This window comes from Ovis canadensis, chromosome 24 (genome assembly GCF_042477335.2).
Source record: "Ovis canadensis isolate MfBH-ARS-UI-01 breed Bighorn chromosome 24, ARS-UI_OviCan_v2, whole genome shotgun sequence".
NCBI lineage: Eukaryota > Metazoa > Chordata > Mammalia > Artiodactyla > Bovidae > Ovis > Ovis canadensis.
The window spans coordinates 8,792,175-8,862,040 of NC_091268.1; positions in this window are offsets into that span (position 1 = coordinate 8,792,175).

The window sequence follows — 69,866 nt, forward strand, 5'->3', positions numbered from 1 at the left end:
GTCCCACGTGCACACGTGGTGGGAGTCGATCCTCGGCTTGAACGTCAAGGCAGTGCAGGGAAAACAGGTTCCTCTGGAATGGACTGGCACATCAGGGGGACTCTTGGAATGGTGGCACGACCCTGGAGTTCCTCTCGCCTTTCCTGTGGAGAGCGCCTCCTCTTGAGATGCGACGGGAACGCCGGGAATTCTTTCCCTACGAAACAGGGAAAGGATCCCTCATCTCGAGCTAGGAGGCGGAAACGGGGCTCCCCTGGATGTGTGCGGGACCCACGTGCTTCCTCTCGAGTGGAGACGGGTATGTCGGGGAACTTCTTGAGTTGCAGCAAGGGTGTGAAGGACCCTTTGGAAGTTCCAGTGGTTAGACGTGATTGGCCTCGAGAAGCCTCAGCGGAAATGGGCCTCATCTCGCCTGGAGGGCAAAACCTCCTGGATATTCTCGAGTTGCGGCAGGTGCTCTCGACTTACGACGGGGACCTCAGGGACCCGCTCTGATGGCCTCAGGAAAGGCCAGTCCCCATGCGAGTTCCTCGGGGGCCTCTCGGGATTCCTCTCCCTTCGATGCCGGGGCCTAAGACCTTGTGTGTAGTCGGGGCCGGAACCTGGGATTCCTCTCCAGTGCTGACATTGATCTTGGGGTACTTCTGGAGTCTCCCCAGGGGAGTCAGTCCTCGTCTCGAATGCGGGCATGCACTTGCGCTTTCCTCCAGAGCGGTAGCAGCAGTGTCACGCAGTCCGCCGCGTGGATCAAAGGATGTTTGGTTTTCCCTCGAGTCTTTCCCACGAGGCTTTCCCACGAGGCTGTCCCACGTGCACACGTGGTGGGAGTCGATCCTCAGCTTGAACGTCAAGGCAGTGCAGAGAAAACTGGTTCCTCTGGAATGGACTGACACATCTGGGGGACTCTTGGAATGGTGGCACGACCCTGGAGTTCCTCTCGCCTTTCCTGTGGAGAGCGCCTCCTCTTGAGATGCGACGGGAACGCCGGGAATTCTTTCCCTGCGAAACAGGGAAAGGATCCCTCATCTCGAGCTAGGAGGCGGAAACGGGGCTCCCCTTGATGTGTGCGGGACCCCACGTGCTTCCTCTCGAGTGGAGACGGGTATGTCGGGGAACTTCTTGAGTTGCAGCAATGATGTGAAGGACCCTTTGGAAGTTCCAGTGGATAGATGTGATTGGCCTCGAGAAGCCTCAGCGGAAATGGGCCTCATCTCGCCTGGAGGGCAAAACCTCCTGGATTTTCTCGAGTTGCGGCAGGTGCTCTCGACTTACGACGGGAACCTCAGGGACCCGCTCTGGTGGCCTCAGGAAAGGCCAGTCCCCATGCGAGTTCCTCGGGGGCCTCTCGGGATTCCTCTCCCGTCGATGCCGGGGACTAAGACCTTGTGTGGAGTCGGGGCCGGAACCTGAGGATTCCTCTCCAGTGCTGACATGGATCTTGGGGTACGTCTGGAGTCTCCCCAGGGGAGTCAGTCCTCGTCTCGAATGCGGGCATGCATTGCGCTTTCCTCCAGAGCTGTAGCAGCAGTGTCACGCAGTCCGCCGCGTGGATCAAAGGATCTATGGTTTTCCCTCGAGTCTTTCCCACGAGGCTTTCGCCCAGGGCTTTCCCACGTGCACACGTAGTGGGAGTCGATCCTCGGCTTGAACGTCAAGGCAGTGCAGGGAAAACAGGTTCCTCTGGAATGGACTGACACATCTGGGGGACTCTTGGAATGGTGGCACGACCCTGGAGTTCCTCTCGCCTTTCCTGTGGAGAGCGCCTCCTCTTGAGATGCGACGGGAACACCGGGAATTCTTTCCCTACGAAACAGGGAAAGGATCCCTCATCTCGAGCTAGGAGGCGGAAACGGGGCTCCCCTGGATGTGTGCGGGACACCACGTGGTTCCTCTTGAGTGCAGACTGGTATGTCGGGGAACTTCTTGAGTTGCAGCAATGGTGTGAAGTCCCTTTGGCAGTTCCAGTGGTTAGATGTGATTGGCCTCGAGAAGCCTCAACGGAAATGGGCCTCATCTCGCCTGGAGGGCAAAACCTCCTGGATTTTCTCGAGTTGCGGCAGGTGCTCTCGACTTACGACGGGGACCTCAGGGAACCGCTCTGGTGGCCTCAGGAAAGGCCAGTCCCCAAGCGAGTTCCTCGGGGGCCTCTCGGGATTCCTCTCCCGTCGATGCCGGGGCCTAAGACCTTGTGTGGAGTCGGGGCCGGAACCTGAGGATTCCTCTCCAGTGCTGACATGGATCTTGGGGTACTTCTGGAGTCTCCCGAGGGGAGTCAGTCCTCGTTTCGAATGCGGGCATGCACTTGCGCTTTCCTCCAGAGCGGTAGCAGCAGTGTCACGCAGTCCGCCGCGTGGATCAAAGGATCTATGGTTTTCCCTCGAGGCTTTCCCACGAGGCTTTCCACGAGGCTTTCCCACAGGGCTGACCCACGTGCACACGTGGTGGGAGTCGATCCTCGGCTTGAACGTCAAGGCAGTGCAGGAAAAACAGGTTCCTCTGGAATGGACTGACACATCTGGGGGACTCTTGGAATGGTGGCACGACCATGGAGTTCCTCTCCCCTTTCCTGTGGAGAGCGCCTCCTCTTGAGATGCGACGGGAACGCCGGGAATTCTTTCCCTACGAAACAGGGAAAGGATCCCTCATCTCGAGCTAGGAGGCGGAAAGGGGGCTCCCCTGGATGTGTGCGTGACCCACGTGCTTCCTCTCGAGTGGAGACGGGTATGTCGGGGAACTTCTTGAGTTGCAGCAAGGGTGTGAAGGACCCTTTGGAAGTTCCAGTGGTTAGACGTGATTAGCCTCGAGAAGCCTCAGCGGAAATGGGCCTCATCTCGCCTGGATGGCAAAACCTCCTGGATTTTCTCGAGTTGCGGCAGGTGCTCTCGACTTACGACGGGGACCTCAGGGACCCGCTCTGGTGGCCTCAGGAAAGGCCAGTCCCCATGTGAGTTCCTCGGGGGCCTCTCGGGATTCCTCTCCCGTCGATGCCGGGGCCTAAAACCTTGTGTGGAGTCGGGGCCGGAAACTGAGGATTCCTCTCCAGTGCTGACATGGATCTTGGGGTACTTCTGGAGTCTCCCCGGGGGAGTCAGTCCTCGTCTCGAATGCGGGCATGCACTTGCGCTTTCCTCCAGAGCGGTAGCAGCAGTGGCACGCAGTCCGCCGCGTGGATTAAAAGATCTATGGTTTTCCCTCGAGTCTTTCCCACGAGGCTTTCCCACGAGGCTTTCCCACAGGGCTGTCCCACGTGCACACGTGGTGGGAGTCGATCCTCGGCTTGAACGTCAAGGCAGTGCAGGGAAAACAGGTTCCTCTGGAATGGACTGACACATCTGGGGGACTCTTGGAATGGTGTCACGACCCTGGAGTTCGTCTCGCCTTTCCTGTGGAGAGCGCCTCCTCTTGAGATGCGACGGGAACGCCGGGAATTCTTTCCCTACGAAACAGGGAAAGGATCCCTCATCTCGAGCTAGGAGGCGGAAACGGGGCTCCCCTGGATGTGTGCGGGACACCACGTGCTTCCTCTCGACTGGAGACGGGTATGTCGGGGAACTTCTTGAGTTGCAGCAAGGTTGTGAAGGACCTTTTGGAAGTTCCAGTGGTTAGATGTGATTGGCCTCGAGAAGCCTCAGCGGAAATGGGCCTCATCTCGCCTGGAGGGCAAAACCTCCTGGATTTTCTCGAGTTGTGGCAGGTGCTCTCGACTTACGACGGGGCCCTCAGGGACCCGCTCTGGTGGCCTCAGGAAAGGCCAGTCCCCATGCGAGTTCCTCGGGGGCCTATCGGGATTCCTCTCCCGTCGATGCCGGGGCCTAAGACCTAGTGTGGAGTCGGGGCCGGAACCTGAGGATTCCTCTCCAGTGCTGACATGGATCTTGGGGTACTTCTGGAGTCTCCGCAGGGGAGTCAGTCCTCGTCTCGAATGCGGGCATGCACTTGCGCTTTCCTCCAGAGCGGTAGCAGCAGTGTCACGCAGTCCGCCGCGTGGATCAAAGGATCTATGGTTTTCCCTCGAGTCTTTCCCACGAGGCTTTCCCACGAGGCTTTCCCACAGGGCTGTCCCACGTGCACACGTGGTGGGAGTCGATCCTCGGCTTGAACGTCAAGGCAGTGCAGGGAAAACAGGTTCCTCTGGAATGGACTGACACATCTGGGGGACTCTTGGAATGGTGGCATGACCCTGCAGTTCCTCTCGCCTTTCCTGTGGAGAGCGCCTCCTCTTGAGATGCGACGGGAACGCCGGGAATTCTTTCCCTACGAAACAGGGAAAGGATCCCTCATCTCGAGCTAGGAGGCGGAAACGGGGCTCCCCTGGATGTGTGCGGGACACCACGTGCTTCCTCTCGAGTGCAGACGGGTATGTCGGGGAACTTCTTGAGTTGCAGCAAGGGTGTGAAGGACCCTTTGAAAGTTCCAGTGGTTAGATGTGATTGGCCTCGAGAAGCCTCAGCGGAAATGGGCCCTATCTCGCCTGGAGGGCAATACCTCCTGGATTTTCTCGAGTTGCGGCAGGTGATATCGACTTACGACGGGGACCTCAGGGACCCGCTCTGGTGGCCTCAGGAAAGGCCAGTCCCCATGCGAGTTCCTCGGGGGCATCTCGGGATTCCTCTCCCGTCGATGCCGGAGCCTAAGACCTTGTGTGGAGTCGGGGCCGGAACCTGAGGATTCCTCTCCTGTGTTGACATGGATCTTGGGGTACTTCTGGAGTCTCCCCAGGGGAGTCAGTCCTCGTCTCGAATGCGGGCATGCACTTGCGCTTTCCTCCAGAGCGGTAGCAGCAGTGTCACGCAGTCTGCCACGTGGATCAAAGGATCTATGGTTTTCCCTCGATTCTTTCCCACGAGGCTTTCCACGAGGCTTTCCCACAGGGCTGTCCCACGTGCACACGTGGTGGGAGTCGATCCTCGGCTTCAACGTCAAGGCAGTGCAGGGAAAACAGGTTCCTCTGGAATGGATTGACACATCTGGGGGACTCTTGGAATGGTGGCACGACTATGGAGTTCCTCTCGCCATTCCTGTGGAGAGCGCCTCCTCTTGAGATGCGACGGGAACGCCGGGAATTCTTTCCCTACGAAACAGGGAAAGGATCCCTCATCTCGAGCTAGGAGGCGGAAACGGGGCTCCCCTGGATGTGTGCGGGACCCACGTGCTTCCTCTAGAGTGGAGACAGGTATGTCGGGGAACTTCTTGAGTTGCAGCAAGGGTGTGAATGACCCTTTGGAAGTTCCAGTGGTTAGACGTGATTAGCCTCGAGAAGCCTCAGCGGAAATGGGCCTCATCTCGCCTGGAGGGCAAAACCTCCTGGATTTTCGCGAGTTGCGGCAGGTGCTCTCGACTTACGACGGGGACCTCAGGGACCCGCTCTGGTGGCCTCAGGAAAGGCCAGTCCCCATGCGAGTTCCTCGGGGGCCTCTCGGGATTCCTCTCCCGTCGATGCCGGGGCCTAAGACCTTGTGTGGAGTCGGGGCCGGAACCTGAGGATTCCTCTCCAGTGCTGACATGGATCTTGGGGTACTTCTGGAGTCTCCCCAGGGGAGTCAGTCCTCGTCTCGAATGCGGGCATGAACTTGCGCTTTCCTCCAGAGCGGTAGCAGCAGTGTCACGCAGTCCTCCGCCTGGATCAAAGGATCTATGGTTTTCCCTCGAGTCTTTCCCACGAGGCTTTCCCACAGGGCTGTCCCACGTGCACACGTGGTGGGAGTCGATCCTCGGCTTGAACGTCAAGGCAGTGCAGGGAAAACAGGTTCCTCTGGAATGGACTGACACATCTGGGGGACTCTTGGAATGGTGTCACGACCCTGGAGTACCTCTCGCCTTTCCTGTGGAGAGCGCCTCCTCTTGAGATGCGACGGGAACGCCGGGAATTCTTTCCCTACGAAACAGGGAAAGGATCCCTCATCTCGAGCTAGGAGGCGGAAACGGGGCTACCCTGGATGTGTGCGGGACCCACGTGCTTCCTCTCGAGTGGAGACGGGTATGTCGGGGAACTTCTTGAGTTGCAGCAATGGTGTGAAGGACCCTTTGGAAGTTCCAGTGGTTAGACGAGATTAGCCTCGAGAAGCCTCAGCGGAAATGGGCCTCATCTCGCCTGGAGGGCAAAACCTCCTGGATTTTCTCGAGTTGCGGCAGGTGCTCTCGACTTACGACGGGGACCTCAGGGAACCGCTCTGGTGGCCTCAGGAAAGGCCAGTCCCCATGCGAGTTCCTCGGGGGCCTCTCGGGATTCCTCTCCCGTCGATGCCGGGGCCTAAGACCTTGTGTGGAGTCGGGGCCGGAACCTGAGGATTCCTCTCCAGTGCTGACATGGATCTTGGGGTACTTCTGGAGTCTCCCCAGGGGAGTCAGACCTCGTCTCGAATGCGGGCATGCACTTGCGCTTTCCTCCAGAGCGGTAGCAGCAGTGTCACGCAGTCCGCCGCGTGGATCAAAGGATCTATGGTTTTCCCTCGAGTCTTTCCCACGAGGCTTTCCCACGAGGCTTTCCCACAGGGCTGTCCCACGTGCACACGTGGTGGGAGTCGATCCTCGGCTTGAACGTCAAGGCAGTGCAGGGAAAACAGGTTCCTCTGGAATGGACTGACACATCTGGGGGACTCTTGGAATGGTGTCACGACCCTGGAGTACCTCTCGCCTTTCCTGTGGAGAGCGCCTCCTCTTGAGATGCGACGGGAACGCCGGGAATTCTTTCCCTACGAAACAGGGAAAGGATCCCTCATCTCGAGCTAGGAGGCGGAAACGGGGCTCCCCTGGATGTGTGCGGGACCCACGTGCTTCCTCTCGAGTGGAGACGGGTATGTCGGGGAACTTCTTGAGTTGCAGCAATGGTGTGAAGGACCCTTTGGAAGTTCCAGTGTTTAGACGAGATTAGCCTCGAGAAGCCTCAGCGGAAATGGGCCTCATCTCGCCTGGAGGGCAAAACCTCCTGGATTTTCTCGAGTTGCGGCAGGTGCTCTCGACTTACGACGGGGACCTCAGGGACCCGCTCTGGTGGCCTCAGGAAAGGCCAGTCCCCATGCGAGTTCCTCGGGGGCCTCTCGAGATTCCTCTCCCGTCGATGTAGGGGCCTAAGACCTTGTGTGGAGTCGGGGCCGGAACCTGAGGATTCCTCTCCAGTGCTGACATGGATCTTGGGGTACTTCTGGAGTCTCCCCAGGGGAGTCAGTCCTCGTCTCGAATGCGGGCATGCACTTGCGCTTTCCTCCAGAGCGGTAGCAGCAGTGTCACGCAGTCCTCCGCGTGGATCAAAGGATCTATGGTTTTCCCTCGAGTCTTTCCCACGAGGCTTTCCCACGAGGCTTTCCCACAGGGCTGTCCCACGTGCACACGTGGTGGGAGTCGATCCTCGGCTTGAACGTCAAGGCAGTGCAGGGAAAACAGGTTCCTCTGGAATGGACTGACACATCTGGGGGACTCTTGGAATGGTGGCACGACCCTGGAGTTCCTCTCGCCTTTCCTGTGGAGAGCGCCTCCTCTTGAGATGCGACGGGAACGCCGGGAATTCTTTCCCTACGAAACAGGGAAAGGATCCCTCATCTCGAGCTAGGAGGCTGAAACAGGGCTCCCCTGGATGTGTGCGGGACCCCACGTGCTTCCTCTCGAGTGGAGACGGGTATGTCGGGGAACTTTTGAGTTGCAGCAAGGGTGTGAAGGACCCTTTGGAAGTTCCAGTGGTTAGACGTGATTAGCCTCGAGAAGCCTAAGCGGAAATGGGCCTCATCTCGCCTGGAGGGCAAAACCTCCTGAATTTTCTCGAGTTGCGGCAGGTGCTCTCGACTTATGACGGGGACCTCAGGGACCCGCTCTGGTGGCCTCAGGAAAGGCCAGTCCCCATGCGAGTTCCTCGGGGGCCTCTGGGGATTCCTCTCCCGTCGATGCCGGGGCCTAAGACCTTGTGTGGAGTCGGGGCCGGAACCTGAGGATTCCTCTCCAGTGCTGACATGGATCTTGGGGTACTTCTGGAGTCTCCCCAGGGGAGTCAGTCCTCGTCTCGAATGCGGGCATGCACTTGCGCTTTCCTCCAGAGCGGTAGCAGCAGTGTCACGCAGTCCGCCGCGTGGATCAAAGGATCTATGGTTTTCCCTCGAGTCTTTCCCACGAGGCTTTCCCACGAGGCTTTCCCACAGGGCTGTCTCACGTGCACACGTGGTGGGAGTCGATCCTCGGCTTGAACGTCAAGGCAATGCAGGGAAAACAGGTTCCTCTGGAATGGACTGACACATCTGGGGGTCTCTTGGAATGGTGCCACGACCCTGGAGTTCCTCTCGCCTTTCCTGTGGAGAGCGCCACCTCTTGAGATGCGACGGGAACGCCGGGAATTCTTTCCCTACGAAACAGGGAAAGGATCCCTCATCTCGAGCTAGGAGGCGGAAACGGGGCTCCCCTGGATGTGTGCGGGACCCCACGTGCTTCCTCTCGAGTGGAGACGGGTATGTCGCGGAACTGCTTCAGTTGTAGCAAGGGTGTGAAGGACCCTTTGGAAGTTCCAGTGGTTAGATGTGATTAGCCTCGAGAAGCCTCAGCGGAAATGGGCCTCATCTCGCCTGGAGGGCAAAACCTCCTGGATCTTCTCGAGTTGCGGCAGGTGCTCTCGACTTACGACGGGGACCTCAGGGACCCGCTCTGGTGGCCTCAGGAAAGGCCAGTCCCCATGCGAGTTCCTCGGGGGCCTCTCGGTATTCCTCTCCCGTCGATGCCGGGGCCTAAGACCTTGCGTGGAGTCGGGGCCGGAACCTGAGGATTCCTCTCCAGTGCTGACATGGATCTTGGGGTACTTCTGGAGTCTCCCCAGGGGAGTCAGTCCTCGTCTCGAATGCGGGCATGCACTTGCGCTTTTCTCCAGAGCGGTAGCAGCAGTGTCACGCAGTCCGCCGCGTGGATCAAAGGATCTATGGTTTTCCCTCGAGTCTTTCCCAGGAGGCTTTCCCACGAGGCTTTCCCACAGGGCTGTCCCACGTGCACACGTGGTGGGAGTCGATCCTCGGCTTGAACGTCAAGGCAGTGCAGGGAAAACAGGTTCCTCTGGAATGGACTGACACCTCTGGGGGACTCTTGGAATGGTGGCACGACCCTGGAGTTCCTCTCGCCTTTCCTGTGGAGAGCGCCTCCTCTTGAGATGCGACGGGAACGCCGGGAATTCTTTCCCTACGAAACAGGGAAAGGATCCCTCATCTCGAGCTAGGGGGCGGAAACGGGGCTCCCCTGGATGTGTGCGGGACCCCACGTGCTTCCTCTCGAGTGGAGACGGGTATGTCGCGGAATTGCTTCAGTTGCAGCAAAGGTGTGAAGGACCCTTTGGAAGTTCCAGTGGTTAGACGTGATTAGCCTCGAGAAGCCTCAGCGGAAATGGGCCTCATCTCGCCTGGAGGGCAAAACCTCCTGGATTTTCTCGAGTTGCGGCAGGTGCTCACGACTTATGACGGGGACCTCAGGGACCCGCTCTGGTGGCCTCAGGAAAGGCCAGTCCCCATGCGAGTTCCTCGGGGGCCTCTCGGGATTCCTCTCCCGTCGATGCCGGGTCCTAAGACCTTGTGTGGAGTCGGGGCCGGAACCTGAGGATTCCTCTCCAGTGCTGACATGGATCTTGGGGTACTTCTGGAGTCTCCCCAGGGGAGTCAGTCCTCGTCTCGAATGCGGGCATGCACTTGCGCTTTCCTCCAGAGCGGTAGCAGCAGTGTCACGCAGTCCGCCGCGTGGATCAAAGGATCTATGGTTTTCCCTCGAGTCTTTCCCACGAGGCTTTCCCACGAGGCTTTCCCACAGGGCTGTCCCACGTGCACACGTGGTGGGAGTCGATCCTCGGCTTGAACGTCAAGGCAGTGCAGGGAAAACAGGTTCCTCTGGAATGGACTGACACATCTGGGGGACTCTTGGAATGGTGGCACGACCCTGGAGTTCCTCTCGCCTTTCCTGTGGAGAGCGCCTCCTCTGGAGATGCGACGGGAACGCCGGGAATTCTTTCCCTACGAAACAGGGAAAGGATCCCTCATCTCGAGCTAGGAGGCGGAAACGGGGCTCCCCTGGATGTGTGCGGGACCCCACGTGCTTCCTCTCGAGTGGAGACGGGTATGTCGGGGAACTTCTTGAGTTGCAGCAAGGGTGTGAAGGACCCTTTGGAAGTTCCAGTGGTTAGACGTGATTAGCCTCGAGAAGCCTCAGCGGAAATGGGCCTCATCTCGCCTGGAGGGCAAAACCTCCTGGATTTTCTCGAGTTGCGGCAGGTGCTCTCGACTTACGACGGGGACCTCAGGGGCCCGCTCTGGTGGCTTCAGGAAAGGCCAGTCCCCATGCCAGTTCCTCGGGGGCCTCTTGGCATTCCTCTCCCGTCGATGCCGGGGCCTAAGACCTTGTGTTGAGTCGGGGCCGGAACCTGAGGATTCCTCTCCAGTGCTGACATGGATCTTGGGGTACTTCTGGAGTCTCCCCAGGGGAGTCAGTCCTCGTCTCGAATGCGGGCATGCACTTGCGCTTTCCTCCAGAGCGGTAGCAGCAGTGTCACGCAGTCCGCCGCGTGGAACAAAGGATCTATGGTTTTCCCTCGAGTCTTTCCCACGAGGCTTTCCCACGAGGCTTTCCCACAGGGCTGTCCCACGTGCACACGTGGTGGGAGTCGATCCTCGGCTTGAACGTCAAGGCAGTGCAGGGAAAACATGTTCCTCTGGAATGGACTGACACATCTGGGGGACTCTTGGAATGGTGGCACGACCCTGGAGTCCTCTCGCCTTTCCTGTGGAGAGCGCCTCCTCTGGAGATGCGACGGGAACGCCAGGATTTCTTTCCCTACGAAACAGGGAAAGGATCCCTCATCTCGAGCTAGGAGGCGGAAACGGGGCTCCCCTGGATGTGTGCGGGACCCCACGTGCTTCCTCTCGAGTGGAGACGGGTATGTCGCGGAACTGCTTCCGTTGCAGCAAGGGTGTGAAGGACCCTTTGGAAGTTCCAGTGGTTAGACGTGATTAGCCTCGAGAAGCCTTAGCGGAAATGGGCCTCATCTCGCCTGGAGGGCAAAACCTCCTGGATTTTCTCGAGTTGCGGCAGGTGCTCTCGACTTACGACGGGGACCTCAGGGACCCGCTCTGGTGGCCTCAGGAAAGGCCAGTCCCCATGCGAGTTCCTCGGGGGCCTCTCGGGATTCCTCTCCCGTCGATGCCGGGGCCTAAGACCTTGTGTGGAGTCGGGGCCGGAACCTGAGGATTCCTCTCCAGTGCTGACATGGATCTTGGGGTACTTCTGGAGTCTCCCCAGGGGAGTCAGTCCTCGTCTCGAATGCGGGCATGCACTTGCGCTTTCCTCCAGAGCGGTAGCAGCAGTGTCACGCAGTCCGCCGCGTGGATCAAAGGATCTATGGTTTTCCCTCGAGTCTTTCCCACGAGGCTTTCCCACGAGGCTTTCCCACAGGGCTGTCCCACGTGCACACGTGGTGGGAGTCGAACCTCGGCTTGAACGTCAAGGCAGTGCAGGGAAAACAGGTTCCTCTGGAATGGACTGACACCTCTGGGGGACTCTTGGAATGGTGGCACGACCCTGGAGTTCCTCTCGCCTTTCCTGTGGAGAGCGCCTCCTCTTGAGATGCGACGGGAACGCCGGGAATTCTTTCCCTACGAAACAGGGAAAGGATCCCTCATCTCGAGCTAGGGGGCGGAAACGGGGCTCCCCTGGATGTGTGCGGGACCCCACGTGCTTCCTCTCGAGTGGAGACGGGTATGTCGCGGAATTGCTTCAGTTGCAGCAAAGGTGTGAAGGACCCTTTGGAAGTTCCAGTGGTTAGACGTGATTAGCCTCGAGAAGCCTCAGCGGAAATGGGCCTCATCTCGCCTGGAGGGCAAAACCTCCTGGATTTTCTCGAGTTGCGGCAGGTGCTCACGACTTATGACGGGGACCTCAGGGACCCGCTCTGGTGGTCTCAGGAAAGGCCAGTCCCCATGCGAGTTCCTCGGGGGCCTCTCGGGATTCCTCTCCCGTCGATGCCGGGTCCTAAGACCTTGTGTGGAGTCGGGGCCGGAACCTGAGGATTCCTCTCCAGTGCTGACATGGATCTTGGGGTACTTCTGGAGTCTCCCCAGGGGAGTCAGTCCTCGTCTCGAATGCGGGCATGCACTTGCGCTTTCCTCCAGAGCGGTAGCAGCAGTGTCACGCAGTCCGCCGCGTGGATCAAAGGATCTATGGTTTTCCCTCGAGTCTTTCCCACGAGGCTTTCCCACGAGGCTTTCCCACAGGGCTGTCCCACGTGCACACGTGGTGGGAGTCGATCCTCGGCTTGAACGTCAAGGCAGTGCAGGGAAAACAGGTTCCTCTGGAATGGACTGACACATCTGGGGGACTCTTGGAATGGTGGCACGACCCTGGAGTTCCTCTCGCCTTTCCTGTGGAGAGCGCCTCCTCTGGAGATGCGACGGGAACGCCGGGAATTCTTTCCCTACGAAACAGGGAAAGGATCCCTCATCTCGAGCTAGGAGGCGGAAACGGGGCTCCCCTGGATGTGTGCGGGACCCCACGTGCTTCCTCTCGAGTGGAGACGGGTATGTCGGGGAACTTCTTGAGTTGCAGCAAGGGTGTGAAGGACCCTTTGGAAGTTCCAGTGGTTAGACGTGATTAGCCTCGAGAAGCCTCAGCGGAAATGGGCCTCATCTCGCCTGGAGGGCAAAACCTCCTGGATTTTCTCGAGTTGCGGCAGGTGCTCTCGACTTACGACGGGGACCTCAGGGGCCCGCTCTGGTGGCTTCAGGAAAGGCCAGTCCCCATGCCAGTTCCTCGGGGGCCTCTTGGCATTCCTCTCCCGTCGATGCCGGGGCCTAAGACCTTGTGTTGAGTCGGGGCCGGAACCTGAGGATTCCTCTCCAGTGCTGACATGGATCTTGGGGTACTTCTGGAGTCTCCCCAGGGGAGTCAGTCCTCGTCTCGAATGCGGGCATGCACTTGCGCTTTCCTCCAGAGCGGTAGCAGCAGTGTCACGCAGTCCGCCGCGTGGAACAAAGGATCTATGGTTTTCCCTCGAGTCTTTCCCACGAGGCTTTCCCACGAGGCTTTCCCACAGGGCTGTCCCACGTGCACACGTGGTGGGAGTCGATCCTCGGCTTGAACGTCAAGGCAGTGCAGGGAAAACATGTTCCTCTGGAATGGACTGACACATCTGGGGGACTCTTGGAATGGTGGCACGACCCTGGAGTCCTCTCGCCTTTCCTGTGGAGAGCGCCTCCTCTGGAGATGCGACGGGAACGCCAGGATTTCTTTCCCTACGAAACAGGGAAAGGATCCCTCATCTCGAGCTAGGAGGCGGAAACGGGGCTCCCCTGGATGTGTGCGGGACCCCACGTGCTTCCTCTCGAGTGGAGACGGGTATGTCGCGGAACTGCTTCCGTTGCAGCAAGGGTGTGAAGGACCCTTTGGAAGTTCCAGTGGTTAGACGTGATTAGCCTCGAGAAGCCTTAGCGGAAATGGGCCTCATCTCGCCTGGAGGGCAAAACCTCCTGGATTTTCTCGAGTTGCGGCAGGTGCTCTCGACTTACGACGGGGACCTCAGGGACCCGCTCTGGTGGCCTCAGGAAAGGCCAGTCCCCATGCGAGTTCCTCGGGGGCCTCTCGGGATTCCTCTCCCGTCGATGCCGGGGCCTAAGACCTTGTGTGGAGTCGGGGCCGGAACCTGAGGATTCCTCTCCAGTGCTGACATGGATCTTGGGGTACTTCTGGAGTCTCCCCAGGGGAGTCAGTCCTCGTCTCGAATGCGGGCATGCACTTGCGCTTTCCTCCAGAGCGGTAGCAGCAGTGTCACGCAGTCCGCCGCGTGGATCAAAGGATCTATGGTTTTCCCTCGAGTCTTTCCCACGAGGCTTTCCCACGAGGCTTTCCCACAGGGCTGTCCCACGTGCACACGTGGTGGGAGTCGATCCTCGGCTTGAACGTCAAGGCAGTGCAGGGAAAACAGGTTCCTCTGGAATGGACTGACACATCTGGGGGACTCTTGGAATGGTGGCACGACCCTGGAGTTCCTCTCGCCTTTCCTGTGGAGAGCGCCTCCTCTGGAGATGCGACGGGAACGCCGGGAATTCTTTCCCTACGAAACAGGGAAAGGATTCCTCATCTCGAGCTAGGAGGCGGAAACGGGGCTCCCCTGGATGTGTGCGGGACCCCACGTGCTTCCTCTCGAGTGGAAACGGGTATGTCGGGGAACTTCTTGAGTTGCAGCAAGGGTGTGAAGGACCCTTTGGAAGTTCCAGTGGTTAGACGTGATTAGCCTCGAGAAGCCTCAGCGGAAATGGGCCTCATCTCCCCTGGAGGGCAAAACCTCCTGGATTTTCTCGAGTTGCGGCAGGTGCTCTCGACTTACGACGGGGAACTCAGGAACCCGCTCTGGTGGCCTCAGGAAAGGCCAGTCCCCATGCGAGTTCATCGGGGGCCTCTCGGCATTCCTCTCCCGTCGATGCCGGGGCCTAAGACCTTGTGTGGAGTCGGGGCCGGAACCTGAGGATTCCTCTCCAGTGCTGACATGGATCTTGGGGTACTTCTGGAGTCTCCCCAGGGGAGTCAGTCCTCGTCTCGAATGCGGGCATGCACTTGCGCTTTCCTCCAGAGCGGTAGCAGCAGTGTCACGCAGTCCGCCGCGTGGATCAAAGGATCTATGGTTTTCCCTCGAGTCTTTCCCACGAGGCTTTCCCACGAGGCTTTCCCACAGGGCTGTACCACGTGCACACGTGGTGGGAGTCGATCCTCGGCTTGAACGTCAAGGCAGTGCAGGGAAAACAGGTTCCTCTGGAATGGACTGACACATCTGGGGGTCTCTTGGAATGGTGGCACGTCCCTGGAGTTCCTCTCGCCTTTCCTGTGGAGAGCGCCACCTCTTGAGATGCGACGGGAACCCCGGGAATTCTTTCCCTAAGAAACAGGGAAAGGATCCCTCATCTCGAGCTAGGAGGCGGAAACGGGGCTGCCCTGGATGTGTGCGGGACCTCACGTGCTTCCTCTCGAGTGGAGACGGGTATGTCGCGGAACTGCTTCAGTTGCAGCAAGGGTGTGAAGGACCCTTTGGAAGTTCCAGTGGTTAGACGTGATTAGCCTCGAGAAGCCTCATCGGAAATGGGCCTCATCTCGCCTGGAGGGCAAAACCTCCAGGATTTTCTCGAGTTGCGGCAGGTGCTCTCGACTTACGACGGGGACCTCAGGGACCCGCTATGGTGGCCTCAGGAAAGGCCAGTCCCCATGCGAGTTCCTCGGGGGCCTCTGGGCATTCCTCTCCCGTCGATGCCGGGGCCTAAGACCTTGTGTGGAGTCGGGGCCGGAACCTGAGGATTCCTCTCCAGAGCTGACATGGATCTTGGGGTACTTCTGGAGTCTCCCCAGGGGAGTCAGTCCTCGTCTCGAATGCGGGCATGCACTTGCGCTTTCCTCCAGAGCGGTAGCAGCAGTGTCACGCAGTCCGCCGCGTGGATCAAAGGATCTATGGTTTTCCCTCGAGTCTTTCCCACGAGGCTTTCCCACGAGGCTTTCCCACAGGGCTGTCCCACGTGCACACGTGGTGGGAGTCGATCCTCGGCTTGAACGTCAAGGCAGTGCAGGGAAAACAGGTTCCTCTGGAATGGACTGACACATCTGGTGGACTCTTGGAATGGTGGCACGACCCTGGAGTTCCTCTCGCCTTTCCTGTGGAGAGCGCCACCTCTTGAGATGCGACGGGAACGCCGGGAATTCTTTCCCTACGAAACAGGGAAAGGATCCCTCATCTCGAGCTAGGAGGCGGAAACGGGGCTCCCCTGGATGTGTGCGGGACCCCACGTGCTTCCTCTCGAGTGGAGACGGGTATGTCGCGGAACTGCTTCCGTTGCAGCAAGGGTGTGAAGGACCCTTTGGAAGTTCCAGTGGTTAGATGTGATTAGCCTCGAGAAGCCTCAGCGGAAATGGGCCTCATCTCGCCTGGAGGGCAAAACCTCCTGGATTTTCTCGAGTTGCGGCAGGTGCTCTCGACTTACGACGGGGACCTCAGGGACCCGCTCTGGTGGCCTCAGGAAAGGCCAGTCCCCATGCGAGTTCCTCGGGGGCCTCTCGGCATTCCTCTCCCGTCGATGCCGGGGACTAAGACCTTGTGTGGAGTGGGGGCCGGAACCTGAGGATTCCTCTCCAGAGCTGACATGGATCTTGGGGTACTTCTGGAGTCTTCCCAGGGGAGTCAGTCCTCGTCTCGAATGCGGGCATGCACTTGCGCTTTCCTCCAGAGCGGTAGAAGCAGTGTCACGCAGTCCGCCGCGTGGATCAAAGGATCTATGCTTTTCCCTCGAGTCTTTCCCACGAGGCTTTCCCACGAGGCTTTCCCACAGGGCTGTCCCACGTGCACACGTGGTGGGAGTCGATCCTCGGGTTGAACGTCAAGGCACTGCAGGGAAAACAGGTTCCTCTGGAATGGACTGAAACATCTGGGGGACTCTTGGAATGGTGGCACTACCCAGGAGTTCCTTTCGCCTTTCCTGTGGAGAGCGCCACCTCTTGAGATGCGACGGGAACGCCGGGAATTCTTTCCCTACGAAACAGGGAAAGGATCCCTCATCTCGAGCTAGGAGCCGGAAACGTGGCTCACCTGGATGTGTGCGGGACCCCACGTGCTTCCTCTCGAGTGGAGACGGGTATGTCGCGGAACTGCTTCCGTTGCAGCAAGGGTGTGAAGGACCCTTTGGAAGTTCCAGTGGTTAGATGTGATTAGCCTCGAGAAGCCTCAGTGGAAATGGGCCTCATCTCGCCTGGAGGGCAAAACCTCCTGGATTTTCTCGAGTTGCGGCAGGTGCTCTCGACTTATGACGGGGACCTCAGGGACCCGCTCTGGTTTCCTCAGGAAAGGCCAGTCCCCATGCGAGTTCCTCGGGGGCCTCTCGGGATTCTTCTCCCGTCGATGCCGGGGCCTAAGACCTTGTGTGGAGTCGGGGCCGGAACCTGAGGATTCCTCTCCAGAGCTGACATGGATCTTGGGGTACTTCTGGAGTCTCCCCAGGGGAGTCAGTCCTCGTCTCGAATGCGGGCATGCACTTGCGCTTTCCTCCAGAGCGGTAGCAGCAGTGTCACGCAGTCCGCCGCGTGGATCAAACGATCTATGGTTTTCCCTCGAGTCTTTCCCACGAGGCTTTCCCACGAGGCTTTCCCACAGGGCTGTCCCACGTGCACACGTGGTGGGAGTCGATCCTCGGCTTGAACGTCAAGGCAGTGCAGGGAAAACAGGTTCATCTGGAATGGACTGACACATCTGGTGGACTCTTGGAATGGTGGCACGACCCTGGAGTTCCTCTCGCCTTTCCTGTGGAGAGCGCCACCTCTTGAGATGCGACGGGAACGCCGGGAATTCTTTCCCTACGAAACAGGGAAAGGATCCCTCATCTCGAGCTAGGAGGCGGAAACGGGGCTCCCCTGGATGTGTGCGGGACCCAACGTGCTTCCTCTCGAGTGGAGACGGGTATGTCGCGGAACTGCTTCCGTTGCAGCAAGGGTGTGAAGGACCCTTTGGAAGTTCCAGTGGTTAGATGTGATTAGCCTCGAGAAGCCTCAGCGGAAATGGGCCTCATTTCGCCTGGAGGGCAAAACCTCCTGGATTTTCTCGAGTTGCGGCAGGTGCTCTCGACTTACGACGGGGACCTCAGGGACCCGCTCTGGTGGCCTCAGGAAAGGCCAGTCCCCATGCGAGTTCCTCGGGGGCCTCTCGGCATTCCTCTCCCGTCGATGCCGGGGACTAAGACCTTGTGTGGAGTCGGGGCCGGAACCTGAGGATTCCTCTCCAGAGCTGACATGGATCTTGGGGTACTTCTGGAGTCTCCCCAGGGGAGTCAGTCCTCGTCTCGAATGCGGGCATGCACTTGCGCTTTCCTCCAGAGCGGTAGAAGCAGTGTCACGCAGTCCGCCGCGTGGATCAAAGGATCTATGCTTTTCCCTCGAGTCTTTCCCACGAGGCTTTCCCACGAGGCTTTCCCACAGGGCTGTCCCACGTGCACACGTGGTGGGAGTCGATCCTCGGGTTGAACGTCAAGGCAGTGCAGGGAAAACAGGTTCCTCTGGAATGGACTGACACATCTGGGGGACTCTTGGAATGGTGGCACGACCCTGGAGTTCCTCTCGCCTTTCCTGTGGAGAGCGCCACCTCTTGAGATGCGACGGGAACGCCGGGAATTCTTTCCCTACGAAACAGGGAAAGGATCCCTCATCTCGAGCTAGGAGCCGGAAACGGGGCTCACCTGGATGTGTGCGGGACCCCACGTGCTTCCTCTCGAGTGGAGACGGGTATGTCGCGGAACTGCTTCCGTTGCAGCAAGGGTGTGAAGGACCCTTTGGAAGTTCCAGTGGTTAGATTTGATTAGCCTCGAGAAGCCTCAGTGGAAATGGGCCTCATCTCGCCTGGAGGGCAAAACCTCCTGGATTTTCTCGAGTTGCGGCAGGTGCTCTCGACTTACGACGCTTGACCTCAGGGACCCGCTCTGGTGGCCTCAGGAAAGGCCAGTCCCCATGCGAGTTCCTCGGGGGCCTCTCGGCATTCCTCTCCCGTCGATGCCGGGGCCTAAGACCTTTTGTGGAGTCGGGGCCGGAACCTGAGGATTCCTCTCCAGTGCTGACATGGATCTTGGGGTACTTCTGGAGTCTCCCCAGGGGAGTCAGTCCTCATCTCGAATGCGGGCATGCACTTGCGCTTTCCTCCAGAGCGGTAGCTGCAGTGTCACGCAGTCCGCCACGTGGATCAAAGGATCTATGGTTTTCCCTCGAGTCTTTCCCACGAGGCTTTCCCACGAGGCTTTCCCACAGGGCTGTCCCACGTGCACACGTGGTGGGAGTCGATCCTCGGCTTGAACGTCAAGGCAGTGCAGGGAAAACAGGTTCCTCTGGAATGGACTGACACATCTGGGGGTCTCTTGGAATGGTGGCACGACCCTGGAGTTCCTCTCGCCTTTCCTGTGGAGAGCGCCACCTCTTGAGATTCGACGGGAACGCCGGGAATTCTTTCCCTACGAAACAGGGAAAGGATCCCTCATCTCGAGCTAGGAGGCGGAAACGGGGCTGCCCTGGATGTGTGCGGGACCCCACGTGCTTCCTCTCGAGTGGAGACGGGTATGTCGCGGAACTGCTTCAGTTGCAGCAAGGGTGTGAAGGACCCTTTGGAAGTTCCAGTGTTTTGACGTGATTAGCCTCGAGAAGCCTCAGCGGAAATGGGCCTCATCTCGCCTGGAGGGCAAAACCTCCTGGATTTTATCGAGTTGCGGCAGGTGCTCTCGACTTATGACGAGGACCTCAGGGACCCGCTCTGGTGGCCTCAGGAAAGGCCAGTCCCCATGCGAGTTCCTCCGGGGCCTCTCGGCATTCCTCTCCCGTCGATGCCGGGGCCTAAGACCTTGTGTGGAGTCGGGGCCGGAACCTGAGGATTCCTCTCCAGTGCTGACATGGATCTTAGGGTACTTCTGGAGTCTCCCCCGGAGGGTCAGTCCTCGTCTCGAATGCGGGCATGCACTTGCGCTTTCCTCCAGAGCGGTAGCAGCAGTGTCACGCAGTCCGCCGCGTGGATCAAAGGATCTATGGTTTTCCCTCGAGTCTTTCCCACGAGGCTTTCCCACGAGGCTTTCCCACAGGGCTGTCCCACGTGCACACGTGGTGGGAGTCGATCCTCGGCTTGAACGTCAAGGCAGTGCAGGGAAAACAGGTTCCTCTGGAATGGACTCACACATCTGGGGACTCTTGGAATGGTGGCACGACCCTGGAGTTCCTCTCGCCTTTCCTGTGGAGAGCGCCTCCTCTTGAGATGCGACGGGAACGCCGGGAATTCTTTCCCTACGAAACAGGGAAAGGATCCCTCATCTCGAGCTAGGAGGCGGAAACGGGGCTCACCTGGATGTGTGCGGGACCCCACGTACTTCCTCTCGAGTGGAGACGGGTATGTCGCGGAACTGCTTCAGTTGCAGCAAGGGTGTGAAGGACCCTTTGGAAGTTCCAGTGGTTAGACGTGATTAGCCTCGAGAAGCCTCAGCGGAAATGGGCCTCATCTCGCCTGGAGGGTAAAACCTCCTGGATTTTCTCGAGTTGCGGCAGGTGCTCTCGACTTATGACGCGGACATCAGGGACCCGCTCTGGTGGCCTCAGGAAAGGCCAGTCCCCATGCGAGTTCCTCGGGGGCCTCTGGGGATTCTTCTCCCGACGATGCCGGGGCCTAAGACCTTGTGTGGAGTCGGGGCCGGAATCTGAGGATTCCTCTCCAGTGCTGACATGGATCTTGGGGTACTTCTGGAGTCTCCCCAGGGGAGTCAGTCCTCGACTCGAATGCGGGCATGCACTTGCGCTTTCCTCCAGAGCGGTAGCAGCAGTGTCACGCAGTCCGCCGCGTGGATCAAAGGATCTATGGTTTTCCCTCGAGTCTTTCCCACGAGGCTTTCCCACGAGGCTTTCCCACAGGGCTGTCCCACGTGCACACGTGTTGGGAGTCGATCCTCGGGTTGAACGTCAAGGCAGTGCAGGGAAAACAGGTTCCTCTGGAATGGACTGACACATCTGGGGGTCTCTTGGAATGGTGGCACGACCCTGGAGTTCCTCTCGCCTTTCCTGTGGAGAGCGCCTCCTCTTGAGATGCGACGGGAACGCCGGGAATTCTTTCCCTACGAAACAGGGAAAGGATCCCTCATCTCGAGCTAGGAGGCGGAAACGGGGCTCCCCTGGATGTGTGCGGGACCCAACGTGCTTCCTCTCGAGTGGAGACGGGTATGTCGCGGAACTGCTTCCGTTGCAGCAAGGGTGTGAAGGACCCTTTGGAAGTTCCAGTGGTTAGATGTGATTAGCCTCGAGAAGCCTCAGCGGAAATGGGCCTCATTTCGCCTGGAGGGCAAAACCTCCTGGATTTTCTCGAGTTGCGGCAGGTGCTCTCGACTTACGACGGGGACCTCAGGGACCCGCTCTGGTGGCCTCAGGAAAGGCCAGTCCCCATGCGAGTTCCTCGGGGGCCTCTCGGCATTCCTCTCCCGTCGATGCCGGGGACTAAGACCTTGTGTGGAGTCGGGGCCGGAACCTGAGGATTCCTCTCCAGAGCTGACATGGATCTTGGGGTACTTCTGGAGTCTCCCCAGGGGAGTCAGTCCTCGTCTCGAATGCGGGCATGCACTTGCGCTTTCCTCCAGAGCGGTAGAAGCAGTGTCACGCAGTCCGCCGCGTGGATCAAAGGATCTATGCTTTTCCCTCGAGTCTTTCCCACGAGGCTTTCCCACGAGGCTTTCCCACAGGGCTGTCCCACGTGCACACGTGGTGGGAGTCGATCCTCGGGTTGAACGTCAAGGCAGTGCAGGGAAAACAGGTTCCTCTGGAATGGACTGACACATCTGGGGGACTCTTGGAATGGTGGCACGACCCTGGAGTTCCTCTCGCCTTTCCTGTGGAGAGCGCCACCTCTTGAGATGCGACGGGAACGCCGGGAATTCTTTCCCTACGAAACAGGGAAAGGATCCCTCATCTCGAGCTAGGAGCCGGAAACGGGGCTCACCTGGATGTGTGCGGGACCCCACGTGCTTCCTCTCGAGTGGAGACGGGTATGTCGCGGAACTGCTTCCGTTGCAGCAAGGGTGTGAAGGACCCTTTGGAAGTTCCAGTGGTTAGATTTGATTAGCCTCGAGAAGCCTCAGTGGAAATGGGCCTCATCTCGCCTGGAGGGCAAAACCTCCTGGATTTTCTCGAGTTGCGGCAGGTGCTCTCGACTTACGACGCTTGACCTCAGGGACCCGCTCTGGTGGCCTCAGGAAAGGCCAGTCCCCATGCGAGTTCCTCGGGGGCCTCTCGGCATTCCTCTCCCGTCGATGCCGGGGCCTAAGACCTTTTGTGGAGTCGGGGCCGGAACCTGAGGATTCCTCTCCAGTGCTGACATGGATCTTGGGGTACTTCTGGAGTCTCCCCAGGGGAGTCAGTCCTCATCTCGAATGCGGGCATGCACTTGCGCTTTCCTCCAGAGCGGTAGCTGCAGTGTCACGCAGTCCGCCACGTGGATCAAAGGATCTATGGTTTTCCCTCGAGTCTTTCCCACGAGGCTTTCCCACGAGGCTTTCCCACAGGGCTGTCCCACGTGCACACGTGGTGGGAGTCGATCCTCGGCTTGAACGTCAAGGCAGTGCAGGGAAAACAGGTTCCTCTGGAATGGACTGACACATCTGGGGGTCTCTTGGAATGGTGGCACGACCCTGGAGTTCCTCTCGCCTTTCCTGTGGAGAGCGCCACCTCTTGAGATTCGACGGGAACGCCGGGAATTCTTTCCCTACGAAACAGGGAAAGGATCCCTCATCTCGAGCTAGGAGGCGGAAACGGGGCTGCCCTGGATGTGTGCGGGACCCCACGTGCTTCCTCTCGAGTGGAGACGGGTATGTCGCGGAACTGCTTCAGTTGCAGCAAGGGTGTGAAGGACCCTTTGGAAGTTCCAGTGTTTTGACGTGATTAGCCTCGAGAAGCCTCAGCGGAAATGGGCCTCATCTCGCCTGGAGGGCAAAACCTCCTGGATTTTATCGAGTTGCGGCAGGTGCTCTCGACTTATGACGAGGACCTCAGGGACCCGCTCTGGTGGCCTCAGGAAAGGCCAGTCCCCATGCGAGTTCCTCCGGGGCCTCTCGGCATTCCTCTCCCGTCGATGCCGGGGCCTAAGACCTTGTGTGGAGTCGGGGCCGGAACCTGAGGATTCCTCTCCAGTGCTGACATGGATCTTAGGGTACTTCTGGAGTCTCCCCCGGAGGGTCAGTCCTCGTCTCGAATGCGGGCATGCACTTGCGCTTTCCTCCAGAGCGGTAGCAGCAGTGTCACGCAGTCCGCCGCGTGGATCAAAGGATCTATGGTTTTCCCTCGAGTCTTTCCCACGAGGCTTTCCCACGAGGCTTTCCCACAGGGCTGTCCCACGTGCACACGTGGTGGGAGTCGATCCTCGGCTTGAACGTCAAGGCAGTGCAGGGAAAACAGGTTCCTCTGGAATGGACTCACACATCTGGGGACTCTTGGAATGGTGGCACGACCCTGGAGTTCCTCTCGCCTTTCCTGTGGAGAGCGCCTCCTCTTGAGATGCGACGGGAACGCCGGGAATTCTTTCCCTACGAAACAGGGAAAGGATCCCTCATCTCGAGCTAGGAGGCGGAAACGGGGCTCACCTGGATGTGTGCGGGACCCCACGTACTTCCTCTCGAGTGGAGACGGGTATGTCGCGGAACTGCTTCAGTTGCAGCAAGGGTGTGAAGGACCCTTTGGAAGTTCCAGTGGTTAGACGTGATTAGCCTCGAGAAGCCTCAGCGGAAATGGGCCTCATCTCGCCTGGAGGGTAAAACCTCCTGGATTTTCTCGAGTTGCGGCAGGTGCTCTCGACTTATGACGCGGACATCAGGGACCCGCTCTGGTGGCCTCAGGAAAGGCCAGTCCCCATGCGAGTTCCTCGGGGGCCTCTGGGGATTCCTCTCCCGACGATGCCGGGGCCTAAGACCTTGTGTGGAGTCGGGGCCGGAATCTGAGGATTCCTCTCCAGTGCTGACATGGATCTTGGGGTACTTCTGGAGTCTCCCCAGGGGAGTCAGTCCTCGACTCGAATGCGGGCATGCACTTGCGCTTTCCTCCAGAGCGGTAGCAGCAGTGTCACGCAGTCCGCCGCGTGGATCAAAGGATCTATGGTTTTCCCTCGAGTCTTTCCCACGAGGCTTTCCCACGAGGCTTTCCCACAGGGCTGTCCCACGTGCACACGTGTTGGGAGTCGATCCTCGGGTTGAACGTCAAGGCAGTGCAGGGAAAACAGGTTCCTCTGGAATGGACTGACACATCTGGGGGTCTCTTGGAATGGTGGCACGACCCTGGAGTTCCTCTCGCCTTTCCTGTGGAGAGCGCCTCCTCTTGAGATGCGACGGGAACGCCGGGAATTCTTTCCCTACGAAACAGGGAAAGGATCCCTCATTTCGAGCTAGGAGGCGGAAACGGGGCTGCCCTGGATGTGTGCGGGACCCCACGTGCTTCCTCTCGAGTGGAGACGGGTATGTCGCGGAACTGCTTCAGTTGCAGCAAGGGTGTGAAGGACCCTTTGGAAGTTCCAGTGTTTAGACGTGATTAGCCTCGAGAAGCCTCAGCGGAAATGGGCCTCATCTCGCCTGGAGGGCAAAACCTCCTGGATTTTCTCGAGTTGCGGCAGGTGCTCTCGCCTTACGACGGGGACCTCAGGGTCACGCTCTGGTGGCCTCAGGAAAGGCCAGTCCCCATGCGAGTTCCTCGGGGGCCTCTCGGCATTCCTCTCCCGTCGATGCCGGGGCCTAAGACCTTGTGTGGAGTCGGGGCCGGAACCTGAGGATTCCTCTCCAGAGATGACATGGATCTTGGGGTACTTCTGGAGTCTCCCCAGGAGAGTCAGTCCTCGTCTCGAATGCGGGCATGCACTTGCGCTTTCCTCCAGAGCGGTAGCAGCAGTGTCACGTAGTCCGCCGCGTGGATCAAAGGATCTATGGTTTTCCCTCGAGTCTTTCCCACGAGGCTTTCCCACGAGGCTTTCCCACAGGGCTGTCCCACGTGCACACGTGGTGGGAGTCGATCCTCGGCTTGAACGTCAAGGCAGTGCAGGGAAAACAGGTTCCTCTGGAATGGACTGACACATCTGGGGGTCTCTTGGAATGGTGGCACTACCCTGGAGTTCCTCTCGCCTTTCCTGTGGAGAGCGCCTCCTCTTGAGATGCGACGGGAACGCCGGGAATTCTTTCCCTACGAAACAGGGAAAGGATCCCTCATCTCGAGCTAGGAGGCGGAAACGGGGCTGCCCTGGATGTGTGCGGGACCCCACGTGCTTCCTCTCGAGTGGAGACGGGTATGTCGCGGAACTGCTTCAGTTGCAGCAAGGGTGTGAAAGACCCTTTGGAAGTTCCAGTGGTTAGACGTGATTAGCCTCGAGAAGCCTCAGCGGAAATGGGCCTCATCTCGCCTGGAGGGCAAAACCTCCTGGATTTTCTCGAGTTGCGGCAGGTGCTCTCGACTTACGACGGGGACCTCAGGGACCCGCTCTGGTGGCCTCAGGAAAGGCCAGTCCCCATGCGAGTTCCTCGGGGGCCTCTCGGCATTCCTCTCCCGTCGATGCCGGCGCCTAAGACCTTGTGTGGAGTCGGGGCCGGAACGTGAGGATTCCTCTCCAGTGCTGACATGGATCTTGGGGTACTTCTGGAGTCTCCCCAGGGGAGTCAGTCCTCATCTCGAATGCGGGCATGCACTTGCGCTTTCCTCCAGGGCGGTAGCAGCAGTGTCACGCAGTCCGCCGCGTGGATCAAAGGATCTATGGTTTTCCCTCGAGTCTTTCCCACGAGGCTTTCCCACGAGGCTTTCCCACAGGGCTGTCCCACGTGCACACGTGGTGGGAGTCGATCCTCGGCTTGAAAGTCAAGGCAGTGCAGGGAAAACAGGTTCCTCTGGAATGGACTGACACATCTGGGGGTCTCTTGGTATGGTGGCACGACCCTGGAGTTCCTCTCGCCTTTCCTGTGGAGAGCGCCTCCTCTTGAGATGCGACGGGAACGCCGGGAATTCTTTCCCTACGAAACAGGGAAAGGATCCCTCATCTCGAGCTAGGAGGCGGAAACGGGGCTGCCCTGGGTGTGTGCGGGACCCCACGTGCTTCCTCTCGAGTGGAGACGGGTATGTCGCGGAACTGCTTCAGTTACAGCAAGGGTGTGAAGGACCCTTTGGAAGTTCCAGTGTTTAGACGTGATTAGCCTCGAGAAGCCTCAGCGGAAATGGGCCTCATCTCGCCTGGAGGGCAAAACCTCCTGGATTTTCTCGAGTTGCTGCAGGTGCTCTCGACTTACGACGGGGACCTCAGGGACCCGCTCTGGTGGCCTCAGGAAAGGCCAGTCCCCATGCGAGTTCCTCGGGGGCCTCTCGGCATTCCTCTCCCGTCGATGCCGGCGCCTAAGACCTTGTGTGGAGTCGGGGCCGGAACGTGAGGATTCCTCTCCAGTGCTGACATGGATCTTGGGGTACTTCTGGAGTCTCCCCAGGGGAGTCAGTCCTCATCTCGAATGCGGGCATGCACTTGCGCTTTCCTCCAGAGCGGTAGCAGCAGTGTCACGCAGTCCGCCGCGTGGATCAAAGGATCTATGGTTTTCCCTCGAGTCTTTCCCACGAGGCTTTCCCACGAGGCTTTCCCACAGGGCTGTCCCACGTGCACACGTGGTGGGAGTCGATCCTCGGCTTGAAAGTCAAGGCAGTGCAGGGAAAACAGGTTCCTCTGGAATGGACTGAAACATCTGGGGGTCTCTTGGAATGGTGGCACGACCCTGGAGTTCCTCTCGCCTTTCCTGTGGAGAGCGCCTCCTCTTGAGATGCGACGGGAACGCCGGGAATTCTTTCCCTACGAAACAGGGAAAGGATCCCTCATCTCGAGCTAGGAGGCGGAAACGGGGCTGCCCTGGATGTGTGCGGGACCCCTCGTGCTTCCTCTCGAGTGGAGACGGGTATGTCGCGGAACTGCTTCAGTTGCAGCAAGGGTGTGAAAGACCCTTTGGAAGTTCCAGTGGTTAGACGTGATTAGCCTCGAGAAGCCTCAGCGGAAATGGGCCTCATCTCGCCTGGAGGGCAAAACCTCCTGGATTTTCTCGAGTTGCGGCAGGTGCTCTCGACTTACGACGGGGACCTCAGGGACCCGCTCTGGTGGCCTCAGGAAAGGCCAGTCCCCATGCGAGTTCCTCGGGGGCCTCTCGGCATTCCTCTCCCGTCGATGCCGGCGCCTAAGACCTTGTGTGGAGTCGGGTCCGGAACGTGAGGATTCCTCTCCAGTGCTGACATGGATCTTGGGGTACTTCTGGAGTCTCCCCAGGGGAGTCAGTCCTCATCTCGAATGCGGGCATGCACTTGCGCTTTCCTCCAGAGCGGTAGCAGCAGTGTCACGCAGTCCGCCGCGTGGATCAAAGGATCTATGGTTTTCCCTCGAGTCTTTCCCACGAGGCTTTCCCACGAGGCTTTCCCACAGGGCTGTCCCACGTGCACACGTGGTGGGAGTCGATCCTCGGCTTGAAAGTCAAGGCAGTGCAGGGAAAACAGTTTCCTCTGGAATGGACTGACACATCTGGGGGACTCTTGGAATGGTGGCACGACCCTGGAGTTCCTCTCGCCTTTCCTGTTGAGAGCGCCTCCTCTTGAGAAGCGACGGGAACGCCGGGAATTCTTTCCCTACGAAACAGGGAAAGGATCCCTCATCTCGAGCTAGGAGGCGGAAACGGGGCTCCGCTGGATGTGTGCGGGACACCACGTGCTTCCTCTCGAGTGGAGACGGGTATGTCGGGGAACTTCTTGAGTTGCAGCAAGGGTGTGAAGGACCCTTTGGAAGTTCCACTGGTTAGACGTGATTAGCCTCGAGAAGCCTCAGCGGAAATGGGCCTCATCTCGCCTGGAGGGCAAAACCTCCTGGATTTTCTCGAGTTGCGGCAGGTGCTCTCGACTTATGACGGGGACCTCAGGGACCCGCTCTGGTGGCCTCAGGAAAGGCCAGTCCCCATGCGAGTTCCTCGGGGGCCTCTGGGGATTCCTCTCCCGTCGATGCCGGGGCCTAAGACCTTGTGTGGAGTCGGGGCCGGAACCTGAGGATTCCTCTCCAGTGCTGACATGGATCTTGGGGTACTTCTGGAGTCTCCCCAGGGGAGTCAGTCCTCGTCTCGATTGCGGGCATGCACTTGCGCTTTCCTCCAGAGCGGTAGGAGCAGTGTCACGCAGTCCGCCGCGTGGATCAAAGGATCTATGGTTTTCCCTCGAGTCTTTCCCACGAGGCTTTCCCACGAGGCTTTCCCACAGGGCTGTCCCACGTGCACACGTGGTGGGAGTCGATCCTCGGGTTGAACGTCAAGGCAGTGCAGGGAAAACAGGTTCCTCTGGAATGGACTGACACATCTGGGGGACTCTTGGAATGGTGGCACGACCCTGGAGTTCCTCTCGCCTTTCCTGTGGAGAGCGCCACCTCTTGAGATGCGACGGGAACGCCGGGAATTCTTTCCCTAGGAAACAGGGAAAGGATCCCTCATCTCGAGCTAGGAGGCGGAAACGGGGCTCCCCTGGATGTGTGCGGGACCCCACGTGCTTCCTCTCGAGTGGAGACGGGTATGTCGCGGAACTGCTTCAGTTGCAGCAAGGGTGTGAAGGACCCTTTGGAAGTTCCAGTGGTTAGACGTGATTAGCCTCGAGAAGCCTCAGCGGAAATGGGCCTCACCTCGCCTGGAGGGCAAAACCTCCTGGATTTTCTCGAGTTGCGGCAGGTGCTCTCGACTTATGACGGGGACCTCAGGGACCCGCTCTGGTGGCCTCAGGAAAGGCCAGTCCCCATGCGAGTTCCTCGGGGGCCTCTCGGGATTCCTCTCCCGTCGATGCCGGGGCCTAAGACCTTGTGTGGAGTCGGGGCCGGAACCTGAGGATTCCTCTCCAGTGCTGACATGGATCTTGGGGTACTTCTGGAGTCTCCCCAGGGGAGTCAGTCTTCGTCTCGAATGCGGGCATGCACTTCCGCTTTCCTCCAGAGCGGTAGGAGCAGTGTCACGCAGTCCGCCGCGTGGATCAAAGGATCTATGGTTTTCCCTCGAGTCTTTCCCACGAGGCTTTCCCACGAGGCTTTCCCACAGGGCTGTCCCACGTGCACACGTGGTGGGAGTCGATCCTCGGCTTGAACGTCAAGGCAGTGCAGGGAAAACAGGTTCCTCTGGAATGGACTGAACATCTGGGGGTCTCTTGGAATGGTGCCACGACCCTGGAGTTCCTCTCGCCTTTCCTGTGGAGAGCGCCACCTCTTGAGATGCGACGGGAACGCCGGGAATTCTTTCCCTACGAAACAGGGAAAGGATCCCTCATCTCGAGCTAGTAGGCGGAAACGGGGCTCCCCTGGATGTGTGCGGGACCCCACGTGCTTCCTCTCGAGTGGAGACGGGTATGTCGCGGAATTGCTTCAGTTGCAGCAAGGGTGTGAAGGACCCATTGGAAGTTCCAGTGGTTAGACGTGATTAGCCTCGAGAAGCCTCAGCGGAAATGGGCCTCATCTCCCCTGGAGGGCAAAACCTCCTGGATTTTCTCGAGTTGCGGCAGGTGCTCTCGACTTACGACGGGGACCTCAGGGACCCGCTCTGGTGGCCTCAGGAAAGGCCAGTCCCCATGCGAGTTCCTCGGGGGCCTCTCGGGATTCCTCTCCCGTCGATGCCGGGGCCTAAGACCTTGTGTGGAGTCGGGGCCGGAACCTGAGGATTCCTCTCCAGTGCTGACCTGGATCTTGGGGTACTTCTGGAGTCTCCCCAGGGGAGTCAGTCCTCGTCTCGAATGCGGGCATGCACTTGCGCTTTCCTCCAGAGCGGTAGCAGCAGTGTCACGCAGTCCGCCGCGTGGATCAAAGGATCTATGGTTTTCCCTCGAGTCTTTCCCACGAGGCTTTCCCACGAGGCTTTCCCACAGGGCTGTCCCACGTGCACACGTGGTGGGAGTCGATCCTCGGCTTGAACGTCAAGGCAGTGCAGGGAAAACCGGTTCCTCTGGAATGGACTGACACATCTGGGGGACTCTTGGAATGGTGGCACGACCCTGGAGTTCCTCTCGCCTTTCCTGTGGAGAGCGCCTCCTCTTGAGATGCGACGGGAACGCCGGGAATTCTTTCCCTACGAAACAGGGAAAGGATCCCTCATCTCGAGCTAGGAGGCGGAAACGGGGCTCCCCTGGATGTGTGCGGGACCCCACGTGCTTCCTCTCGAGTGGAGACGGGTATGTCGGGGAACTTCTTGAGTTGTAGCAAGGGTGTGAAGGACCCTTTGGAAGTTCCAGTGGTTAGACGTGATTAGCCTCGAGAAGCCTCAGCGGAAATGGGCCTCATCTCGCCTGGAGGGCAAAACCTCCTGGATTTTCTCGAGTTGCGGCAGGTGCTCTCGACTTACGACGGGGACCTCAGGGACCCGCTCTGGTGGCCTCAGGAAAGGCCAGTCCCCATGCGAGTTCCTCGGGGGCCTCTCGGCATTCCTCTCCCGTCGATGCCGGGGCCTAAGACCTTGTGTGGAGTCGGGGCCGGAACCTGAGGATTCCTCTCCAGTGCTGACATGGATCTTGGGGTACTTCTGGAGTCTCCCCAGGGGAGTCAGTCCTCGTCTCGAATGCGGGCATGCACTTGCGCTTTCCTCCAGAGCGGTAGCAGCAGTGTCACGCAGTCCGCCGCGTGGATCAAAGGATCTATGGTTTTCCCTCGAGTCTTTCCCACGTGGCTTTCCCACGAGGCTTTCCCACAGGGCTGTCCCACGTGCACACGTGGTGGGAGTCTATCCTCGGCTTGAACGTCAAGGCAGTGCAGGGAATACAGGTTCCTCTGGAATGGACTGACACATCTGGGGGACTCTTGGAATGGTGGCACGATCCTGGAGTTCCTCTCGCCTTTCCTGTGGAGAGCGCCTCCTCTTGAGATGCGACGGGAACGCCGGGAATTCTTTCCCTACGAAACAGGGAAAGGATCCCTCATCTCGAGCTAGGAGGCGGAAACGGGGCTCCCCTGGATGTGTGCGGGACCCCACGTGCTTCCTCTCGAGTGGAGACGGTATGTCGGGGAACTTCTTCAGATGCAGCAAGGGTGTGAAGGACCCTTTGGAAGTTCCAGTGGTTAGACGTGATTAGCCTCGAGAAGCCTCAGCGGAAATGGGCCTCATCTCGCCTGGAGGGCAAAATTTCCTGGAATTTCTCGAGTTGCGGCAGGTGCTCTCGACTTACGACGGGGACCTCAGGGACCCGCTCTGGTGGCCTCAGGAAAGGCCAGTCCCCATGCGAGTTCCTCAGGGGCCTCTCGGGATTCCTCTCCCTTCGATGCCGGGGCCTAAGACCTTGTGTGGAGTCGTTGCCGGAACCTGAGGATTCCTCTCCAGTGCTGACATGGATCTTGGGGTACTTCTGGAGTCTCCCCAGGGGAGTCAGTCTTCGTCTCGAATGCGGGCATGCACTTGCGATTTCCTCCAGAGCGGTAGCAGCAGTGTCACGCAGTCCGCCGCGTGGATCAAAGGATTTATGGTTTTCCCTCGAGTCTTTCCCACGAGGCTTTCCCACGAGGCTTTCCCACAGGGCTGTCCCACGTGCACACGTGGTGGGAGTCGATCCTCGGCTTGAACGTCAAGGCAGTGCAGGGAAAACAGGTTCCTCTGGAATGGACTGGCACATCTGGGGGTCTCTTGGAATGGTGCCACGACCCTGGAGTTCCTCTCGCCTTTCCTGTGGAGAGCGCCACCTCTTGAGATGCGACGGGAACGCCGGGAATTCTTTCCCTACGAAACAGGGAAAGGATCCCTCATCTCGAGCTAGTAGGCGGAAACGGGGCTCCCCTGGATGTGTGCGGGACCCCACGTGCTTCCTCTCGAGTGGAGACGGGTATGTCGCGGAATTGCTTCAGTTGCAGCAAGGGTGTGAAGGACCCATTGGAAGTTCCAGTGGTTAGACGTGATTAGCCTCGAGAAGCCTCAGCGGAAATGGGCCTCATCTCCCCTGGAGGGCAAAACCTCCTGGATTTTCTCGAGTTGCGGCAGGTGCTCTCGACTTACGACGGGGACCTCAGGGACCCGCTCTGGTGGCCTCAGGAAAGGCCAGTCCCCATGCGAGTTCCTCGGGGGCCTCTCGGGATTCCTCTCCCGTCGATGCCGGGGCCTAAGACCTTGTGTGGAGTCGGGGCCGGAACCTGAGGATTCCTCTCCAGGCTGACCTGGATCTTGGGGTACTTCTGGAGTCTCCCCAGGGGAGTCAGTCCTCGTCTCGAATGCGGGCATGCACTTGCGCTTTCCTCCAGAGCGGTAGCAGCAGTGTCACGCAGTCCGCCGCGTGGATCAAAGGATCTATGGTTTTCCCTCGAGTCTTTCCCACGAGGCTTTCCCACGAGGCTTTCCCACAGGGCTGTCCCACGTGCACACGTGGTGGGAGTCGATCCTCGGCTTGAACGTCAAGGCAGTGCAGGGAAAACCGGTTCCTCTGGAATGGACTGACACATCTGGGGGACTCTTGGAATGGTGGCACGACCCTGGAGTTCCTCTCGCCTTTCCTGTGGAGAGCGCCTCCTCTTGAGATGCGACGGGAACGCCGGGAATTCTTTCCCTACGAAACAGGGAAAGGATCCCTCATCTCGAGCTAGGAGGCGGAAACGGGGCTCCCCTGGATGTGTGCGGGACCCCACGTGCTTCCTCTCGAGTGGAGACGGGTATGTCGGGGAACTTCTTAAGTTGTAGCAAGGGTGTGAAGGACCCTTTGGAAGTTCCAGTGGTTAGACGTGATTAGCCTCGAGAAGCCTCAGCGGAAATGGGCCTCATCTCGCCTGGAGGGCAAAACCTCCTGGATTTTCTCGAGTTGCGGCAGGTGCTCTCGACTTACGACGGGGACCTCAGGGACCCGCTCTGGTGGCCTCAGGAAAGGCCAGTCCCCATGCGAGTTCCTCGGGGGCCTCTCGGGATTCCTCTCCCGTCGATGCTGGGGCCTAAGACCTTGTGTGGAGTCGGGGCCGGAACCTGAGGATTCCTCTCCAGTGCTGACATGGATCTTGGGGTACTTCTGGAGTCTCCCCAGGGGAGTCAGTCCTCGTCTCGAATGCGGGCATGCACTTGCGCTTTTCTCCAGAGCGGTAGCAGCAGTGTCACGCAGTCCGTCGCGGGGATCAAAGGATCTATGGTTTTCCCTCGAGTCTTTCCCACGAGGCTTTCCCACGAGGCTTTCCCATAGGGCTGTCCCACGTGCACACGTGGTGGGAGTCGATCCTCGGCTTGAACGTCAAGGCAGTGCAGGGAAAACAGGTTCCTCTGGAATGGACTGACACATCTGGGGGACTCTTGGAATGGTGGCACGACCCTGGAGTTCCTCTCGCCTTTCCTGTGGAGAGCGCCTCCTCTTGAGATGCGACAGGAACGCCGGGAATTCTTTCCCTACGAAACAGGGAAAGGATCCCTCATCTCGAGCTAGGAGGCGGAAACGGGGCTCCCCTGGATGTGTGCGGGACCCCACGTGCTTCCTCTCGAGTGGAGACGGGTATGTCGGGGAACTTCTTGAGTTGCAGCAAGGGTGTGAAGGACCCTTTGGAAGTTCCAGTGGTTAAACGTGATTAGCCTCGAGAAGCCTCAGCGGAAATGGGCCTCATCTCGCCTGGAGGGCAAAACCTCCTGGATTTTCTCGAGTTGCGGCAGGTGCTCTCGACTTACGACGGGGACCTCAGGGACCCGCTCTGGTGGCCTCAGGAAAGGCCAGACCCCATGCGAGTTCCTCGGGGGCCTCTCGGGATTCCTCTCCCGTCGATGCCGGGGCCTATTACCTTGTGTGGAGTCGGGGCCGGAACCTGAGGATTCCTCTCCAGTGCTGACATGGATCTTGGGGTACTTCTGGAGTCTCCCCAGGGGAGTCAGTCCTCGTCTCGAATGCGGGCATGCACTTGCGCTTTCCTCCAGAGCAGTAGCAGCAGTGTCACGCAGTCCGCCGCGTGGATCAAAGGATCTATGTTTTTCCCTCGAGTCTTTCCCACGAGGCTTTCCCACGAGGCTTTCCCACAGGGCTGTCCCACGTGCACACGTGGTGGGAGTCGATCCTCGGCTTGAACGTCAAGGCAGTGCAGGGAAAACAGTTTCCTCTGGAATGGACTGACACATCTGGGCGTCTCTTGGAATGGTGCCACGACCCTGGAGTTCCTCTCGCCTTTCCTGTGAAGAGCGCCACCTCTTGAGTTGCGACGGGAATGCCGGGAATTCTTTCCCTACGAAACAGGGAAAGGATCCCTCATCTCGAGCTAGGAGGCGGAAACGGGGCTCCCCTGGATGTGTGCGGGACCCCACGTGCTTCCTCTCGAGTGGAGACGGGTATGTCGGGGAACTGCTTGAGTTGCAGCAAGGGTGTGAAGGACCCTTTGGAAGTTCCAGTGGTTAGATGTGATTAGCCTAGAGAAGCCTCAGCGGAAATGGGCCTCATCTCGCCTGGAGGGCAAATCCTCCTGGATTTTATCGAGTTGCGGCAGGTGCTCTCGACTTACGACGGGGACCTCAGGGACCCGCTCTGGTGGCCTAAGGAAAGGCCAGTTCCCATGCGAGTTCCTAGGGGGCCCTTAGGGATTCCTCTGCCGTCGATGCCGGGGCCTAAGACCTTGTGTGGAGTCGGGGCCGGAACCTGAGGATTCCTCTCCAGTGCTGACATGGATCTTGGGGTACTTCTGGAGTCTCCCCAGGGGAGTCAGTCCTCGTCTCGAATGCGGGCATGCACTTGCGCTTTCCTCCAGAGCGGTAGCAACAGTGTCATGCAGTCCGCCGCGTAGGTCAAAGGATCTATGGTTTTCCCTCCAGTCTTTCCCACGAGGCTTTCCCACGAGGCTTTCCCACAGGGCTGTCCCACGTGCACACGTGTTGGAAGTCGATCCTCGGCTTGAACGTCAAGGCAGTGCAGGGAAAACAGGTTCCTCTGGAATGGACTGACACATCTGCGGGACTCTTGGAATGGTGGCACGACCCTGGAGTTCCTCTCGCCTTTCCTGTGGAGAGCGCCTCCTCTTGAGATGCGACGGGAACGCCGGGAATTCTTTCCCTACGAAACAGGGAAAGGATCCCTCATCTCGAGCTAGGAGGCGGAAACGGGGCTCCCCTGGATGTGTGCGGGACCCCACGTGCTTCCTCTCGAGTGGAGACGGGTATGTCGGGGAACTTCTTGAGTTGCAGCAAGGGTGTGAAGGACCCTTTGGAAGTTCCAGTGGTTAGACGTGATTAGGCTCGAGAAGCCTCAGCGGAAATGGGCCTCATGTCGCCTAGAGGGCAAAACCTCCTGGATTTTCTCGAGTTGCGGCAGGTGCTCTCGACTTACGACGGGGTCCTCGGGGACCCGCTCTGGTGGACTCAGGAAAGGCCAGTCCCCATGCGAGTTCATCGGGGGCCTCTCGGGATTCCTCTCCCGTCGATGCCGGGGCCTAAGACCTTGTGTGGAGTCGGGGCCGGAACCTGAGGATTCCTCTCCAGTGCTGACATGGATCTTGGGGTACTTCTGGAGTCTCCCCAGGGGAGTCAGTCCTCGTCTCGAATGCGGGCATGCACTTGCGCTTTCCTCCAGAGCGGTAGCAGCAGTGTCACGCAGTCCGCCGCGTGGATCAAAGGATCTATGGTTTTCCCTCGAGTCTTTCCCACGAGGCTTTCCCACGAGGCTTTCCCACAGGGCTGTCGCACGTGCACACGTGGTGGGAGTCGATCCTCGGCTTGAACGTCAAGGCAGTGCAGGGAAAACAGGTTCCTCTGGAATGGACTGACACATCTGGGGGACTCTTGGAATGGTGGCACGACCCTGGAGTTCCTCTCGCCTTTCCTGTGGAGAGCGCCTCCTCTTGAGATGCGACGGGAATGCCGGGAATTCTTTCCCTAGGAAACAGGGAAAGGATCCCTCATCTCGAGCTAGGAGGCGGAAACGGGGCTCCCCTGGATGTGTGCGGGACCCTCGTGCTTCCTCTCGAGGGTGACTGGTATGTCGGGGAACTTCTTGAGTTGCAGCAAGGGTGAGAAGGACCCTTTGGATGTTCCAGTGGTTAGATGTGATTAGCCTCGAGAAGCCTCAGCAGAAATGGGCCTCATCTCGCCTGGAGGGCAAAACCTCCTGGATTTTCTCGAGTTGCGGCAGGTGCTCTCGACTTATGACGGGGACCTCAGGGACCCGCTCTGGTGGCCTCAGGAAAGGCCAGTCCCCATGCGAGTTCCTCGGGGGCCTCTCGGGATTCCTCTCCCGTCGATGCCGGGGCCTAAGACCTTGTGTGGAGTCGGGGCCGGAACCTGAGGATTCCTCTCCAGTGCTGACATGGATCTTGGGGTACTTCTGGAGTCTCCCCAGGGGAGTCAGTCCTCGTCTCGAATGCGGGCGTGCACTTGCGCTTTCCTCCAGGGCGGTAGCAGCAGTGTCACGCAGTCCGCCGCGTGGATCAAAGGATCTATGGTTTTCCCTCGAGTCTTTCCCACGAGGCTTTCCCACGAGACTTTCCCACAGGGCTGTCCCACGTGCACACGTGGTGGGAGTCGATCCTCGGCTTGAACGTCAAGGCAGTGCAGGGAAAACAGGGTTCTCTGTAATGGACTGACACATCCGGGGGACTCTTGGAATGGTGTCACGACCCTGGAGTTCCTCTCGCCTTTCCTGTGGAGAGCGCCTCCTCTTGAGATGCGACGGGAACGCCGGGAATTCTTTCCCTACGAAACAGGGAAAGGATCCCTCATCTCGACCTAGGAGGCGGAAACGGGGCTCCCCTGGATGTGTGCGGGACCCACGTGCTTCCTCTCGAGTGGAGACGGGTATGTCGGGGAACTTCTTGAGTTGCAGCAAGGGTGTGAAGGACCCTTTGGAAGTTCCAGTGATTAGACGTGATTAGCCTCGAGAAGCCTAAGCGGAAATGGGCCTCATCTCGCCTGGAGGGCAAAACCTCCTGGATTTTCTCGAGTTGCGGCAGGTGCTCTCGACTTACGACGGGGACCTCAGGGACCCGCTCTGGTGGCCTCAGGAAAGGCCAGTCCCCATGCGAGTTTTTCGGGGGCCTCTCGGGATTCCTCTCCCGTCGATGCCGGGGCCTAAGACCTTGTGTGGAGTCGGGGCCGGAACCTGAGGATTGCTCTCCAGTGCTGACATGGATCTTGGGGTACATCTGGAGTCTCCCCAGGGGAGTCAGTCCTCGTCTCGAATGCGGGCATGCACTTGCGCTTTCCTCCAGGGCGGTAGCAGCAGTGTCACGCAGTCCGCCGCGTGGATCAAAGGATCTATGGTTTTTCCTCGAGTCTTTCCCACGAGGCTTTCCCACAGGGCTGTCCCACGTGCACACGTGGTGGGAGTGGATCCTCGGCTTGAACGTCAAGGCAGTGCAGGGAAAACAGGTTCCTCTGGAATGGACTGACACATCTGGGGGACTCTTGGAATGGTGGCACGACCCTGGAGTTCCTCTCTCCTTTCCTGTGGAGAGCGCCTCCACTTGAGATGCGACGGGAACGCCGCGAATTCTTTCCCTAAGAAACAGGGAAAGGATCCCTCATCTCGAGGTAGGAGGCGGAAACGGGGCTCCCCTGGATGTGTGCGGGACCCCACGTGCTTCCTCTCGAGTGGAGACGGGTATGTCGGGGAACTTCTTGAGTTGCAGCAAGGGTGTGAAGGACCCTTTGGAAGTTCCAGTGGTTAGATGTGATTAGCCTCCAGAAGCCTCAGCGGAAATGGGCCTCATCTCGCCTGGAGGGCAAAACCTCCTGGATTTTCTCGAGTTGCCGCAGGTGCTCTCGACTTACGACGGGGACCTCAGGGACCCGCTCTGGTGGCCTCAGGAAAGGCCAGTCCCCATGCGAGTTCCTCGGGGGCCTCTCGGGATTCCTCTCCCGTCGATGCCGGGGCCTAAGACCTTGTGTGGAGTCGGGGCCGGAACCTGATGATTCCTCTCCAGTGCTGACATGAATCTTGGGGTACTTCTGGAGTCTCCCCAGGGGAGTCAGTCCTCGTCTCGAATGCGGGCATGCACTTGCGCTTTCCTCCAGAGCGGTAGCAGCAGTGTAACGCAGTCCGCCGCGTGGATTAAAGGATCTATGGTTTTCCCTCGAGTGTTTCCCACGAGGCTTTCCCACGAGGCTTTCCCACAGGGCTGTCCCACGTGCACACGTGGTGGGAGTCGATCCTCGGCTTGAACGTCAAGGCAGTGCAGGGAAAACAGGTTCCTCTGGAATGGACTGACACATCTGAGGGACTCTTGGAATGGTGGCACGACCCTTGAGTTCCTCTCGCCTTTCCTGTGGAGAGCGCCTCCTCTTGAGATGCGACGGGAACGCCGGGAATTCTTTCCCTACGAAACAGGGAAAGGATCCCTCATCTCGAGCTAGGAGGCTGAAACGGGGCTCCCCTGGATGTGTGCGGGACCCTCGTGCTTCCTCTCGAGTGGAGACGGGTATGTCGGGGAACTTCTTGAGTTGCAGCAAGGGTGAGAAGGACCCTTTGGATGTTCCAGTGGTTAGATGTGATTAGCCTGGAGAAGCCTCAGCGGAAATGGGCCTCATCTCGCCTGGAGGGCAAAACCTCCTGGATTTTCTCTAGTTGTGGCAGGTGCTCTCGACTTACGACGGGGACCTCAGGGACCCGCTCTGGTGGCCTCAGGAAAGGCCAGTCCCCATGCGAGTTCCTCGGGGGCCTCTCGGGATTCCTCACCCGTCGATGCCGGGGCCTAAGACCTTGTGTGGAATCGGGGCCGGAACCTGAGGATTCCTCTCCAGTGCTGACATGGATCTTGGGGTACTTCTGGAGTCTCCCCAGGGGAGTCAGTCCTCGTCTCGAATGCGGGCATGCACTTGCGCTTTCCCACAGAGCGGTAGCAGCAGTGTCACGCAATCCGCCGCGTGGATCAAAGGATCTATGGTTTTCCCTCGAGTCTTTCCCACGAGGCTTTCCCACGAGGCTTTCCCACAGGGCTGTCCCACGTGCACACGTGGTGGGAGTCGATCCTCGGCTTGAACGTCAAGACAGTGCAGGGAAAACAGATTCCTCTGGAATGGACTGACACATCTGGGGGACTCTTGGAATGGTGGCACGATCCTGGAGTTCCTCTCGCCTTTCCTGTGGAGAGCGCCTCCTCTTGAGATGCGACGGGAACGCCGGGAATTCTTTCCCTACGAAACAGGGAAAGGATCCCTCATCTCGAGCTAGGAGGCGGAAACGGGGCTCCCCTGGATGTGTGCGGGACCCCACTTGCTTCCTCTCGAGTGGAGACGGGTATGTCGGGGAACTTCTTGAGTTGCAGCAAGGGTGTGAAGGACCCTTTGGAAGTTCCAGTGGTTAGACGTGATTAGCCTCGAGAAGCCTCAGCGGAAATGGGCCTCATCTCGCCTGGAGGGCAAAACCTCCTGGATTTTCTCGAGTTGCGGCAGGTGCTCTCGACTTACGACGGGGACCTCAGGGACCCGCTCTGGTGGCCTCAGGAAAGGCCAGTCCCCATGCGAGTTCCTCGGGGGCCTCTCGGGATTCCTCTCCCGTCGATGCCGGGGCCTAAGACCTTGTGTGGAGTCGGGGCCGGAACCTGAGGATTCCTCTCCAGTGCTGACATGGATCTTGGGGTACTTCTGGAGTCTCCCCAGGGGAGTCAGTCCTCGTCTCGAATGCGGGCATGCACTTGCGCTTTCCTCCAGGGCGGTAGCAGCAGTGTCACGCAGTCCGCCGCGTGGATCAAAGGATCTATGGTTTTCCCTCGAGTCTTTCCCACGAGGCTTTCCCACGAGACTTTCCCACAGGGCTGTCCCACGTGCACACGTGGTGGGAGTCGATCCTCGGCTTGAACGTCAAGGCAGTGCAGGGAAAACAGGGTCCTCTGTAATGGACTGACACATCCGGGGGACTCTTGGAATGGTGTCACGACCCTGGAGTTCCTCTCGCCTTTCCTGTGGAGAGCGCCTCCTCTTGAGATGCGACGGGAACGCCGGGAATTCTTTCCCTACGAAACAGGGAAAGGATCCCTCATCTCGACCTAGGAGGCGGAAACGGGGCTCCCCTGGATGTGTGCGGGACCCACGTGCTTCCTCTCGAGTGGAGACGGGTATGTCGGGGAACTTCTTGAGTTGCAGCAAGGGTGTGAAGGACCCTTTGGAAGTTCCAGTGATTAGACGTGATTAGCCTCGAGAAGCCTAAGCGGAAATGGGCCTCATCTCGCCTGGAGGGCAAAACCTCCTGGATTTTCTCGAGTTGCGGCAGGTGCTCTCGACTTACGACGGGGACCTCAGGGACCCGCTCTGGTGGCCTCAGGAAAGGCCAGTCCCCATGCGAGTTTTTCGGGGGCCTCTCGGGATTCCTCTCCCGTCGATGCCGGGGCCTAAGACCTTGTGTGGAGTCGGGGCCGGAACCTGAGGATTGCTCTCCAGTGCTGACATGGATCTTGGGGTACTTCTGGAGTCTCCCCAGGGGAGTCAGTCCTCGTCTCGAATGCGGGCATGCACTTGCGCTTTCCTCCAGGGCGGTAGCAGCAGTGTCACGCAGTCCGCCGCGTGGATCAAAGGATCTATGGTTTTTCCTCGAGTCTTTCCCACGAGGCTTTCCCACAGGGCTGTCCCACGTGCACACGTGGTGGGAGTCGATCCTCGGCTTGAACGTCAAGGCAGTGCAGGGAAAACAGGTTCCTCTGGAATGGACTGACAAATCTGGGGGACTCTTGGAATGGTGGCACGACCCTGGAGTTCCTCTCTCCTTTCCTGTGGAGAGCGCATCCACTTGAGATGCGACGGGAACGCCGCGAATTCTTTCCCTACGAAACAGGGAAAGGATCCCTCATCTCGAGGTAGGAGGCGGAAACGGGGCTCCCCTGGATGTGTGCGGGACCCCACGTGCTTCCTCTCGAGTGGAGACGGGTATGTCGGGGAACTTCTTGAGTTGCAGCAAGGGTGTGAAGGACCCTTTGGAAGTTCCAGTGGTTAGATGTGATTAGCCTCCAGAAGCCTCAGCGGAAATGGGCCTCATCTCGCCTGGAGGGCAAAACCTCCTGGATTTTCTCGAGTTGCCGCAGGTGCTCTCGACTTACGACGGGGACCTCAGGGACCCGCTCTGGTGGCCTCAGGAAAGGCCAGTCCCCATGCGAGTTCCTCGGGGGCCTCTCGGGATTCCTCTCCCGTCGATGCCGGGGCCTAAGACCTTGTGTGGAGTCGGGGCCGGAACCTGATGATTCCTCTCCAGTGCTGACATGAATCTTGGGGTACTTCTGGAGTCTCCCCAGGGGAGTCAGTCCTCGTCTCGAATGCGGGCATGCACTTGCGCTTTCCTCCAGAGCGGTAGCAGCAGTGTCACGCAGTCCGCCGCGTGGATTAAAGGATCTATGGTTTTCCCTCGAGTCTTTCCCACGAGGCTTTCCCACGAGGCTTTCCCACAGGGCTGTCCCACGTGCACACGTGGTGGGAGTCGATCCTCGGCTTGAACGTCAAGGCAGTGCAGGGAAAACAGGTTCCTCTGGAATGGACTGACACATCTGAGGGACTCTTGGAATGGTGGCACGACCCTTGAGTTCCTCTCGCCTTTCCTGTGGAGAGCGCCTCCTCTTGAGATGCGACGGGAACGCCGGGAATTCTTTCCCTACGAAACAGGGAAAGGATCCCTCATCTCGAGCTAGGAGGCTGAAACGGGGCTCCCCTGGATGTGTGCGGGACCCTCGTGCTTCCTCTCGAGTGGAGACGGGTATGTCGGGGAACTTCTTGAGTTGCAGCAAGGGTGAGAAGGACCCTTTGGATGTTCCAGTGGTTAGATGTGATTAGCCTGGAGAAGCCTCAGCGGAAATGGGCCTCATCTCGCCTGGAGGGCAAAACCTCCTGGATTTTCTCTAGTTGTGGCAGGTGCTCTCGACTTACGACGGGGACCTCAGGGACCCGCTCTGGTGGCCTCAGGAAAGGCCAGTCCCCATGCGAGTTCCTCGGGGGCCTCTCGGGATTCCTCACCCGTCGATGCCGGGGCCTAAGACCTTGTGTGGAATCGGGGCCGGAACCTGAGGATTCCTCTCCAGTGCTGACATGGATCTTGGGGTACTTCTGGAGTCTCCCCAGGGGAGTCAGTCCTCGTCTCGAATGCGGGCATGCACTTGCGCTTTCCCACAGAGCAGTAGCAGCAGTGTCACGCAATCCGCCGCGTGGATCAAAGGATCTATGGTTTTCCCTCGAGTCTTTCCCACGAGGCTTTCCCACGAGGCTTTCCCACAGGGCTGTCCCACGTGCACACGTGGTGGGAGTCGATCCTCGGCTTGAACGTCAAGACAGTGCAGGGAAAACAGATTCCTCTGGAATGGACTGACACATCTGGGGGACTCTTGGAATGGTGGCACGATCCTGGAGTTCCTCTCGCCTTTCCTGTGGAGAGCGCCTCCTCTTGAGATGCGACGGGAACGCCGGGAATTCTTTCCCTACGAAACAGGGAAAGGATCCCTCATCTCGAGCTAGGAGGCGGAAACGGGGCTCCCCTGGATGTGTGCGGGACCCCACTTGCTTCCTCTCGAGTGGAGACGGGTATGTCGGGGAACTTCTTGAGTTGCAGCAAGGGTGTGAAGGACCCTTTGGAAGTTCCAGTGGTTAGACGTGATTAGCCTCGAGAAGCCTCAGCGGAAATGGGCCTCATCTCGCCTGGAGGGCAAAACCTCCTGGATTTTCTCGAGTTGCGGCAGGTGCTCTCGACTTACGACGGGGACCTCAGGGACCCGCTCTGGTGGCCTCAGGAAAGGCCAGTCCCCATGCGAGTTTTTCGGGGGCCTCTCGGGATTCCTCTCCCGTCGATGCCGGGGCCTAAGACCTTGTGTGGAGTCGGGGCCGGAACCTGAGGATTCCTCTCCAGTGCTGACATGGATCTTGGGGTACTTCTGGAGTCTCCCCAGGGGAGTCAGTCCTCGTCTCGAATGCGGGCATGCACTTGCGCTTTCCTCCAGAGCGGTAGCAGCAGTGTCACGCAGTCCGCCGCGTGGATCAAAGGATCTATGGTTTTCCCTCGAGTCTTTCCCACGAGGCTTTCCCACGAGGCTTTCCCACAGGGCTGTCCCACGTGCACACGTGGTGGGAGTCGATCCTCGGCTTGAACGTCAAGGCAGTGCAGGGAAAACAGGTTCCTCTGGAATGGACTGACACATCTGGGGGACTCCTGGAATGGTGGCACGACCCTGGAGTTCCTCTCGCCTTTCCTGTGGAGAGCGCCTCCTCTTGAGATGCGACGGGAACGCCGAGAATTCTTTCCCTATGAAACAGGGAAAGGATCCCTCATCTCGAGCTAGGAGGCGGAAACGGGGCTCCCCTGGATGTGTGCGGGACCCCACGTGCTTCCTCTCGAGTGGAGACGGGTATGTCGGGGAACTTCTTGTGTTGCAGCAAGGGTGTGAAGGACCCTTTGGAAGTTCCAGTGGTTAGATGTGATTAGCCTCGAGAAGCCTCAGCGGAAATGGGCCTCATCTCGCCTGGAGGGCAAAACCTCCTGGATTTTCTCGAGTTGCGGCAGGTGCTCTCGACTTACAACGGGGACCTCAGGGACCCGCTCTGGTGACCTCAGGAAAGGCCAGTCCCCATGCGAGTTCCTAGGGGGCCTCTCGGGATTCCTCTCCCGGCGATGCCAGGGCCTAAGACCTTGAGTGGAGTCAGGGCCGGAACCTGAGGATTCCTCTCCAGTGCTGACATGGATCTTGGGGTACTTCTGGAGTCTCCCCAGGGGAGTCAGTCCTCGTCTCGAATGCGGGCATGCACTTGCGCTTTCCTCCAGAGCGGTAGCAGCAGTGTCACGCAATCCGCCGCGTGGATCAAAGGATCTATGGTTTTCCCTCGAGTCTTTCCCACGAGGCTTTCCCACAGGGCTGTCCCACGTGCACACGTGGTGGGAGTCGATCCTCGCCTTGAACGTCAAGGTAGTGCAGGGAAAACAGGTTCCTCTGGAATGGACTGACACATCTGGGGGACTCTTGGAATGGTGGCACGACCCTGGAGTTCCTCTCGCCTTTCCTGTGGAGAGCGCCTCCGCTTGAGATGCGACGGGAATGAAGGGAATTCTTTCCCTAGGAAACAGGGAAAGGATCCCTCATCTCGAGCTAGGAGGCGGAATCGGGGCTCCCCTGGATGTGTGCGGGACCCTCGTGCTTCCTCTCGAGTGGTGACGGGTATGTCGGGGAACTTCTTGAGTTGCAGCAAGGGTGAGAAGGACCCTTTGGATGTTCCAGTGGATAGATGTGATTAGCCTCGAGAAGCCTCAGCAGAAATGGGTCTCATCTCGCCTGGAGGGCAAAACCTCCTGGATTTTCTCGAGTTGCGGCAGGTGCTCTCGACTTATGACGGGGACCTCAGGGACCCGCTCTGGTGGCCTCAGGAAAGGCCAGTCCCCATGCGAGTTCCTCGGGGGCCTCTCGGGATTCCTCTCCCGTGGATGCCGGGGCCTAAGACCTTGTGTGGAATCGGGGCCGGAACCTGAGGATTCCTCTCCAGTGCTGACATGGATCTTGGGGTACTTCTGGAGTCTCCCCAGGGAAGTCAGTCCTCGTCTCGAATGCGGGCATGCACTTGCGCTTTCCTCCAGGGCGGTAGCAGCAGTGTTACCCAGTCCGCCGCGTGGATCAAAGGATCTATGGTTTTCCCTCGAGTCTTTCCCACGAGGCTTTCCCACGAGGCTTTCCCACAGGGCTGTCCCACGTGCACACGTGGTGGGAGTCGATCCTCGGCTTGAACGTCAAGGCAGTGCAGGGAAAACAGGGTCCTCTGTAATGGACTGACACATCTGGGGGACTCTTGGAATGGTGGCACGACCCTGGAGTTCCTCTCGCCTTTCCTGTGGAGAGCGCCTCCTCTTGAGATGCGACGGGAACGCCGGGAATTCTTTCCCTACGAAACAGGGAAAGGATCCCTCATCTCGACCTAGGAGGCGGAAACGGGGCTCCCCTGGATGTGTGCGGGACCCACGTGCTTCCTCTCGAGTGGAGACGGGTATGTCGGGGAACTTCTTGAGTTGCAGCAAGGGTGTGAAGGACCCTTTGGAAGTTCCAGTGGTTAGACGTGATTAGCCTCGAGAAGCCTCAGCGGAAATGGGCCTCATCTCGCCTGGAGGGCAAAACCTCCTGGATTTTTTCGAGTTGCGGCAGGTGCTCTCGACTTACGACGGGGACCTCAGGGACCCGCTCTGGTGGCCGCAGGAAAGGCCAGTCCCCATGCGAGTTCCTCGGGGGCCTCTCGGGATTCCTCTCCCGTCGATGCCGGGACCTAAGACTTTGTGTGGAGTCGGGGCCGGAACCTGAGGATTCCTCTCCAGTGCTGACATGGATCTTGGGGTACTTCTGGAGTCTCCCCAGGGGAGTCAGTCCTCGTCTCGAATGCTGGCATGCACTTTCCCTTTCCTCCAGAGGGGTAGCAGCAGTGTCACGCAGTCCGCCGCGTGGATCAAAGGATCTATGGTTTTCCCTCGAGTCTTTCCCACGAGGCTTTCCCACGAGGCTTTCCCACAGGGCTGTCCCACGTGCACACGTGGTGGGAGTCGATCCTCGGCTTGAATGTTAAGGCAGTGCAGGGAAAACAGGTTCCTCTGGAATGGACTGACACATCTGGGGGACTCTTGGAATGGTGGCACAACCCTGGAGTTCCTCTCTCCTTTCCTGTGGAGAGCGCCTCCACCTGAGATGCGACGGGAACGCCGCGAATTCTTTCCCTACGAAACAGGGAAAGGATCCCTCATCTCGAGCTAGGAGGCGGAAACGGGGGTCCCCTGGATGTGTGCGGGACCCCACGTGCTTCCTCTCGAGTGGAGACGCGTATGTCGGGGAACTTCTTGAGTTTCAGCAAGGGTGTGAAGGACCCTTTGGAAGTTCCAGTGGTTAGATGTGATTCGCCTCCAGAAGCCTCAGCGGAAATGGGCCTCATCTCGCCTGGAGGGCAAAACCTCCTGGATTTTCTCGAGTTGCGGCAGGTGCTCTCGACTTACGACGGGGACCTCAGGGACCCGCTCTGGTGGCCTCAGGAAAGGCCAGTCCCCATGCGAGTTCCTCGGGGGCCTCTCGGGATTCCTCTCCCGTCGATGCCGGGGCCTAAGACCTTGTGTGGAGTCGGGGCCGGAACCTGAGGATTCCTCTCCAGTGCTGACATGAATCTTGGGGTACTTCTGGAGTCTCCCCAGGGGAGTCAGTCCTCGTCTCGAATGCGGGCATGCACTTGCGCTTTCCTCCAGAGCGGTAGCAGCAGTGTCACGCTGTCCGCCGCGTGTATCAAAGGATCTATGGTTTTCCCTCGAGTCTTTCCCACGAGGCTTTCCCACGAGGCTTTCCCACAGGGCTGTCCCACGTGCACACGTGGTGGGAGTCGATCCTCGGCTTGAACGTCAAGGCAGTGCAGCGAAAACAGGTTCCTCTGGAATGGACTGACACATCTGGGGGACTCTTGGAATGGTGGCACGACCCTGGAGTTCCTCTCGCCTTTCCTGTGGAGAGCGCCTCCTCTTGAGATGCGACGGGAACGCCGGGAATTCTTTCCCTAGGAAACAGGGAAAGGATCCCTCATCTCGAGCTAGGAGGCGGAAACGGGTCTCCCCTGGATGTATGCGGGACCCTCGTGCTTCCTCTCGAGTGGAGACGGGTATGTCGGGGAACTTCTTGAGTTGCAGCAAGGGTGAGAAGGACCCTTTGGATGTTCCAGTGGTAAGATGTGTTTAGCCTCGAGAAGCCTCAGCGGAAATGGGCCTCATCTGGCCTGGAGGGCAAAACCTCCTGGATTTTCTCGAGTTGCAGCAGGTGCTCTCGACTTACTACGGGGACCTCAGGGACCCGCTCTGGTGGCCTCAGGAAAGGCCAGTCCCCATGCGCGTTCCTCGGGGGCCTCTCGGGATTCCTCTCCCGTCGATGCCGGGGCCTAAGACCTTGTGTGGAGTCGGGGCCGAAACCTGAGGATTCCTCTCCAGTGCTGACATGGATCTTGGGGTACTTCTGGAGTCTCCCCAGGGGAGTCAGTCCTCGTCTCGAATGCGGGCATGCACTTGCGCTTTCCTCCAGAGCGGTAGCAGCAGTGTCACGCAGTCCGCCGCCTGGATCAAAGGATCTATGGTTTTCCCTCGAGTCTTTCCCACGAGGCTTTCCCACGAGGCTTTCCCACTGGGCTGTCACACGTGCACACGTGGTGGGAGTCTATCCTCGGCTTGAACGTCAAGGCAGTGCAGGTAAAACAGGTTCCTCTGGAATGGACTGACACATCTGGGGGACTCTTGGAATGGTGGCACGACCCTTGAGTTCCTCTCGCCTTTCCTGTGGAGAGCGCCTCCTCTTGAGATGGGACGGGAACGCCGGGAATTCTTTCCCTACGAAACAGGGAAAGGATCCCTCATCTCGAGCTAGGAGGCGGAAACGGGGCTCCCCTGGATGTGTGCGGGACCCCACGTGATTCCTCTCGAGTGGAGACGGGTATGTCGGGGAACTTCTTGAGTTGCAGCAAGGGTGTGAAGGACCCTTTGGAAGTTCCAGTGGTTAGACGTGATTAGCCTCGAGAAGCCTCAGCGGAAATGTTCCTTATCTCGCCTGGAGGGCAAAACCTCCTGGATTTTCTCGAGTTGCGGCAGGTGCTCTCGACTTACGACGGGGACCTCAGGGACCCGCTCTGGTGGCCTCAGGAAAGGCCATTCCCCATGCGAGTTCCTCGGGGGCCTCTCGGCTTTCCTCTCCCGTCGATGCCGGGGCCTAAGACCTTGTGTGGTGTCGGGGCCGGAACCTGAGGATTCCTCTCCAGTGCTGACATGGATCTTGAGGTACTTCTGGAGTTTCCCCAGGGGAGTCAGTCCTCGTCTCGAATGCGGGCATGCACTTGCGCTTTCCTCCAGAGCGGTAGCAGCAGTGTCACGCTGTCCGCCGCGTGTATCAAAGGATCTATGGTTTTCCCTCGAGTCTTTCCCACGAGGCTTTCCCACGAGGCTTTCCCACAGGGCTGTCCCACGTGCACACGTGGTGGGAGTCGATCCTTGGCTTGAACGTCAAGGCAGTGCAGGGAAAACAGGTTCCTCTGGAATGGACTGACTCATCTGGGGGACTCTTGGAATGGTGGCACGACCCTGGAGTTCCTCTCGCCTTTCCTGTGGAGAGCGCCTCCTCTTGAGATGCGACGGGAACGCCGGGAATTCTTTCCCTACGAAACAGGGAAAGGATCCCTCATCTCGAGCTAGGAGGCGGAAACGGGGCTCCCCTGGATGTGTGCGGGACCCTCGTGCTTCCTCTCGAGTGGAGACGGGTATGTCGGGGAACTTCTTGAGTTGCAGCAAGGGTGAGAAGGACCCTTTGGATGTTCCAGTTGTATGATGTGTTTAGCCTCGAGAAGCCTCAGCGGAAATGGGCCTCATCTCGCCTGGAGGGCAAAACCTCCTGGATTTTCTCGAGTTGCGGCAGGTGCTCTCGACTTACTACGAGGACCTCAGGGACCCGCTCTGGTGGCCTCAGGAAAGGCCAGTCCCCATGCGCGTTCCACGGGGGCCTCTCGGGATTCCTCTCCCGTCGTTGCCGGGGCCTAAGACCTTGTGTGGAGTCGGGGCCGAAACCAGAGGATTCCTCTCCAGTGCTGACATGGATCTTGGGGTACTTCTGGAGTCTCCCCAGGGGAGTCAGTCCTCGTCTCGAATGCGGGCATGCACTTGCGCTTTCCTCCAGAGCGGTAGCAGCAGTGTCACGCAGTCCGCCGCGTGGATCAATGGATCTAAAGTTTTCCCTCGAGTCTTTCCCACGAGTCTTTCCCACGAGTCTTTCCCACAGGGCTGTCCCACGTGCACACGTGGTGGGAGTCGATCCTCGGCTTGAACGTCAAGGCAGTGCAGGGAAAACAGCTTCCTCTGTAATGGACTGACACATCTGGGGGTCTCTTGGAATGGTGGCACGACCCTTGAGTTTCTCTCGCCTTTCCTGTGGAGAGCGCCTCCTCTTGAGTTGCGACGGGAACGCCGGGAATTCTTTCCCTACGAAACAGGGAAAGGATCCCTCATCTCGAGCTAGGAGGCGGAAACGGGGCTCCCCTGGATGTGTGCGGGACCCCACGTGCTTCCTCTCGAGTGGAGACGGGTATGTCGGAGAATTTCTTGAGTTGCAGCAAGGGTGTGAAGGACCCTTTGGAAGTTCCAGTGGTTAGATGTGATTAGCCTCGAGAAGCCTCAGCGGAAATGGGCCTCATCTCGCCTGGAGGGCAAAACCTCCTGGATTTTCTCGAGTTGCGGCAGGTGCTCTCGACTTACGACGGGGACCTCAGGGACCCGCTCTGGTGGCCTCAGAAAAGGCCAGTCCCCATGCGAGTTTTTCGGGGGCCTCTCGGGATTCCTCTCCCGTCGATGCCGGGGCCTAAGACCTTGTGTGGAGTCGGGGCCAGAACCTGAGGATTGCTCTCCAGTGCTGACATGGATCTTGGGGTACTTCTGGAGTCTCCCCAGGGGAGTCAGTCCTCGTCTCGAATGCGGGCATGCACTTGCGCTTTCCTCCAGAGCGGTAGCAGCAGTGTCAGGCAGTCCGTCGCGTGGATCAAAGGATCTATGGTTTTCCCTCGAGGCTTTCCCACGAGGCTTTCCCACGAGGCTTTCCCACAGGGCTGTCCCACGTGCACACGTGGTGGGAGTCGATCCTCGGCTTGAACGTCAAGGCAGTGCAGGGAAAACAGGTTCCTCTGTAATGGACTGACACATCTGGGGGACTCTTGGAATGGTGGCACGACCCTGAAGTTCCTCTCTCCTTTCCTGTGGAGAGCGCCTCCTCTTGAGATGCGACGGGAACGCCGGGAATTCTTTCCCTAGGAAACAGGGAAAGGATCCCTCATCTCGAGCTAGGAGGCGGAAACGGGGCTCCCCTGGATGTGTGCGGGACCCCCCGTGCTTCCTCTCGAGTGGAGACGGGTATGTTCGGGAACTTCTTGAGTTGCAGCAAGGGTGTGAAGGACCCTTTGGAAGTTCCAGTGGTTAGACGTGATTAGCCTCGAGAAGCCTCACCGGAAATGGGCCTCATCTCGCCTGGAGGGCAAAACCTCCTGGATTTTCTCGAGTTGCGGCAGGTGCTCTCGACTTACGACGGGGACCTCATGGACCCGCTCTGGTGGCCTCAGGAAAGGCCAGTCCCCATGCGAGTTCCTCGGGGGCCTCTCGGGATTCCTCTCCCGTCGATGCCGGGGCCTAAGACCTTGTGTGGAGTCGGGGCCGGAACCTGAGGATTGCTCTCCAGTGCTGACATGGATCTTGGGGTACTTCTGGAGTCTCCCCAGGGGAGTCAGTCCTCGTCTCGAATGCGGGCATGCACTTGCGCTTTCCTCCAGAGCGGTAGCAGCAGTGTCACGCAATCCGCCGCGTGGATCAAAGGATCTATGGTTTTCCCTCGAGTCTTTCCCACGAGGCTTTCCCACGAGGCTTTCCCACAGGGCTGTCCCACGTGCACACGTGGTGGGAGTCGATCCTCAGCTTGAACGTCAAGGCAGTGCAGGGAAAACAGGTTCCTCTGGAATGGACTGACTCATCTGGGGGACTCTTGGAATGGTGGCACGACCCTGGAGTTCCTCTCGCCTTTCCTGTGGAGAGCGCCTCCTCTTGAGATGCGACGGGAACGCCGGGAATTCTTTCCCTACGAAACAGGGAAAGGATCCCTCATCTCGAGCTAGGAGGCGGAAACGGGGCTCCCCTGGATGTGTGCGGGACCCTCGTGCTTCCTCTCGAGTGGAGACGGGTATGTCGGGGAACTTCTTGAGTTGCAGCAAGGGTGAGAAGGACCCTTTGGATGTTCCAGTGGTTAGATGTGATTAGCCTCGAGAAGCCTCAGCGGAAATGGGCCTCATCTCGCCTGGAGGGCAAAACCTCCTGGATTTTCTCGAGTTGCGGCAGGTGCTCTCGACTTACGACGGGGACCTCAGGGACCCGCTCTGATGGCCTCAGGAAAGGCAAGTCCCCATGCGAGTTCCTCGGGGGCCTCTCGGGATTCCTCTCCCGTCGATGCCGGGGCCTAAGACCTTGTGTGGAGTCGGGGCCGGAACCTGAGGATTCCTCTCCAGTGCTGACATGGATCTTGGGGTACTTCTGGAGTCTCCCCAGGGGAGTCAGTCCTCGTCTCGAATGCGGGCATGCACTTGCGCTTTCCTCCAGAGCGGTAGCAGCAGTGTCACGCAGTCCGCCGCGTGGATCAAAGGATCTATGGTTTTCCCTCGAGTCTTTCCCACGAGGGTTTCCCACGAGGCTTTCCCACAGGGCTGTCCCACGTGCACACGTGGTGGGAGTCGATCCTCGGCTTCAACGTCAAGGCAGTGCAGGGAAAACAGGTTCCTCTGGAATGGACTGACACATCTGGGGACTCTTGGAATGGTGGCACGACCCTGGAGTTCCTCTCGCCTTTCCTGTGGAGAGCGCCTCCTCTTGAGATGCGACGGGAACGCCGGGAATTCTTTCCCTACGAAACAGGGAAAGGATCCCTCATCTCGAGCTAGGAGGCGGAAACGGGGCTCCCCTGGATGTGTGCGGGACCCCACGTGCTTCCTCTCGAGTGGAGACGGGTATGTCGGGGAACTTCTTGAGTTGCAGCAAGGGTGTGAAGGACCCTTTGGAAGTTCCAGTGGTTAGACGTGATTAGCCTCGAGAAGCCTCAGCGGAAATGTGCCTCATCTCGCCTGGAGGGCAAAACCTCCTGGATTTTCTCGAGTTGCGGCAGGTGCTCTCGACTTACGACGGGGACCTCAGGGACCCGCTCTGGTGGCGTCAGGAAAGGCCAGTCCCCATGCGAGTTCCTCGGGGGCCTCTCGGGATTCCTCTCCCGTCGATGCCGGGGCCTAAGACCTTGTGTGGAGTCGGGGCCGGAACCTGAGGATTCCTCTCCAGTGCTGACATGGATCTTGGGGTACTTCTGGAGTCTCCCCAGGGGAGTCAGTCCTCGTCTCGAATGCGGGCATGCACTTGCGCTTTCCTCCAGAGCGGTAGCAGCAGTGTCACGCAATCCGCCGCGTGGATCAAAGGATCTATGGTTTTCCCTCGAGTCTTTCCCACGAGGCTTTCCCACGAGGCTTTCCCACAGGGCTGTCCCACGTGCACACGTGGTGGGAGTCGATCCTCGGCTTGAACGTCAAGGCAGTGCAGGGAAAACAGGTTCCTCTGGAATGGACTGACACATCTGGGGGACTCTTGGAATGGTGGCACGACCCTGGAGTTCCTCTCGCCTTTCCTGTGGAGAGCGCCTCCTCTTGAGATGCGACGGGAATGCCGGGAATTCTTTCCCTAGGAAACAGGGAAAGGATCCCTCATCTCGAGCTAGGAGGCGGAAACGGGGCTCCCCTGGATGTGTGCGGGACCCTCGTGCTTCCTCTCGAGTGGTGACTGGTATGTCGGGGAACTTCTTGAGTTGCAGCAAGGGTGAGAAGGACCCTTTGGATGTTCCAGTGGTTAGATGTGATTAGCCTCGAGAAGCCTCAGCAGAAATGGGCCTCATCTCGCCTGGAGGCAAAACCTCCTGGATTTTCTCGAGTTGCGGCAGGTGCTCTCGACTTATGACGGGGACCTCAGGGACCCGCTCTGGTGGCCTCAGGAAAGGCCAGTCCCCATGCGAGTTCCTCGGGGGCCTCTCGGGATTCCTCTCCCGTCGATGCCGGGGCCTAAGACCTTGTGTGGATTCGGGGCCGGAACCTGAGGATTCCTCTCCAGTGCTGACATGGATCTTGGGGTACTTCTGGAGTCTCCCCAGGGGAGTCAGTCCTCGTCTCGAATGCGGGCATGCACTTGCGCTTTCCTCCAGGGCGGTAGCAGCAGTGTCACGCAGTCCGCCGCGTGGATCAAAGGATCTATGGTTTTCCCTCGAGTCTTTCCCACGAGGCTTTCCCACGAGGCTTTCCCACAGGGCTGTCCCACGTGCACACGTGGTGGGAGTCGATCCTCGGCTTCAACGTCAAGGCAGTGCAGGGAAAACAGGTTCCTCTGGAATGGACTGACTCATCTGGGGGACTCTTGGAATGGTGGCACGACCCTGGAGTTCCTCTCGCCTTTCCTGTGGAGAGCGCCTCCTCTTGAGATGCGACGGGAACGCCGGGAATTCTTTCCCTACGAAACAGGGAAAGGATCCCTCATCTCGAGCTAGGAGGCGGAAACGGGGCTCCCCTGGATGTGTGCGGGACCCCACGTGCTTCCTCTCGAGTGGAGACGGGTATGTCGGGGAACTTCTTGAGTTGCAGCAAGGGTGTGAAGGACCCTTTGGAAGTTCCAGTGGCTAGACGTGATTAGCCTCGAGAAGCCTCAGCGGAAATGGGCCTCAACTCGCCTGGAGGGCAAAACCTCGTGGAATTTCTCGAGTTGCGGCAGGTGCTCTCGACTTACGACGGGGACCTCAGGGACCTGCTCTGGTGGCCTCAGGAAAGGCCAGTCCCCATGGGAGTTCCTCGGGGGCCTCTCGGGATTCCTCTCCCGTCGATGCCGGGGCCTAAGACCTTGTGTGGAGTCGGGGCCGGAACCTGAGGATTCCTCTCCAGTGCTGACATGGATCTTGGGGTACTTCTGGAGTCTCCCCAGGGGAGTCAGTCCTCGTCTCGAATGCGGGCATGCACTTGCGCTTTCCTCCAGAGCGGTAGCAGCAGTGTCACGCAGTCCGCCGCGTGGATCAATGGATCTAAAGTTTTCCCTCGAGTCTTTCCCACGAGTCTTTCCCACGAGTCTTTCCCACAGGGCTGTCCCACGTGCACACGTGGTGGGAGTCGATCCTCGGCTTGAACGTCAAGGCAGTGCAGGGAAAACAGCTTCCTCTGTAATGGACTGACACATCTGGGGGTCTCTTGGAATGGTGGCACGACCCTTGAGTTTCTCTCGCCTTTCCTGTGGAGAGCGCCTCCTCTTGAGTTGCGACGGGAACGCCGGGAATTCTTTCCCTACGAAACAGGGAAAGGATCCCTCATCTCGAGCTAGGAGGCGGAAACGGGGCTCCCCTGGATGTGTGCGGGACCCCACGTGCTTCCTCTCGAGTGGAGACGGGTATGTCGGAGAATTTCTTGAGTTGCAGCAAGGGTGTGAAGGACCCTTTGGAAGTTCCAGTGGTTAGATGTGATTAGCCTCGAGAAGCCTCAGCGGAAATGGGCCTCATCTCGCCTGGAGGGCAAAACCTCCTGGATTTTCTCGAGTTGCGGCAGGTGCTCTCGACTTACGACGGGGACCTCAGGGACCCGCTCTGGTGGCCTCAGAAAAGGCCAGTCCCCATGCGAGTTTTTCGGGGGCCTCTCGGGATTCCTCTCCCGTCGATGCCGGGGCCTAAGACCTTGTGTGGAGTCGGGGCCAGAACCTGAGGATTGCTCTCCAGTGCTGACATGGATCTTGGGGTACTTCTGGAGTCTCCCCAGGGGAGTCAGTCCTCGTCTCGAATGCGGGCATGCACTTGCGCTTTCCTCCAGAGCGGTAGCAGCAGTGTCAGGCAGTCCGCCGCGTGGATCAAAGGATCTATGGTTTTCCCTCGAGGCTTTCCCACGAGGCTTTCCCACGAGGCTTTCCCACAGGGCTGTCCCACGTGCACACGTGGTGGGAGTCGATCCTCGGCTTGAACGTCAAGGCAGTGCAGGGAAAACAGGTTCCTCTGTAATGGACTGACACATCTGGGGGACTCTTGGAATGGTGGCACGACCCTGAAGTTCCTCTCTCCTTTCCTGTGGAGAGCGCCTCCTCTTGAGATGCGACGGGAACGCCGGGAATTCTTTCCCTAGGAAACAGGGAAAGGATCCCTCATCTCGAGCTAGGAGGCGGAAACGGGGCTCCCCTGGATGTGTGCGGGACCCCCCGTGCTTCCTCTCGAGTGGAGACGGGTATGTTCGGGAACTTCTTGAGTTGCAGCAAGGGTGTGAAGGACCCTTTGGAAGTTCCAGTGGTTAGACGTGATTAGCCTCGAGAAGCCTCACCGGAAATGGGCCTCATCTCGCCTGGAGGGCAAAACCTCCTGGATTTTCTCGAGTTGCGGCAGGTGCTCTCGACTTACGACGGGGACCTCATGGACCCGCTCTGGTGGCCTCAGGAAAGGCCAGTCCCCATGCGAGTTCCTCGGGGGCCTCTCGGGATTCCTCTCCCGTCGATGCCGGGGCCTAAGACCTTGTGTGGAGTCGGGGCCGGAACCTGAGGATTGCTCTCCAGTGCTGACATGGATCTTGGGGTACTTCTGGAGTCTCCCCAGGGGAGTCAGTCCTCGTCTCGAATGCGGGCATGCACTTGCGCTTTCCTCCAGAGCGGTAGCAGCAGTGTCACGCAATCCGCCGCGTGGATCAAAGGATCTATGGTTTTCCCTCGAGTCTTTCCCACGAGGCTTTCCCACGAGGCTTTCCCACAGGGCTGTCCCACGTGCACACGTGGTGGGAGTCGATCCTCAGCTTGAACGTCAAGGCAGTGCAGGGAAAACAGGTTCCTCTGGAATGGACTGACTCATCTGGGGGACTCTTGGAATGGTGGCACGACCCTGGAGTTCCTCTCGCCTTTCCTGTGGAGAGCGCCTCCTCTTGAGATGCGACGGGAACGCCGGGAATTCTTTCCCTACGAAACAGGGAAAGGATCCCTCATCTCGAGCTAGGAGGCGGAAACGGGGCTCCCCTGGATGTGTGCGGGACCCTCGTGCTTCCTCTCGAGTGGAGACGGGTATGTCGGGGAACTTCTTGAGTTGCAGCAAGGGTGAGAAGGACCCTTTGGATGTTCCAGTGGTTAGATGTGATTAGCCTCGAGAAGCCTCAGCGGAAATGGGCCTCATCTCGCCTGGAGGGCAAAACCTCCTGGATTTTCTCGAGTTGCGGCAGGTGCTCTCGACTTACGACGGGGACCTCAGGGACCCGCTCTGATGGCCTCAGGAAAGGCAAGTCCCCATGCGAGTTCCTCGGGGGCCTCTCGGGATTCCTCTCCCGTCGATGCCGGGGCCTAAGACCTTGTGTGGAGTCGGGGCCGGAACCTGAGGATTCCTCTCCAGTGCTGACATGGATCTTGGGGTACTTCTGGAGTCTCCCCAGGGGAGTCAGTCCTCGTCTCGAATGCGGGCATGCACTTGCGCTTTCCTCCAGAGCGGTAGCAGCAGTGTCACGCAGTCCGCCGCGTGGATCAAAGGATCTATGGTTTTCCCTCGAGTCTTTCCCACGAGGGTTTCCCACGAGGCTTTCCCACAGGGCTGTCCCACGTGCACACGTGGTGGGAGTCGATCCTCGGCTTCAACGTCAAGGCAGTGCAGGGAAAACAGGTTCCTCTGGAATGGACTGACACATCTGGGGACTCTTGGAATGGTGGCACGACCCTGGAGTTCCTCTCGCCTTTCCTGTGGAGAGCGCCTCCTCTTGAGATGCGACGGGAACGCCGGGAATTCTTTCCCTACGAAACAGGGAAAGGATCCCTCATCTCGAGCTAGGAGGCGGAAACGGGGCTCCCCTGGATGTGTGCGGGACCCCACGTGCTTCCTCTCGAGTGGAGACGGGTATGTCGGGGAACTTCTTGAGTTGCAGCAAGGGTGTGAAGGACCCTTTGGAAGTTCCAGTGGTTAGACGTGATTAGCCTCGAGAAGCCTCAGCGGAAATGTGCCTCATCTCCCCTGGAGGGCAAAACCTCCTGGATTTTCTCGAGTTGCGGCAGGTGCTCTCGACTTACGACGGGGACCTCAGGGACCCGCTCTGGTGGCGTCAGGAAAGGCCAGTCCCCATGCGAGTTCCTCGGGGGCCTCTCGGGATTCCTCTCCCGTCGATGCCGGGGACTAAGACCTTGTGTGGAGTCGGGGCCGGAACCTGAGGATTCCTCTCCAGTGCTGACATGGATCTTGGGGTACTTCTGGAGTCTCCCCAGGGGAGTCAGTCCTCGTCTCGAATGCGGGCATGCACTTGCGCTTTCCTCCAGAGCGGTAGCAGCAGTGTCACGCAATCCGCCGCGTGGATCAAAGGATCTATGGTTTTCCCTCGAGTCTTTCCCACGAGGCTTTCCCACGAGGCTTTCCCACAGGGCTGTCCCACGTGCACACGTGGTGGGAGTCGATCCTCGGCTTGAACGTCAAGGCAGTGCAGGGAAAACAGGTTCCTCTGGAATGGACTGACACATCTGGGGGACTCTTGGAATGGTGGCACGACCCTGGAGTTCCTCTCGCCTTTCCTGTGGAGAGCGCCTCCTCTTGAGATGCGACGGGAATGCCGGGAATTCTTTCCCTAGGAAACAGGGAAAGGATCCCTCATCTCGAGCTAGGAGGCGGAAACGGGGCTCCCCTGGATGTGTGCGGGACCCTCGTGCTTCCTCTCGAGTGGTGACTGGTATGTCGGGGAACTTCTTGAGTTGCAGCAAGGGTGAGAAGGACCCTTTGGATGTTCCAGTGGTTAGATGTGATTAGCCTCGAGAAGCCTCAGCAGAAATGGGCCTCATCTCGCCTGGAGGCAAAACCTCCTGGATTTTCTCGAGTTGCGGCAGGTGCTCTCGACTTATGACGGGGACCTCAGGGACCCGCTCTGGTGGCCTCAGGAAAGGCCAGTCCCCATGCGAGTTCCTCGGGGGCCTCTCGGGATTCCTCTCCCGTCGATGCCGGGGCCTAAGACCTTGTGTGGATTCGGGGCCGGAACCTGAGGATTCCTCTCCAGTGCTGACATGGATCTTGGGGTACTTCTGGAGTCTCCCCAGGGGAGTCAGTCCTCGTCTCGAATGCGGGCATGCACTTGCGCTTTCCTCCAGGGCGGTAGCAGCAGTGTCACGCAGTCCGCCGCGTGGATCAAAGGATCTATGGTTTTCCCTCGAGTCTTTCCCACGAGGCTTTCCCACGAGGCTTTCCCACAGGGCTGTCCCACGTGCACACGTGGTGGGAGTCGATCCTCGGCTTCAACGTCAAGGCAGTGCAGGGAAAACAGGTTCCTCTGGAATGGACTGACTCATCTGGGGGACTCTTGGAATGGTGGCACGACCCTGGAGTTCCTCTCGCCTTTCCTGTGGAGAGCGCCTCCTCTTGAGATGCGACGGGAACGCCGGGAATTCTTTCCCTACGAAACAGGGAAAGGATCCCTCATCTCGAGCTAGGAGGCGGAAACGGGGCTCCCCTGGATGTCTGCGGGACCCCACGTGCTTCCTCTCGAGTGGAGACGGGTATGTCGGGGAACTTCTTGAGTTGCAGCAAGGGTGTGAAGGACCCTTTGGAAGTTCCAGTGGCTAGACGTGATTAGCCTCGAGAAGCCTCAGCGGAAATGGGCCTCAACTCGCCTGGAGGGCAAAACCTCGTGGAATTTCTCGAGTTGCGGCAGGTGCTCTCGACTTACGACGGGGACCTCAGGGACCTGCTCTGGTGGCCTCAGGAAAGGCCAGTCCCCATGGGAGTTCCTCGGGGGCCTCTCGGGATTCCTCTCCCGTCGATGCCGGGGCCTAAGACCTTGTGTGGAGTCGGGGCCGGAACCTGAGGATTCCTCTCCAGTGCTGACATGGATCTTGGGGTACTTCTGGAGTCTCCCCAGGGGAGTCAGTCCTCGTCTCGAATGCGGGCATGCACTTGCGCTTTCCTCCAGAGCGGTAGCAGCAGTGTCACGCAGTCCGCCGCGTGGATCAAAGGATCTATGGTTTTCCCTCGAGTCTTTCCCACGAGGCTTTCCAACGAGGCTTTCCCACAGGGCTGTCCCACGTGCACACGTGGTGGGAGTCGATCCTCGGCTTGAACGTCAAGGCAGTGCAGGGAAAACAGGTTCCTCTGTAATGAACTGACATATCTGGGGCCTCTTGGAATGGTGGCACGACCCTGGAGTTCCTCTCGCCTTTCCTGTGGAGAGCGCCTCCTCTTGAGATGCGACGGAAACGCCGGGAATTCTTTCCCTAAGGAACAGGGAATGGATCCCTCATCTCGAGCTAGGAGGCGGAAACGGGGCTCCCCTGGATGTGTGCGGGACCCCACGTGCTTCCTCTCGGGTGGAGATGTGTATGTCGGGGAACTTCTTGAGTTGCAGCAAGGGTGTGAAGGACCCTTTGGAAGTTCCAGTGGTTAGACGTGATTAGCCTCGAGAAGCCTCAGCGGAAATGTGCCTCATCTCGCCTGGAGGGCAAAACCTCCTGGATTTTCTCGAGTTGCGGCAGGTGCTCTCGACTTACGACGGGGACCTCAGGGACCCGCTCTGGTGGCGTCAGGAAAGGCCAGTCCCCATGCGAGTTCCTCGGGGGCCTCTCGGGATTCCTCTCCCGTCGATGCCGGGGCCTAAGACCTTGTGTGGAGTCGGGGCCGGAACCTGAGGATTCCTCTCCAGTGCTGACATGGATCTTGGGGTACTTCTGGAGTCTCCCCAGGGGAGTCAGTCCTCGTCTCGAATGCGGGCATGCACTTGCGCTTTCCTCCAGAGCGGTAGCAGCAGTGTCACGCAGTCCGCCGCGTGGATCAAAGGATCTATGGTTTTCCCTCGAGTCTTTCCCACGAGGCTTTGCCACGAGGCTTTCCCACAGGGCTGTCCCACGTGCACACGTGTTGGGAGTCGATCCTCGGCTTGAACGTCAAGGCAGTGCAGGGAAAACAGGTTCCTCTGGAATGGACTGACACATCTGGGGGCCACTTGGAATGGTGGCACGACCCTGGAGTACCTCTCGCCTTTCCTGTGGAGAGCGCCTCCTCTTGAGATGCGACGGGAACGCCGGGAATTCTTTCCCTACGAAACAGGGAAAGGATCCCTCATCTCGAGCTAGGAGGCGGAAACGGGGCTCCCCTGGATGTGTGCGGGACCCTCGTGCTTCCTCTCGAGTGGTGACGGGTATGTCGGGGAACTTCTTGAGTTGCAGCAAGGGTGAGAAGGACCCTTTGGATGTTCCAGTGGTTAGATGTGTTTAGCCTCGAGAAGCCTCAGCGGAAATGGGCCTCATCTCGCCTGGAGTTCAAAACCTCCTGGATTTTCTCGAGTTGCGGCAGGTGCTCTCGACTTACGACGGGGACCTCAGGGACCCGCTCTGGTGGCCTCAGGAAAGGCCAGTCCCCATGCGAGTTCCTCGGGGGCCTCTCGGGATTCTTCTCCCGTCGATGCCGGGGCATAATACCTTGTGTGGAGTCGGGGCCGGAACCTGAGGATTCCTCTCCAGTGCTGACATGGATCTTGGGGTACTTCTGGAGTCTCCCCAGGGGAGTCAGTCCTCGTCTCGAATGCGGGCATGCACTTGCGCTTTCCTCCAGGGCGGTAGCAGCAGTATCACGCAGTCCGCCGCGTGGATCAAAGGATCTATGGTTTTCCCTCGAGTCTTTCCCACGAGGGTTTCCCACGAGGCTTTCCCACAGGGCTGTCCCACGTGCACACGTGATGGGAGTCGATCCTCGGCTTGAACGTCAAGGCAGTGCAGGGAAAACAGGTTCCTCTGGAATGGACTGACACATCTGGGGGACTCTTGGAATGGTGGCACGACCCTGGAGTTCCTCTTGCCTTTCCTGTGGAGAGCGCCTCCTCTTGAGATGCGACGGGAACGCCGGGAATTCTTTCCCTACGAAACAGGGAAAGGATCCCTCATCTCGAGCTAGGAGGCGGAAACGGGGCTCCCCTGGATGTGTGCGGGACCCCACGTGCTTCCTCTCGAGTGGAGACGGGTATGTCGGGGAACTTCTTGAGTTGCAGCAAGGGTGTGAAGGACCCTTTGGAAGTTCCAGTGGTTAGACGTGATTAGCCTCGAGAATCCTCAGCGGAAATGTGCCTCATCTCGCCTGGAGGGCAAAACCTCCTGGATTTTCTCGAGTTGCGGCAGGTGCTCTCGACTTACGACGGGGACCTCAGGGACCCGCTCTGGTGGCCTCAGGAAAGGCCAGTCCCCATGCGAGTTCCTCGGGGGCCTCTCGGGATTCCTCTCCCATCGATGCCGGGGCCTAAGACCTTGTGTGGAGTCGGGGCCGGAACCTGAGGATTCCTCTCCAGTGCTGACATGGATCTTGGGGTACTTCTGGAGTCTCCCCAGGGGAGTCAGTCCTCGTCTCGAATGCGGGCATGCACTTGCGCTTTCCTCCAGAGCGGTAGCAGCAGTGTCACGCAATCCGCCGCGTGGATCAAAGGATCTATGGTTTTCCCTCGAGTCTTTCCCACGAGGCTTTCCCACGAGGCTTTCCCACAGGGCTGTCCCACGTGCACACGTGGTGGGAGTCGATCCTCGGCTTGAACGTCAAGGCAGTGCAGGAAAACAGGTTCCTCTGGAATGGACTGACACATCTGGGGGACTCTTGGAATGGTGGCACGACCCTGGAGTTCCTCTCGGCTTTCCTGTGGAGAGCGCCTCCTCTTGAGATGCGACGGGAATGCCGGGAATTCTTTCCCTAGGAAACAGGGAAAGGATCCCTCATCTCGAGCTAGGAGGCGGAAACGGGGCTCCCCTGGATGTGTGCGGGACCCTCGTGCTTCCTCTCGAGTGGTGACTGGTATGTCGGGGAACTTCTTGAGTTGCAGCAAGGGTGAGAAGGACCCTTTGGATGTTCCAGTGGTTAGATGTGATTAGCCTCGAGAAGCCTCAGCAGAAATGGGCCTCATCTCGCCTGGAGGCAAAACCTCCTGGATTTTCTCGAGTTGCGGCAGGTGCTCTCGACTTATGACGGGGACCTCAGGGACCCGATCTGGTGGCCTCAGGAAAGGCCAGTCCCCATGCGAGTTCCTCGGGGGCCTCTCGGGATTCCTCTCCCGTCGATGCCGGGGCCTAAGACCTTGTGTGGAGTCGGGGCCGGAACCTGAGGATTCCTCTCCAGTGCTGACATGGATCTTGGGGTACTTCTGGAGTCTCCCCAGGGGAGTCAGTCCTCGTCTCGAATGCGGGCATGCACTTGCGCTTTCCTCCAGGGCGGTAGCAGCAGTGTCACGCAGTCCGCCGCGTGGATCAAAGGATCTATGGTTTTCCCTCGAGTCTTTCCCACGAGGCTTTCCCACGAGGCTTTCCCACAGGGCTGTCCCACGTGCACACGTGGTGGGAGTCGATCCTCGGCTTGAACGTCAAGGCAGTGCAGGGAAAACAGGGTCCTCTGTAATGGACTGACACATCCGGGGGACTCTTGGAATGGTGTCACGACCCTGGAGTTCCTCTCGCCTTTCCTGTGGAGAGCGCCTCCTCTTGAGATGCGACGGGAACGCCGGGAATTCTTTCCCTAGGAAACAGGGAAAGGATCCCTCATCTCGAGCTAGGGGGCGGAAACGGGGCTCCCCTGGATGTGTGCGGGACCCCACGTGCTTCCTCTCGAGTGGAGACGGGTATGTCGGGGAACTTCTTGAGTTGCAGCAAAGGTGTGAAGGACCCTTTGGAAGTTCCAGTGATTAGACGTGATTAGCCTCGAGAAGCCTCAGCGGAAATGGGCCTCATCTCGCCTGGAGGGCAAAACCTCCTGGATTTTCTCGAGTTGCGGCAGGTGCTCTCGACTTACGACGGGGACCTCAGGGACCCGCTCTGGTGGCCTCAGGAAAGGCCAGTCCCCATGCGAGTTTTTCGGGGGCCTCTCGGGATTCCTCTCCCGTCGATGCCGGGGCCTAAGACCTTGTGTGGAGTCGGGGCTGGAACCTGAGGATTGCTCTCCAGTGCTGACATGGATCTTGGGGTACTTCTGGAGTCTCCCCAGGGGAGTCAGTCCTCGTCTCGAATGCGGGCATGCACTTGCGCTTTCCTCCAGGGCGGTAGCAGCAGTGTCACGCAGTCCGCCGCGTGGATCAAAGGATCTATGGTTTTCCCTCGAGTCTTTCCCACGAGGCTTTCCCACAGGGCTGTCCCACGTGCACACGTGGTGGGAGTCGATCCTCGGCTTGAACGTCAAGGCAGTGCAGGGAAAACAGGTTCCTCTGGAATGGACTGACACATCTGGGGGACTCTTGGCATGGTGGCACGAACCTGGAGTTCGTTTCGCCTTTCCTGTGGAGAGCGCCACCTCTTGAGATGCGACGGGAACGCCGGGAATTCTTTCCCTAGGAAACAGGGAAAGGATCCCTCATCTCGAGCTAGGAGGCGGAAACGGGGCTCCCCTGGATGTGTGCGGGACCCCACGTGCTTCCTCTCGAGTGGAGACGGGTATGTCGGGGAACAACTTGAGTTGCAGCAAGGGTGTGAAGGACCCTTAGGAAGTTCCAGTGGTTAGATGTGATTAGCCTCGAGAAGCCTCAGCGGAAATGGGCCTCATCTCGCCTGGAGGGCAAAACCTCCTGGATTTTCTCGAGTTGCGGCAGGTGCTCTCGACTTACGACGGGGACCTCAGGGACCCGCTCTGGTGGCCTCAGGAAAGGCCAGTCCCCATGCGAGTTCCTCGGGGGCCTCTCGGGATTCTTCTCCCGTCGATGCCGGGGCCTAAGACCTTGTGTGGATTCGGGTCCGGAACCTGAGGATTCCTCTCCAGTGCTGACATGGATCTTGGGGTACTTCTGGAGTCTCCCCAGGGGAGTCAGTCCTCGTCTCGAATGCGGGCATGCACTTGCGCTTTCCTCCAGAGCGGTAGCAGCAGTGTCACGCAGTCCGCCGCGTGGATCAAAGGATCTATGGTTTTCCCTCGAGTCTTTCCCACGAGGCTTTGCCACGAGGCTTTCCCACAGGGCTGTCCCACGTGCACACGTGTTGGGAGTCGATCCTCGGCTTGAACGTCAAGGCAGTGCAGGGAAAACAGGTTCCTCTGGAATGGACTGACACAACTGGGGGCCACTTGGAATGGTGGCACGACCCTGGAGTACCTCTCGCCTTTCCTGTGGAGAGCGCCTCCTCTTGAGATGCGACGGGAACGCCGGGAATTCTTTCCCTAGGAAACAGGGAAAGGATCCCTCATCTCGAGCTAGGAGGCGGAAACGGGGCTCCCCTGGATGTGTGCGGGACCCTCGTGCTTCCTCTCGAGTGGTGACGGGTATGTCGGGGAACTTCTTGAGTTGCAGCAAGGGTGAGAAGGACCCTTTGGATGTTCCAGTGGTTAGATGTGTTTAGCCTCGAGAAGCCTCACCGGAAATGGGCCTCATCTCGCCTGGAGTTCAAAACCTCCTGGATTTTCTCGAGTTGCGGCAGGTGCTCTCGACTTACGACGGGGACCTCAGGGACCCGCTCTGGTGGCCTCAGGAAAGGCCAGTCCCCATGCGAGTTCCTCGGGGGCCTCTCGGGATTCTTCTCCCGTCGATGCCGGGGCATAATACCTTGTGTGGAGTCGGGGCCGGAACCTGAGGATTCCTCTCCAGTGCTGACATGGATCTTGGGGTACTTCTGGAGTCTCCCCAGGGGAGTCAGTCCTCGTCTCGAATGCGGGCATGCACTTGCGCTTTCCTCCAGGGCGGTAGCAGCAGTATCACGCAGTCCGCCGCGTGGATCAAAGGATCTATGGTTTTCCCTCGAGTCTTTCCCACGAGGCTTTCCCACGAGGCTTTCCCACAGGGCTGTCCCACGTGCACACGTGGTGGGAGTCGATCCTCGGCTTGAACGTCAAGGCAGTGCAGAGAAAACAGGTTCCTCTGGAATGGACTGACACATCTGGGGGACTCTTGGAATGGTGGCACGACCCTGGAGTTCCTCTCGCCTTTCCTGTGGAGAGCGCCTCCTCTTGAGATGCGCCGGGAACGCCGGGAATTCTTTCCCTACGAAACAGTGAAAGGATCCCTCATCTCGAGCTAGGAGGCGGAAACGGGGCTCCCCTGGATGTGTGCGGGACCCCACGTGCTTCCTCTCGAGTGGAGACGGGTATGTCGGGGAACTTCTTGAGTTGCAGCAAGGGTGTGAAGGACCCTTTGGAAGTTCCAGTGGTTAGACGTGATTAGCCTCGAGAATCCTCAGCGGAAATGTGCCTCATCTCGCCTGGAGGGCAAAACCTCCTGGATTTTCTCGAGTTGCGGCAGGTGCTCTCGACTTACGACGGGGACCTCAGGGACCCGCTCTGGTGGCCTCAGGAAAGGCCAGTCCCCATGCGAGTTCCTCGGGGGCCTCTCGGGATTCCTCTCCCGTCGATGCCGGGGCCTAAGACCTTGTGTGGAGTCGGGGCCGGAACCTGAGGATTCCTCTCCAGTGCTGACATGGATCTTGGGGTACTTCTGGAGTCTCCCCAGGGGAGTCAGTCCTCGTCTCGAATGCGGGCATGCACTTGCGCTTTCCTCCAGGGCGGTAGCAGCAGTGTCACGCAGTCCGCCGCGTGGATCAAAGGATCTATGGTTTTCCCTCGAGTCTTTCCCACGAGGCTTTCCCACGAGGCTTTCCCACAGGGCTGTCCCACGTGCACACGTGGTGGGAGTCGATCCTCGGCTTGAACGTCAAGGCAGTGCAGGGAAAACAGGGTCCTCTGTAATGGACTGACACATCCGGGGGACTCTTGGAATGGTGTCACGACCCTGGAGTTCCTCTCGCCTTTCCTGTGGAGAGCGCCTCCTCTTGAGATGCGACGGGAACGCCGGGAATTCTTTCCCTAGGAAACAGGGAAAGGATCCCTCATCTCGAGCTAGGGGGCGGAAACGGGGCTCCCCTGGATGTGTGCGGGACCCCACGTGCTTCCTCTCGAGTGGAGACGGGTATGTCGGGGAACTTCTTGAGTTGCAGCAAAGGTGTGAAGGACCCTTTGGAAGTTCCAGTGATTAGACGTGATTAGCCTCGAGAAGCCTCAGCGGAAATGGGCCTCATCTCGCCTGGAGGGCAAAACCTCCTGGATTTTCTCGAGTTGCGGCAGGTGCTCTCGACTTACGACGGGGACCTCAGGGACCCGCTCTGGTGGCCTCAGGAAAGGCCAGTCCCCATGCGAGTTTTTCGGGGGCCTCTCGGGATTCCTCTCCCGTCGATGCCGGGGCCTAAGACCTTGTGTGGAGTCGGGGCCGGAACCTGAGGATTGCTCTCCAGTGCTGACATGGATCTTGGGGTACTTCTGGAGTCTCCCCAGGGGAGTCAGTCCTCGTCTCGAATGCGGGCATGCACTTGCGCTTTCCTCCAGGGCGGTAGCAGCAGTGTCACGCAGTCCGCCGCGTGGATCAAAGGATCTATGGTTTTCCCTCGAGTCTTTCCCACGAGGCTTTCCCACAGGGCTGTCCCACGTGCACACGTGGTGGGAGTCGATCCTCGGCTTGAACGTCAAGGCAGTGCAGGGAAAACAGGTTCCTCTGGAATGGACTGACACATCTGGGGGACTCTTGGAATGGTGGCACGACCCTGGAGTTCCTCTCGCCTTTCCTGTGGAGAGCGCCTCCTCTTGAGATGCGACGGGAACGCCGGGAATTCTTTCCCTACGAAACAGGGAAAGGATCCCTCATCTCGAGCTAGGAGGCGGAAACGGGGCTCCCCTGGATGTGTGCGGGACCCTCGTGCTTCCTCTCGAGTGGTGACGGGTATGTCGGGGAACTTCTTGAGTTGCAGCAAGGGTGAGAAGGACCCTTTGGATGTTCCAGTGGTTAGATGTGATTAGCCTCGAGAAGCCTCAGCAGAAATGGGCCTCATCTCGCCTGGAGGGCAAAACCTCCTGGATTTTCTCGAGTTGCGGCAGGTGCTCTCGACTTATGATGGGGACCTCAGGGACCCGCTCTGGTGGCCTCAGGAAAGGCCAGTCCCCATGCGAGTTTTTCGGGGGCCTCTCGGGATTCCTCTCCCGTCGATGCCGGGGCCTAAGACCTTGTGTGGAGTCGGGGCCGGAACCTGAGGATTGCTCTCCAGTGCTGACATGGATCTTGTGGTACTTCTGGAGTCTCCCCAGGGGAGTCAGTCCTCGTCTCGAATGCGGGCGTGCACTTGCGCTTTCCTCCAGAGCGGTAGCAGCAGTGTCACGCAGTCCGCCGCGTGGATCAAAGGATCTATGGTTTTCCCTCGAGTCTTTCCCACGAGGCTTTCCCACGAGGCTTTCCCACAGGGCTGTCCCACGTGCACACGTGGTGGGAGTCGATCCTCGGCTTGAACGTCAAGGCAGTGCAGGGAAAACAGGTTCCTCTGTAATGGACTGACACATCTGGGGGACTCTTGGAATGGTGGTACGACCCTGGAGTTCCTCTCGCCTTTCCTGTGGAGAGCGCCTCCTCTTGAGATGCGACGGGAACGCCGGGAATTCTTTCCCTACGAAACAGGGAAAGGATCCCTCATCTCGAGCTAGGAGGCGGAAACGGGGCTCCCCTGGATGTGTGCGGGACCCCACGTGCTTCCTCTCGAGTGGAGACGCGTATGTTTGGGAACTTCTTGAGTTGCAGCAAGGGTGTGAAGGACCCTTTGGAAGTTCCAGTGGTTAGACGTGATTAGCCTCGAGAAGCCTCACCGGAAATGGGCCTCATCTCGCCTGGAGGGCAAAACCTCCTGGATTTTCTCGAGTTGCGGCAGGTGCTCTCGACTTACGACGGGGACCTCATGGACCCGCTCTGGTGGCCTCAGGAAAGGCCAGTCCCCATGCGAGTTCCTCGGGGGCCTCTCGGGATTCCTCTCCCGTCGATGCCGGGGCCTAAGACCTTGTGTGGAGTCGGGGCCGGAACCTGAGGATTCCTCTCCAGTGCTGACATGGATCTTGGGGTACTTCTGGAGTCTCCCCAGGGGAATCAGTCCTCGTCTCGAATGCGGGCATGCACTTGCGCTTTCCTCCAGAGCGGTAGCAGCAGTGTCACGCAGTCCGCCCCGTGGATCAAAGGATCTATGGTTTTCCCTCGATTCTTTCCCACGAGGCTTTCCCACGAGGCTTTCCCACAGGGCTTTCCCACGTGCACACGTGGTGGGAGTCGATCCTCGGCTTGAACGTCAAGGCAGTGCCGGGAAAACAGGTTCCTCTGGAATGGACGGACACATCTGGGGGTCTCTTGGAATGGTGCCACGACCCTGGAGTTCCTCTCGCCTTTCCTGTGGAGAGCGCCTCCTCTTGAGATGCGACGGGAACGCCGGGAATTCTTTCCCTACGAAACAGGGAAAGGATCCCTCATCTCGAGCTAGGAGGTGGAAACGGGGCTCCCCTGGATGTGTGCGGGAGCCCACGTGCTTCCTCTCGAGTGGAGACGGGTATGTCGGGGAACTTCTTGAGTTGCAGCAAGGGTGTGAAGGACCCTTTGGAATTTACAGTGGTTAGACGTGATCAGCCTCGAGAAGCATCAGCGGAAATGGGCCTCATCTCGACTGGAGGGCAAAACCTCCTGGATTTTCTCGAGTTGCGGCAGGTGCTCTCGACTTACGACGGGGACCTCATGGACCCGCTCTGGTGGCCTCAGGAAAGGCCAGTCCCCATGCGAGTTCCTCGGGGGCCTCTCGGGATTCCTCTCCCGTCGATGCCGGGGCCTAAGACCTTGTGTGGAGTCGGGGCCGGAACCTGAGGATTCCTCTCCAGTGCTGACATGGATCTTGGGGTACTTCTGGAGTCTCCTCAGGGGAGTCAGTCCCCGTCTCGAATGCGGGCATCCACTTGCGCTTTCCTCCAGAGCGGTAGCAGCAGTGTCACGCAGTCCGCCGCGTGGATCAAAGGATCTATGGTTTTCCCTCGAGTCTTTCCCACGAGGCTTTGCCACGAGGCTTTCCCACAGGGCTGTCCCACGTGCACACGTGTTGGGAGTCGATCCTCGGCTTGAACGTCAAGGCAGTGCAGGGAAAACAGGTTCCTCTGGAATGGACTGACACAACTGGGGGTGTCTTGGAATGGTGCCACGACCCTGGAGTTCCTCTCGCCTTTCCTGTGGAGAGCGCCTCCTCTTGAGATGCGACGGGAACGCCGGGAATTCTTTCCCTACGAAACAGGGAAAGGATCCCTAATCTCGAGCTAGGAGGCGGAAACGGGGCTCCCCTGGATGTGTGCGGGACCCCACGTGCTTCCTCTCGAGTGGAGACGGGTATGTCGGGGAACAACTTGAGTTGCAGCAAGGGTGTGAAGGACCCTTTGGATGTTCCAGTGGTTAGACGTGATTAGCCTCGAGAAGCCTCAGCGGAAATGGGCCTCATCTCGCCTGGAGGGCAAAACCTCCTGGATTTTCTCGAGTTGCGGCAGGTGCTCTCGACTTACGACGGGGACCTCAGGGACCCGCTCTGGTGGCCTCAGGAAAGGCCAGTCCCCATGCGAGTTCCTCGGGGGCCTCTCGGGATTCCTCTCCCGTCGATGCCGGGGCCTAAGACCTTGTGTGGAGTCGGGGCCGGAACCTGAGGATTCCTCTCCAGTGCTGACATGGATCTTGGGGTACTTCTGGAGTCTCCCCAGGGGAGTCAGTCCTCGTCTCGAATGCGGGCATGCACTTGCGCTTTCCTCCAGAGCGGTAGCAGCAGTGTCACGCAGTCCGCCGCGCGGATCAAAGGATCTATGGTTTTCCCTCGAGTCTTTCCCACGAGGCTTTCCCACGAGGCTTTCCCACAGGGCTGTCCCACGTGCACACGTGGTGGGAGTCGATCCTCGGCTTGAACGTCAAGGCAGTGCAGGGAAAACAGGTTCCTCTGGAATGGACTGACACAACTGGGGGTGTCTTGGAATGGTGCCACGACCCTGGAGTTCCTCTCGCCTTTCCTGTGGAGAGCGCCTCCTCTTGAGATGCGACGGGAACGCCGGGAATTCTTTCCCTACGAAACAGGGAAAGGATCCCTAATCTCGAGCTAGGAGGCGGAAACGGGGCTCCCCTGGATGTGTGCGGGACCCCACGTGCTTCCTCTCGAGTGGAGACGGGTATGTCGGGGAACAACTTGAGTTGCAGCAAGGGTGTGAAGGACCCTTTGGAAGTTCCAGTGGTTAGACGTGATTAGCCTCGAGAAGCCTCAGCGGAAATGTGCCTCATCTAGCCTGGAGGGCAAAACCTCCTGGATTTTCTCGAGTTGCGGCAGGTGCTCTCGACTTACGACGGGGACCTCAGGGACCCGCTCTGGTGGCCTCAGGAAAGGCCAGTCCCCATGCGAGTTCCTCGGGGGCCTCTCGGGATTCCTCTCCCGTCGATGCCGGGGCCTAAGACCTTGTGTGGAGTCGGGGCCGGAACCTGAGGATTCCTCTCCAGTGCTGACATGGATCTTGGGGTACTTCTGGAGTCTCCCCAGGGGAGTCAGTCCTCGTCTCGAATGCGGGCATGCACTTGCGCTTTCCTCCAGAGCGGTAGCAGCAGTGTCACGCAGTCCGCCGCGTGGATCAAAGGATCTATGGTTTTCCCTCGAGTCTTTCCCACGAGGCTTTCCCACGAGGCTTTCCCACAGGGCTGTCCCACGTGCACACGTGGTGGGAGTCGATACTCGGCTTCAACGTCAAGGCAGTGCAGGGAAAACAGGTTCCTCTGGAATGGACTGACACATCTGGGGGACTCTTGGAATGGTGGCACGACCCTGGAGTTCCTCTCGCCTTTCCTGTGGACAGCGCCTCCTCTTGAGATACGACGGGAACGCCGGGAATTCTTTCCCTAGGAAACAGGGAAAGGATCCCTCATCTCGAGCTAGGAGGCGGAAACGGGGCTCCCCTGGATGTGTGCGGGACCCTCGTGCTTCCTCTCGAGTGGAGACGGGTATGTCGGGGAACTTCTTGAGTTGCAGCAAGGGTGAGAAGGACCCTTTGGATGTTCCAGTGGTTAGATGTGTTTAGCCTCGAGAAGCCTCAGCGGAAATGGGCCTCATCTCGCCTGGAGGGCAAAACCTCCTGGATTTTCTCGAGTTGCGGCAGGTGCTCTCGACTTACGACGGGGATCTCA